The following is a 72,089-nucleotide window of genomic DNA, read 5'->3' on the forward strand; positions in this document are numbered from 1 at the left end:
CTGTCAGCAAGGGGGCCTGATACTCCAATATACCCGACATACAGGATATTTATGTGTGTTACATTATAAAATTAATAAAACATGGGACTAAATATGTATATACACATGTGTATACGAAAGCTAGTTTCTACACACATGTGTATATAAACCTACATACACACTTGTGCCAAACTTGCAAAAGAAAATGTTTACTTGATTTATAAATATTTATACCATAAAACATTTTTCCCTTTGCTATAACTTTCAAATAATTAAAATAATTAAAATTTCTCTAAAACTTCATTTAAACCATGTGGGACCAGTGAGCCTAACTTAAAAATCCAGTACATCTCCTTTATCCTTAAGCAGTTAACCGATTTTACAGATATTTTCTCTAACGGAGTCACTTTTAACAATGAGGGGTCGCAGTTATGGGATAAACTGTAATGTCTCGAGACACTATGTTTCGTGAAACCTTTCTTAATATTACTTTTATGTTGAGAAATTCTCGAACTAAGACAATTAGTGGTTCTTCCCACATATCTCTTCCCGCAGGGGCATTCAAGGGGCACTACCGTCTCCCGGCCTGCACCCACACCCTCACCTCCGCTGTCCTTGGCCCCATCCACCAATGTCTCTCAGCGCACCCTACAGCCGTCGCTAGCGCAAGTGTTGGAGCGCAAGCGCAAGTACGCAGCCACGCACCCGCACGCTCAAGCGTTAAACGTGCACATAGCCAAATTGATCAGCCTGGAGATGCTGCCGTATAGGATTGTGGAAACGGAGGCTTTCAAAGGTATGATGGCGGCGTCGGCCCCGCGCTACTCAGTTCCCAGTCGCCGCTACTTTTCCCGATGTGCCGTCCCAGCCCTGCACGACCACGTCTCCCGCAACATTGTACACGCCCTCACCAACGCGGTTACTGCCAAGGTCCACTTAACAACGGACACGTGGACAAGCACAGGCGGGCAGGGCCACTATATCTCCCTGACGGCACATTGGGTGAATTTAGTGGAGGCTGGGACAGAGTCAGAGCCTGGGACCGCTCACATCCTACCCACCCCCAGAATTGCGGGCCCCAGCTCAGTGGTGGTATCTGCGGCGGTGTATGCTTCTTCAACTAAACCACCCTCCTCCTCCTCCTACGCAACCTCTGTCTCGCAATCAAGATGTGTCAGCAGCAGCACGTCGCCAGCAGTCGGTGTCGCGCGTGCTGAAACTACTCAGCTTAGGAGAGAAGAGGCACACGGCCCACGAACTGCTGCAGGGTCTGACAGAGCAGACCGACCGCTGGCTTGCGCCGCTGAGCCTCCAACCGGGCATGGTCGTGTGTGACAACGGCCGTAACCTGGTGGCGGCTCGGCAGCCTCACGCACGTGCCATGCCTGGCCCACGTCTTTAATTTGGTGGTTCAGCGCTTTCTGAAAAGCTACCCACGCTTGTCAGACCTGCTCGGAAAGGTGCGCCGGCTCTGCGCACATTTCCGCAAGTCCCACATGGACGCTGCCACCCTGCGCACCCTGCAACATTGGTTTCATCTGCCAGTGCACCGACTGCTGTGCGACGTGCCCACACGGTGGAACTCTACGCTCCACATGTTGGCCAGGCTCTATGAGCAGCATAGAGCTATAGTGGAATACCAACTCCAACATAGGCGGTGCAGTGGGAGTCAGCCTCCTCAATTCTTTACAGAAGAGTGGGCCTGGTTGGCAGACATCTGCCAGGTCCTTGGAAACTTTGAGGAGTCTACCCAGATGGTGAGCGGCAATGCTGCAATCATTAGCGTCACCATTCCTCTGCTATGTCTTGAGAAGTTCCCTGCAAAGCATAAAGGCAGACGCTTTGCGCTCGGAAACAGAGGTGGGGGAAGACAGTATGTCGCTGGATAGTCAGAGCACCCTCCTGTCTATATCTCAGCGCGTTGAGGAGGAGGAGGAGGAGCATGAGGAGGATGAGGAGGAGGGGGAAGAGACAGCTTGGCCCACTGCTGAGGGTACCCATGCTGCTTGCCTGTCATCCTTTCAGCGTGTATGGCCGGAGGAGGAGGAGGAGGAGGATCCTGAAAGTGATCTTCCTAGTGAGGACAGCCATGTGTTGCATACAGGTACCCTGGCACACATGGCTGACTTCATGTTAGGATGCCTTTCTCGTGACCCTCGCGTTACACGCATTCTGGCCACTACGGATTACTGGGTGTACACACTGCTCGACCCACGGTATAAGGAGAACCTTTCCACTCTCATACCCGAAGAGGAAAGGGGTTTGAGAGTGATGCTATACCACAGGACCCTGGCGGACAAACTGATGGTAAAATTCCCATCCGACAGCGCTAGTGGCCGAAGGCGCAGTTCCAAGGGCCAGGTAGCAGGGGAGGCGCGGAGATCAGGCAGCATGTACAGCACAGGCAGGGGAACACTCTCTAAGGCCTTTGACAGCTTTCTGGCTCCCCAGCAAGACTGTGTCACCGCTCCCCAGTCAAGGCTGAGTCGGCGGGAGCACTGTAAAAGGATGGTGAGGGAGTACGTAGCCGATCGCACGACCATCCTCCGTGACGCCTCTGCCCCCTACAACTACTGGGTGTCGAAGCTGTACAATCACATATAATATATATTACCTAATGCTACTAACAGTAGTTATATGTCAGTTCTATGTTTTTAAAATTATGTGAAAATTATGGATATGATGGAAAATGTATTTTAGAAAGTATTTTATACACATATATATATTAATTCTTTTTTGTGAGTGGCAGCATCCCTACCCAAATTAACAAACCCACCATATTATCATTATTAATAATATTATTATTTATATATATTAATATATTTTATGCAGTGAGGTTTAATACTATACTAAATATAATTTGCCTGCTGAACAAACAAAATCAAATCACATAAAATCCCCCTTTCAGAAATTCAAATACAAGTCAGGATCGTAGCATTACTCTGAAGACAACCGGCTAGTGCAACTTCTCCCGGTTGCCTAGGATACAGCCTATACACGGCAAGCGATAGGACTAATTACTTACAGACATGCTGCACTTACACACTATATTAGCGCAGCTAACGCAGATAACGTAGAGAACACTTACATGTTGATTGACATATTTCAGGACCAATTAGCTAGGAGATAGAACGTGCAGGGCATTCAGCTCCATCTGGAACCGGCATACGTCACCCTACCCGGAAGTGACGATGCCGATACTCACTCCCGACATGGCGCCTCGCATCTGACAGACGCTCAGGACGCCTACACCTGAAAACCAGCGCAACGAATGGGATGCTGCCACCAAACTGTGAGTTATCTATATATTAAGTGTAAATGTAAAGCTGTTAACATTGTGCTTGAGAAAGTTGTCGTGTAGGACAACGAAACGCGTTGCACAGAGGATATTGGGAAGAAAAGTTGGATGCAAGTGGTGCCTGTAGCCCGACTCTGGTGTTTAGGTCCTTAAGAGCGCGGGCATTTCCATTTTTTAAAAGTCTATATACGAATATACTTCGAGTGGGTCCTGCTAGCCAGCAGGACACAGAAGCCCAGCAGCCGAACGGACATACCAGAGGATTTAAAAGCCGACGAGGAAGTGGAGGTGCTGGTGAGACCTTCTTAAAGGGGTACTCACCAGACACCGGGTGAGTCGAATTTATTGATTTATCTTTTAAGCAATCAAACTCGCATAGAGTTTGATTACACAGAGGCTTTACAGCTCCAAGCCGACACAGGTGGCGCCTCCCTGACGTATTGTTTTTATTGAAGCTGGACACGTGGCCTGAACTCGCGCTGTATGCCCTGGAGGTGCTTGCTTGTCCTGCGGCTAGCGTCTTATCAGAGAGGGTGTTTAGTGCGGCTGGGGGAATCATCACAGATAAGCGTACCCGCCTGTCAAACGACAGTGACGACAGGCTTACACTCATCAAGATGAACAAAGCCTGGATTTCCCCAGACTTCTCTTCTCCACCAGCGGACAGCAGCGATTTTTATACGTTTCAATGCTCATTAAAGCGTTGAAACTTGCACCTGAACCAATTTTTATTTTAACTGGGCTGCCTCCAGGCCTAGTTACAAATTAAGCCACATTAACCAAAGCGATTAATGGGTTTCACCTGCCCTCTTGGTTGGGCATGGGCAATTTTTCTGACGTACATTAGTACTGTTGGTACACCAATTTTTTGGGGCCCTCGCCTACAGTGTAATCCAATTAATTTTTTGCCCACCTGCATTAAAGCTGACGTTACATCAGCTGTGCTGGGCACTGCAATGGGATATATTTATGTACCGCCGGTGGCTTCCTGGCAACCACCCATGCTGTCGGTCCACACGGAGTTGTAACTGCATGTGTCTACTTCTAAAGAACCCCAGTCTGACTGGGGCATGCAGTGTAGGCCAAAGCCCACCTGCATTAAACATGACATTATCTCAGCTGTGCTGGGCACTGCAATGGGATATATTTATGTACCGTCGGTGGGTTCCAGGGAGCCACCCATGCTGTCGGTCCACACGGAGTTGTAACTGCATGTGTCCACTTCTAAAGAACCCCAGTCTGACTGGGGCATGCAGTGTGGGCCGAAGCCCACCTGCATTAAACATTGCATTACCTCAGCTGTGATGGGCAATGCAATGGGATATATTTATGTACCGCCGGTGGGTTCCAGGGAGCCACCCATGCTGTCGGTCCACACGGAGTTGTAACTGCATGTGTCCACTTCTAAAGAACCCCAGTCTGACTGGGGCATGCAGTGTGGGCCGAAGCCCACCTGCATTAAACATGACATTACCTCAGCTGTGCTGGGCAATGCAATGGGATTTATTTATGTACCGCCTGTGGCTTCCTGGGACCCTCCCATGCTGTCGGTCCACACGGACTTCACAATAGGGAGTTGTACCTGCCTGTGTCTACTTATAAAGAACCCCAGTCTGACTGGGGCATGCAGTGTGGGCCGAAGCCCACCTGCATTAAACATGACATTACCTCAGCTGTGCTGGGCAATGCAAAGGGATTTTTTTATGTACTGCCGGTGGCTTCATGGGACCCTCCCATGCTCTCGGTCCACACAGACTTTACAATAGGGAGTTGTACCTGCCTGTGTCTACTTATAAAGAACCCCAGTCTGACTGGGGCATGCAGTGTGGGCCGAAGCCCACCTGCATTTAATCTGACGTTAGCTCTGCTGTCCAGGGCACTGCAATGGGATACATTTATGTACAGCCGGTGGGTTCCAGGGAGCCACCCATGCTGTCGGTCCACACGGAGTTGTAACTGCATGTGTCCACTTCTAAAGAACCCCAGTCTGACTGGGGCATGCAGTGTGGGCCAAAGCCCACCTGCATTAAACATGACATTACCTCAGCTGTGATGGGCTATTAGCATGCCCTCAGTGAAGGCTTCATTAACATACATAATTGGCATTTAAGCAGCTGTGTAGCTACTTGAATACCAATTATTTTTTAAGCAAAATAATGTCCTTTGAGCGATTATCTGCTCGTGTAAATGGGCCTTTAGTGTTTCAGAATGTTTAGTTAGCCAAATAGCGAGATCTGGCTGATTAGAATATACATTCACTGTCCATTGAACAACTGATTAGTGCAGTACTTTTGGGGAGGCTGTACAATGATGAGTCCAACATGATCCAATGTATTAGAGATGTAGCACTCATGTTTGCGCATACTTCCAAAACTTGGCTGTTCAGATAGTTGCTGCTGATCTCTGTAAAACCGCTGTCATCCTTTATCTCGTTGAAATCACTAAGGCCGCTGTTAGGGAATAAAATCGGGCAGTTGAAATCTCTTCTTGCACCAGCTGAATCTGTCTCTGAGCCCGGACTGTATATGTCTACAAATGCTGGTTCAACCATCCGAGTCTCCTGCTCTCTCTTAGAGAATCTTGCATTAGTATTGGTACCTTGCGAGACTCAGAAAACTTGTGGGAATAGAAATCTCCATTTTTTTGAATGGAGTCATATACATGGCATGTCCTATTTTTTTGCGTTACTCGGCACACATCGCCCATTGTTTCCAATGGGACAGTAAAAGACATTGCCGATTCGCCGGAGGATCGCTACTTCACAGAAGCGTTGGGAGGTGTTTTTGCCAGAAAAATGCCTTGCATCGGCATGAAAATGCACAGTGTCAGGTGCGATATTGGACCGAGTTCCTCAGCCTGATATCACGCTCACCCATGTGTAGGTAGCCTTAGGTACATGAGTCCAGGTTCCAGTCTCTCTGCTGCAGCTCTCACCGACTGAGTCTCTCTCTTTGCTACACTCTCTAAAACTTCTCACCAGCATCCGGAAACAGGCTTCTCTTTTATACCAGCCCTACAGCCAATCAGTCCACAGCAACCAACATCAGAGTGAACAAAGTCACGTGACCTGGATTAACGTAGAACTATGTCTAGCCCTAATGTCTTGCTTTCTCCACTTGGACAACCACCCTTGGCCCAGACTGCAGACTGCTCTTGTACTTCACTGTATCAAACTCTACACCGGACTGTCTCAGCAAGCTCCTCAGTGGGTAACACACTGTACCCCCAACACTGAAATTGGAAAGAGGACCCCAATATATCAACTATTTCCCCCACTGATACATGGTAAACATGATGATCTTATGTTGCTTGCATCTCCGCACTGCACCGTCATGTTGGTGTCGCTCTCCTTTACCCAAATGTCAACTGTGTTGTTCCTCCCCCCTTTTTACGGGAAACTATCTATTGTTGTTACCACACCTTACACAATTTAAACATGCATATGACTGTCATGGATGCATTATAATAAATGCTTTAATATACTGTACATATTAAACATATTTCTCCAGGAGGTGCTCATCTTTCACCCTGCAAAACAGTACTAAACATGCAGTGCCGACTACACTGTAAATAATGCATGTATAACTTGCACATACAATTTATATCTGCATGGAATCTTATGCTCTTTAGCACACGTGTCATACAGAAGGCCCGCGGGCTGAATCCGGCCAGCTGCCTCATATTATGCGGCCCGCGGCGTGCCGCCGCCACTCACCGCTGCAGCGATTACCAGCTGGGGTGCTGCAGCTCCCCGCTGGTAATTGCGCTGTTACCACTGATCCCGGCACACACTGACGTCAGTGTGCAGCCGGGATCCTCCTCCCCTGAGTCCCCTGCTCTTTAGTTCTGCAGCAGAGGACTCAGGGAGGAAGCGTGCCGAGTGCACACACTGATGTCACTGTGCATCCGGGCTCAGCGCGAGCAGATGGGGAGCGGTGCTGACAGCAAGAAAAGTGGTAAATATATGGGTTGGGGGGAACTATTATTACTGGGGGGGGCTTATTACTGAGGGGGGGGCTTATTATTACTGAGGATGGGCTTATTACTACTGAGGGGGGCTTATTACTACTAAGGGCAGCTTATTACTGAAGGGGGGCTTATTATTACTGAGATGGGGGGCTTATTACTGAGGGGGGCTTATTAGTGAGAGGGGGCTTATTATTACTGAGGGGGGGCTTATTACTATTACTGAGGGGGGCTTATTATTATTACTGAGGGGGGATTATTATTACTGAGGTGGGTTTATTATTATTACTGAGGGGGGTTAATGTTGCTATGGGGGTATTACTACTGAGGGGGTTAATATTACTAATTGGGCCACTGTGGGGGTCGTTATTTTTACTGGGGCCACTATCAGGGTCACTATTAGGGCTCATTCACACGGGTGTAATTGTATTTCGGTCACACAAATACGCTGCGTATTTGCACAATCGAAAATCGCTTATGCCTGTATATTTGTGTACGCAAAAAAGAGCTCAGATGGGCCCATTGAAATGGTGCACAAATATGCAGTGAATACATAGGTTTCCTGCGCATTCACCACGTATTTGCGCGCCCCATTCACTTCAATGGCCTATTGGGGTGCGTAGTACTCAACAAAATAGGTCATGCTGTGTGAAAATATACATCATGTGAATGAACTGATTGAAATCAATGGCTTCTATTCACTGCTTATTATGTTCGCAAATACGCTTGTGTGAACAGGCCCTCACTATACCGTCTTAGGGCCCCTGTCCACGGGTGGAAATTCCGCAGTGGGATTTCCCGCAGAATTTCTGCCCATGGAAGCTGCCATAGGATTGCGTTAGAAAACACAATCCTAGGCAGACGGCCGTGGTTTGTCCACGCGAAATCTCATGGAAAACAAAGCGCGTCACACCCTATTACTGTGCGGGGCTCCGCCAGCATGGATTTGAAAGGCCACAGCATTTATTTTAAACAGGGTTACCTTATAAATATTAATAACACAAAAACCCAACATATATAAGTCTACACCAATAACCAATCTTTAATCCATCTTTATACCCACCCGCAGGAGTCGGGCGGCATCCCCCATTTAAACATGCCGCAACAAGTTGGAAGCTAAAGAAGAGGGCGGGCGGGAGGGACAATCTTGCAGTGCTCACAATCACCTCCACCAATCAGCTCTTGTTGCTAGGGCCCGAGCTTCACAGAAGGATCCCTCAGGCTTCTTCCCGCCATTTTCTTCAGACCAATCACCATCCATCCTAGGGCCATCCAACATTTCCCTTTAATGCAGCAGTCAAAGCAAGGGAGGAAAAGTTGGAAGTTAATGTTATTCCCCTGAGAGGTGCAAGTTTTAAAAGTCTAGTAGTGTGAGCTAAATTCATCAATGTCTGCAAGTGTAATTTTATCATCTACCTCAAGTAAATATAATGTAAGTGTTGTAACAGCTGAATCACTAAGTACCCTCTCTCCCTGCAATAAAGTGTGCAAATGGTTTTCATCTAACGTCTGCCTCCTAGAGTGCTTCCCACCACCTACAACAACTGCACTGAGACACCACACGAGACTATGTAGTGACCCAGTACATCATCCTGGTCCCCTCCATATATGTCATACATGTTTGTCTTATGTGGATGCACTGTGCAAAGCGGTCTTGTAATTTCCAGTATGTGTGTTGTACAGCTGCAGCGCTTGAGAGGTTAATGTCTATAAAAATACAAAGCCTGCATGTAAATGTATCAGTTATGTCATGTCATGTGGTATGAGAGAAGGTTATAAAAGTGAGTGATTGAGAGCGGGAAGGAGTCCATGTCTTCAGGAGGGTTGCTGTTCAGGAGGTCCAGGTACATGGGGACACCTTCAGTTACTGTGTACTGAAGCATGGAAGCGGAGGAGAGATTTCCTGTATTTCTAGTGATTGTATGTTAATGGAGTGAGCCCCAAGAGAGAGTGTGAGAGAGCATTTGCAAGTAACAACTTTCTTTCAAAGCCAGTGCAGAGGTACTATCTAATCTTCTGATTTTGCTAAGCGGCCATTCAAAATTTGGATCACCGCGTAGAGGTACATCCTTTATTTGTCACACCCACATGTCTCCAAGTCTGGGTGGAGGTACTACAAGATAATAATCTCTGTTCACTCATGTGCGTCTTTGAGCTTATAAGAAACATGTGGAGGTACTACGTTCTGAAGTCTAGTCATTTGTGTCAGGACTCGGGGTCCGGGAAACTGGAAGTCCCTGAAAATAACCGCAACCCCTGTCCCTACTTACTTGCCCCCCTGGGCTAAGCCCCAGGGTGACAACTGGGCGACGGTCCCTATACTCACTAAGGAAGGGGAACACTAGGACTAACAAACGGACAGACACTGGAACAAACAACAGCAAGGAGAGTCAGACTATCCGGGTCGGCAACGAGAGGGTACACGGTACAAGAGGGTCAGGCAGGGCAACGTCAGGTTCAAAAACAGGGAGTCAAAAGTCAGGAGTCACAACAAGAAGTACGCTGGTGTAGCAGGAAGACCAAACTAACACTGGCACTGGTCTGCAGACACAAGCAGGTTTAAATGCTGTCAGAGCTCCCGCCCCAGCAGCTGATTGGGGCGGGGAGTCTGACAGCAGCTGAGTGCACCCAGCAGCACTGCGGAACCTGCCCCCAGGCCTGCAGGAGGCAGGGAAGGAGACACATGCCTGGCTGCCATAATACCGAGGGCGCGACGCGGGGCAACACCCACCGTGTCCCTAGCAACCCGGCAGCCAGGAGGAGCTCCGCGGCCAGGGAAGGTGACGAGGACCGGGGCTCCCCTGCGCCGCACAGCGGCAGCCCGTGTGACAGTACCGGCGATGAGGGCACGAAGGGCCCGTGAACCACCGGTCCTTACAGTACCCCTCCTTCTACAGGGGGACACTGAACCCCCACGGCCCGGAGCAGGCTTGAGGAGAAAGGCCCTGTGGAACCGTCGAACCAACAGTGGTGCATGTACGTCCCGGACTGGAATCCATGTACGGTCCTCAGGGCCAAAACCCTTCCAATGTACCAGATATTGTAGAATACCTCTCACACGCTGAGCATCAATCAAACGCTCTACCTCGTACTCCAGTTCCCCCTGTACAAGAGTAGGAGAGGGCGGACTCTGGGCGGGCAGAACTGGGGTTACATATTTCTTCAACAGCCCCTTGTGGAAGACGTCATGAATCTTCCACGACTGCGGAAGAGATAGTCTGTACGCAATAGGATTCACCACCTGGGAGATGGTGAACGGACCAACAAAGCAGGGAGCCAGCTTTAGGGATGGGACCTTAAGTCTCAAATTTTTTGAGGCCAGTAACACCTGCCCAACCATGAACTGTGCAGAGATAGTGCGTCTTTTATTAGCTTGACCAAGAAGTTTATCCTGGGAACCCTGAAGGTTCTTACGAACCTGGGCCCAAACTGTGCACAGTTCATTAATGGCAGAGTCCGCAGACAGCGTGTCAGAAACTGAGGGCGCAGAAAAAGAAAATCAAGGATGGAAACCACAATTACAAAAGAACGGGGACACATGAGAAGACAAATTTACTTGGTTGCTAATGGCAAACTCGGCGAGAGGTAGGAAGTTAACCCACAGATATTGATTGTCAGAAACGAACAGTCGCAGGTATTGGAATAATTCTTGATTTATCCTTTCAGTTTGCCCATTCGACTCGGGATGAAAAGCCGACGAAAAGGACAAACCAATATTCAATTTCCTGCAGAAAGCTTGCCAGGAGCGAGCAACAAACTGTACACCTCTATCTGAGACCACGTCCTCAGGAACCCCATGCAACCGCACCACCTCCTTAATAAACATGTCAGATAACAGTTTGGCATTTGGTAACTTGCTCAGAGGAACGAAATGTGCCATTTTGGAGAACCGATCTACAATGACCCAAATGACCGTATTCCCCTGTGACGGCGGCAAGTCTGTGATAAAGTCCATGGACAGATGTGCCCAGGGCCTGGATGGAATGGGCAAGGGAAGAAGAGGCCCCTCAGGACGTCTCCTGACACTCTTCCCCCTGGCGCACACCGGACAAGTAGTGACAAATGCTCGAACATCCCTACTCATATGAGGCCACCAATAAGTTCTGGATAGTAATTCCTGAGTTCCCCGGATACCAGGGTGACCAGCAAGGACCGAGGCATGCACCTCTTCTAACACCTTCAACCTTAATGGTAAAGGAACAAACAGTTTGCCTTCTGGAAGTGATTCAGGGGCTGATTGCTGCGCAGCCTGAATTAGCATCGAGAGGTCAGAAGAGACAGGTGCGAGAACCACCCCAGGGGAAAGGATAGTCTCAGGCTCTGACTCAGGAGGTTCCGGAATACCAAAACTCCTAGATAGGGCATCCGCCTTAACATTCTTTGAACCGGGTCGGTAGGTAACCAGAAAGTTAAAACGAGAAAAGAAAAGAGCCCAACGAGCTTGTCGAGCATTCAACCTCTTAGCAGAATCTAAATGTATAAGGTTCTTATGGTCTGTGAGTACCATGATCTGATGGCGTGCTCCCTACAAAAAATGCCTTCACTCCTCGAACGCCCATTTTATTGCAAGTAACTCACGGTTGCCTATATCGTAATTTTGTTCAGTAGAGGAAAATTTTCTAGAAAAGTAAGCGCACGGACTAAGATTCGTGAGTGTAGACGGCCCCTGAGAATGTACCGCCCCTACTCCAAACTCGGAGGCATCCACCTCCACCACAAACGGGCAAGACAGGTCTGGTTGGACAAGAATGGGCGCGAAGGAAAAGGCAGCCTTTAGGGTAGCGAAGGCCGCCAGCGCATCTAGAGACCAGGTACTCACATCCGCCCCTTTTCTGGTGAGATCCGTTAAGGGTTTAGCCACCACAGAGAAGTTCTTAATGAACTTCCGATAATAATTAGCAAAGCCCAAGAAGCGCTAGAGGGCCTTTAGAGTGACTGGTTGGGCCCACTCTGTGATGGCTTTCACCTTCCCCGGATCCATCTGGATATCCCATGGAGTAATGATATACCCTAAAAAGGTTATCTTCTGCACCCCAAAAACACATTTTTCAATCTTAGCAAACAGCTGGTTAACCCTGAATCGAGTTAGGACCGTTTGAACATGTACCTGGTGTGTCTCCCAGTCGGAGGAAAAAAAAATCAGAATATCATCTAGATACACTACGATGAACACACCCATGATATCCTGAAAAACGGAGTTCATGAAACCTTGAAAAATAGTAGGGGCGTTACACAACCCAAAAGGCATGACCAGGTACTCAAAGTGACCGAGGGGCATATTGAATGCCGTCTCCAAGGTTCTAGGCTCCGGATGTGCCACCAAGAGGTCCTTGAGGCCCTCCGACAGACCGACCAAAAACAGATCCTTTAAGGCAGCGTCATTCCACCCGGACTCCGTGCAGTGTTGGCGAAATTGTAAACAATAGTCCTCAGCCACCCTCCGCCCCTGTCGCAAGGCCAGGAATATAGAGACTGTGAAGGCAGCACGGTCGGGTTGGTCATACAGCTGGCCCAAAGCAGCAAAAAAGGCGTCTAGTGACTGTCGGGTGGGGGAGTCAGCTGGTAAGGAGAAGACTTAATTTTGGGGTTCTCCTTCTGGTATTCTGTGCCAGAGATGTGGGGTCGGGGGTTAAAATAGAGCTTGCAGCCTTCTCTGAACGCAAAAAACTGACTACTCTCCCAGGAAAAGAAGTCAGGAGGTGTTGCTTGGGGTTCAGACACCGTACCAGGAATGGGAGGGAGCTGCACAATATTAGAAGCTCCTTGCTGCTCCTGATGCTGCAGGCGAGAAGTCAGGTCCTGGACCAGGTCCGGCAGAACCTGGACCTGGACCTGGTTGGCTAAGGCCGCCACAGCCTCCATAGCGGGGTTCAAGGTTGCTGGTCGGATGTAGGGATCCAACTTCCTTTCAGCCAGTGTTACTCTCAGGACTCGGGGTCCGGGAAACTGGAAGTCCCTGAAAATACCCGGAACCCCTGTCCTTACCTACTTGCCCCCCTACACTCACTAAGGAAGGGGAACACTAGGACTAACAAACGGACAGACACTGGAACAAACAACAGCAAGGAGAGTCAGACTATCCGGGTCGGCAACGAGAGGGTACACGGTACAAGAGGGTCAGGCAGGGCAACGTCAGGTTCAAAAACAGGGAGTCAAAAGTCAGGAGTCACAACAAGAAGTACGCTGGTGTAGCAAAAAGACCAAACTAACACTGGCACTGGCTTGCAGACACAAGCAGGTTTAAATGCTGTCAGAGCTCCCGCCCCAGCAGCTGATTGGGGCGGGGAGTCTGACAGCAGCTGAGTGCACCCAGCAGCACTGGGGAACCCGCCCCCAGCCCAGCAGGAGGCAGGGAAGGAGACACATGCCTGGCTGTCATAATACCGAGGACGTGACGTGGGGCAACACCCACCGCGTCCCTAGCAACCCGGCGGCGAGGAGGAGCTCTGCGGCCAGGAAAGGTGACGAGGGCTGGGGCTCCCCTGTGCTGCACCGCGGCAGCCCGTGTGACAGGACCGGCGGTGAGGGCATGAGGGACCCGCGAACCGCCGGTCCTTACAATTTGCCTGTGAAGTTTACAATTGAACTGCCTTGTATTATTTGTTTCAAGTTTCAAGGAAAGTTTATGCCGGGCTCTAACTGTTCCTAGGGACCCATGGTACTCAAGAATTGTCTGTGACTGAATTTCTTATCTGCTGCTGAGGGTCATACCGGTGTGTGTAGGAACAGTGGCGTCACCCGTGACCATTAACTCCTGGTTATCCTGTTTAGTGGGCATTCCCTATACTAGGGGTGTCCCAGGTGGACTGCGGTGCTACTCTGGCCTTGGCTTCAAAAGGAGCCTGGTAAGTGCTACCATGACACGTCAGCACTATACCCTCCCAGCTCCCTACATATGTCAGGTGTCCGGGTCTCCCTATGGGATGCTGCAACTACAAGAGTGTAAGGACTACTACCCCCATTTTGTTGTTTAGTTTTCCACTTTCTGTATTTTTAGTTTTTGCCTGACACAGGTTCCTGGCCGTATACAGGCTGGCGTCACGAATAACTAACATCTTACCCTATCCGACTCTGCAGAGAGCAGGTTGTAACAACAACCTATTTATGGTTTGTTTTTATTAGCTTATTAATTATTTTTACCACTGGCTGTAGTTTGACCCTAGACAGGCCTTTTTCCCACTCTGGCAGGAGGAGCAGCAGAGCCACCATGACTACCATCTCATTTTTTCCTTGCTGCTCAATACCTCCTAAGTGTTAATGCCCATGGACAGATTATCGCTGCGGAATTCACAGCCAGACGCCTGTCGTGAATTCTGCACCAATAACCGTCCATAGACATGCTGTGGTAATCGATTCTCCCCTGCCCATGAATGGAAATCAACTACGATTTTTCGCTCACGGAAGAGAATTGCAGCATATTCTAATTTGTGCAGTCAATGGAAGCCGTCCGTCCTGGGGTTCTTCTGATGTGTTCACACGTCATGCGCTGCAGGTGAGTATAGGGTCTCTGGGGGGCCCCGGGTCTGATTCCGCTGCAATATTTCGCAGGCGGAATCCAACCTGGCCATGGGCAGGAGCCCTTAGTCTGGGTCGCTGCAGATTATGTTTTTTTTTTTCAGTTAGAAAGTCCAATACTTCAGTTTTATATTTCTTGTTCTTGCATTTTCATGCACTTTTTTCCATAAAGAACTACTCATGACTCTCTTTATTTACTTTGCCTAAATAGTACTTGTTCTGTATAATGCCTAGGGAAAATATATAAACGCACATTTCGTACTTTACCTAAAACCCCCTCTCGCATTCTATACATTACCTCTAACATATTCATACAGATCATTTTCTTTAAAGGGTCACTTCGGTGAAAAATCAGAAATAGCAAAAACGCTTGTTGTTGCCCTGATCCATTCTTATCTTGACTGTGGTAACACACTACTACTACTATTATTATTATTATGGCCCATTTTGACACAACGATTGTCGCTCAAAATTCGCTCAAAAGCCGTCTTTTGAGCGATAATTGTTGTGTGTAACTGCACTGACATAGTGCAGTTTTCATTATCCCGTCACTCATCGTCGTCTTTCAGCGTTATCAGGGATTCACAGTGGTATACAGCTGATACTATTGTTTCAGCTGTATCCCACTCCCTGGTCACAGGCTGAGTATGAAGAACAGAGCGGTCCCGCTTGTCTTCTGCATCCTCTGCTCGGAGCACTTGGCTGTATAACTGCTGGGCGCTCGGAGTGGGGAAAAGCTGGATGCAGAAGACAAGCAGGGACACCCGCCTTGTCTTCTGCATTCTCCGTTTCAAGTGCTCGGCTGTATAGCAGCTGGGCACTAGAAGTGGGGAACAGCTGGATGCAGAAGACAAGGGACACCGCCGCTTGTCTTCTGCATCCTCTGCTGGCAGTGTAAGGTGATTGCTCATCTTGAGCGATCATCTTGCGCTGTAAATGACACAACAATTATCGCTCAAAAGTGGCTTGAGCGACATCTTTTGAGCGATAATCATTGTGTCTAAATGGGCCTTAACTCTGTTATTATTATTAATAATAACAAATCTTTTTCATTCATCATGTAGCCACACCCCCTTATATATATATATATATATATATATATACATACATACAATTCCATTAGTATTCCTTTGTTTAGTTATTCTTTTTTGCCTGAAAATTCCTGTTATCCTTCTCTCCAGATGTTTCATGCAGTTGTTCTTCTCTGCCATTCCTCTGACCCACCAGTTCTGGATCCTGTTTTTGGGCATTCAAGATGCCCAACACAATCCTCAGACTACCTAATCTTCACATTGCATTAAAGTACTTATGCATTATATCTGGTCTCTGATTGGCCAGAGCTTCTCACGTGGTCAGCACTGGCCAATCAGAGAGCAATGTGCAGTGTGCATTAGGTAGTTAGAAAATAGCTTTAGCGATCTTAGATGGATGAAAACATGGCAGAAACCAGCAAATTGGAGGGGCAGCAGAGAAGAACCACTGCAAGTAATATACTGCCCTCCCCTTTTCCAGTCTCAGGACAGGATTTTGGCCCAAAGCTGGAGGGTTAAGGCCCATTTACATGCACTGATTATCGCTCTAAATTTGTTAAAATGATGGCTTTTGAGTAGAGATGAGCGAGCATACTCGTCCGAGCTTGATACTCGTTCGAGTATTAGCGTGTTCGAGATGCTCGTTACTCGTGACGAGTACCACGCGATGTTCGAGTCACTTTCATTTTCTTCCCTGAGAAATTTGCGCGCTTTTCTGGCCAATAGAAAGACAGGGAAGGCATTACAACTTCCCCCTGCGACGTTCAAGCCCTATACCACCCCCCTGTAGTGAGTGGCTGGCGAGATTAGGTGTCACCCGAGTATTAAAATCTGCCCGCCCGCGGCTCGCCACAGATGCATTCTGACATAGTTCAGGGAAAGTGCTGTTGATGCCGGAGCTGCTATAGGGAGAGCGTTAGGAGTGATTTTAGGCTTCAAGAACCCCAACGGTCCTTCTTAGGCCATAGAAATCGCAGATCGCACCTATGTGCGATCTGCGATTCCTGTTCTCTTCTCTATATGTGCTCAATGGGGCCAGCGGCAGCCGCGCCGACCCCATTGAGAACATATAGAAGACAAATCATTCCTGTAACAGCTGTGGCAGAGAAGAACGATGTTTGCCCATTGAATTCAATGGAGCCGGCAATACAGCAGGTCCCACTGAAAGCAATGGGCTGCCGGCGATCGCGGGATGAATTGTCGGGAAGGGCTTAAATATATAAGCCCTTCCCTGCAATTCATCCAGAAATGTGTTACAATAAAAATATATACCGTATATACCGGCGTATAAGGTGACGGGGCGTATAAGACAACCCCCCAACTGTCACCTTATACGCCGGGAATACAGCGGAGCAAAAAATAAAAATCATTACTCACTTCCCCCGGCGTTCTGCGGCATTCTGCGGCGCTGCTGCAGGCTGTCGCTCCCTCCTGGTCCCCGGCAGAGCATTGCTTTCTGGACACAGGGCTTGAAATCCCCGCCTCCAGAAAACACACGTGCCTTCAGCCAATCACAGCCAATGACAATGATGTCATTGAATGGCTGTGATTGGCTGAAGGCACGTGTGTTTTCTGGAGGCGGGGATTTCAAGCCCTGCATCCAGAAAGCAATGCTCTGCCGGGGACCAGGAGGGAGCGACAGCCTGCAGCAGCGCCGCAGAACGCCGGGGGAAGTGAGTAATGATTTTTATTCTTTGCTCCGCTGTATTCCCGGCGTATAAGGTGACAGTTGGGGGGTCGTCTTATACGCCCCGTCGCCTTATACGCCGGTATATACGGTATATATTTTTATTGTAACACATTTCTGGATGAATTGCAGGGAAGGGTTTATATATTTAAGCCCTTCCCGACAATTCATCCCGCGATCGCTGGCAGCCCATTGCTTTCAGTGGAACCTGCTGTATTGCCGGCTCCATTGAATTCAATGGGCTAACATCGTTCTTCTCTGCCACAGCTGTTACAGCTATGGCAGAGGAGAACAATCTTTATGCTGACAGTGTGTGTGGGGGGGGGCCCACTCTTGCCGCTATTGTAGCTTAATAGTGGGACCTGGGAACTTGAGATGCAGCCCAACATGTAGCCCCTCGCCTGCCCTATCAGTTGCTGTGTCGTTCCCATCACTTTCTTGAATTGCCCAGATTTTCACAAATGAAAACCTTAGCGAGCATCGGCGATATACAAAAATGCTCGGGTCACCCATTGACTTCAATGGGGTTCGTTACTCGAAACGAACCCTCGAGCATCGCGAGCCTGCAGCCAAAATAGAATTTTTTCCCTTGTTTTTCAAAGGACAAGCCACACTGCGTGTATTCAATGAATACTACTAAGTTTAATAACTGTGTTGTGGCCCTGCAAATGTGTCACAGAACTGCAGTGATGCAAAGTTATTCGCTACAGCAGATCAGGGATTTCCCATGCAGGAAAAAAATTGGCGCAAGCCTGCAGCCAAAATAGAATTTTTTCCCTTGTTTTTCAAAGGACAAGCCACACAGCGTGTATTCAATGAATACTACTAAGTTTAATAACTGTGTTGTGGCCCTGCAAATGTGTCACAGAACTGCAGTGATGCAAAGTTATTCGCTACAGCAGATCAGGGATTTCCCATGCAGGAAAAAAATTGGCGCAAGCCTGCAGTAAAACGTAGCTGGCTGCGTCTGATTTTTTTTAACGTTCTGCACGCAGCACACACGTACCCAGAGCCCTGAGGACTGTCAGAGGCAGGCGAAATATAATTTTTTCCCTTGTTTTTCAAAGGAAAAGCCACACTGCGTGTATTCAATGAATACTACTAAGTTTAATAACTGTGTTGTGGCCCTGCAAATGTGTCACAGAACTGCAGTGATGCAAAGTTATTCGCTACAGCAGATCAGGGATTTCCCATGCAGGAAAAAAATTGGCGCAAGCCTGCAGCCAAAATAGAATTTTTTCCCTTGTTTTTCAAAGGACAAGCCACACAGCGTGTATTCAATTAATACTACTAAGTTTAATAACTGTGTTGTGGCCCTGCAAATGTGTCACAGAACTGCAGTGATGCAAAGTTATTCGCTACAGCAGATCAGGGATTTCCCATGCAGGAATAAAATTGGCGCAAGCCTGCAGTAAAACGTAGCTGGCTGCGTCTGATTTTTTTTAACGTTCTGCACGCAGCACACACGTACCCAGAGCCCTGAGGACTGTCAGAGGCAGGCGAAATAGAATTTTTTTCCCTTGTTTTTCAAAGGAAAAGCCACACTGCGTCTATTCAATGAATAATGTATGTCTTCTGGCCCTGCCTACACAATTCTATCCCTGTAGTATTAATGCCGGGTGCAATGGTTTGCACAGCCGGTTTTGAGAAAAAAAAAAAAATATGCAACACTGCTAACAGCAGCCTGGACAGTACTGCACACGGATAGATGTGGCCCTAGAAAGGACCGTTGGGGTTCTTGAAGCCTACACTCACTGCTAACACTCTCCCTGCCTAACCACCACTTCTGTCCCTATTGCAGGGCGCAATGCTCTGCAGATCCAATTTTGAAAAAAAAAAAAAAATACAGTGCTAACACAGTACTGCACACTATTAGATGTGGCCCTGAGAAGGACTGTTGGGGTTCTTGAAGCCTACACTAACTCCTAACGCTCTCCCTACAGCAGCTCCAGCACGATACCACTTTCCCTCAGCTAACTCACAAGGCATCTGAGCCGAGCCGCGGGAGGGGCCGATTTTTATACTCGGGACATCAGATCTCCCCAGCCACTCACAGCAGGGGGGTGGTATAGGGCTTGAACGTCACAGGGGGAAGTTGTAATGCCTTCCCTGTCTTTCAATTGGCCAGAAAAGCGCGCTAACGTCTCAGAGAGGAAACTGAAAGTAACCGGAACACCGCGTGGTACTCGTTACGAGTAACGAGCATCCCGAACACCCTAATATTCGCACGAATATCAAGCTCGGACGAGTACGTTCGCTCATCTCTAGTTATTTTTCCTGGTACCATTTATTTTATATGGCCAAAAATCATTCATCTGGATGACTGCATTGGAATCCAATACTTCAGATAATCTCAATTTTTGCCCGTTTTTTTTGCCACTGCTAAATAGCGGCATGTATACGGTCCTTTCCCCGTGGACAAAAATCCACACCTACCAAAGCTGTGTGAAGAAATAGGACCCGACCTATCTTTGGTGCGCGATGCGCAGGCGTTTCTATGGACTCCTTTGGGAGCTGAAAAGAAAAGGGAGGGTTAGGGAGTTTAGCTGCATCCAATGCTCAGAAAAGAAGACAGGTGTCTGTATTTTACAGATTAGAAGTTATTAGGAGGATTTATACCGACAGAGGGAATTCCGAACAGCAGCTCATTTTTTCCTGCAACACACCGCTCCAATTCTTGTGAATGGGTGATTTTTATGCTAATTAGGCTTAGAACTGGATCGAAGAAAATTGTCTATTCACGCGATTTTTACCACAGTTAGACCCGACTTTTTTGCACAGCTATCTTCTGCACAATTTTCATACCCATGTGAATGAGCCCGAAGGGCTCTTTCACATGGGGGAATTTGTGCAGCTAACTTACATGCGCAAAAATAATGCAGCTACTAGAACAAATGGTTTACTATGGAAACATTCAGATGAAAGAATTTTAGCCGTGAAAAAAAACTCGCACCTAAAAAGAAAGGACATCAGTGACTGAAATTCATGCAACTCAAATTCCCTGACCTATCTTTGGTGCGTGATGCACAGGAGTTTCCATAGACTCCTATGGGAGCAGGACAAAAAGGGAGGGCGGAGGGAGTGCTGCCACGTCGCTTATCCCAGAAGCACATTTATATTTCTCGCTGTATGCTCCTGCTACTCCCCACAGGGATGAGAGGACTCTCTGGCGGTTCCTTTCATCTCCGTGGGGCAGGAGGGAAATCCCTGAAGCTGGGGGAGAGAGAGCGAGATGAAGGGAGTCCCCGGGGAACCACCTTCATCGCTGGGGACTCCCTTTATCTCTGCGAGGCTGGAGATATTTCCCCGCAGCGGGCAAATAGGGATTTTCCTGCAGCAGGGATATCCCTCCAGCTCCCCTGCAAGGGAATCCCTCTCTTCCTACTAAGGGGAGATCCTTCCATCTCCGCTGAGATAAAGAGAACCCCCAGCGATGGGGCTTTCCTTCATCTCTCTCTCTCCTCCCAGAAGAGCAGCGCTTTTTTCAGCAACACACAGCTCCCAATAGTGTAAATAGGTAGAGAAGAAAGAGACGCTGATCGAGTGGCGCAACCTTTTTTAGAAAATTGTGCACATACTTGAATATTTAAAAGAAAGTGTTACTTTATTTAGAAAAAAAAGAGCAGATTTAATGCTTCTAGTTATTTTTCCTGGTACCATTTATTTTATATGGCCAAAAATCATTCATCTGGATGACTGCATTGGAATCCAATACTTCAGATAATCTCAATTTTTGCCCGTTTTTTTTGCCACTACTAAATAGCGGCATGTATACGGTCCTTTCCCCGTGGACAAAAATCCACACCTACCAAAGCTGTGTGAAGAAATAGGACCCGACCTATCTTTGGTGCGCGATGCGCAGGCGTTTCTATGGACTCCTTTGGGAGCTGAAAAGAAAAGGGAGGGTTAGGGAGTTTAGCTGCATCCAATGCTCAGAAAAGAAGACAGGTGTCTGTATTTTACAGATTAGAAGTTATTAGGAGGATTTATACCGACAGAGGGAATTCCGAACAGCAGCTCATTTTTTCCTGCAACACACCGCTCCAATTCTTGTGAATGGGTGATTTTTATGTTAATTAGGCTTAGAACTGGATCGAAGAAAATTGTCTATTCACACGATTTTTACCACAGTTAGACCCGACTTTTTTGCACAGCTATCTTCTGCACAATTTTCATACCCATGTGAATGAGCCCGAAGGGCTCTTTCACATGGGGGAATTTGTGCAGCTAACTTACATGCGCAAAAATAATGCAGCTACTAGAACAAATGGTTTACTATGGAAACATTCAGATGAAAGAATTTTAGCCGTGAAAAAAAACTCGCACCTGAGCGGGGACGCCGAGACTGATCCTTCTTACCACACCGGGACGTATAGGATGACCACTACTTAAATGTGAGTTGTTTTAAGCGATAATATGTAATTTTATGCTGTCTGTGCTTGATAAAGTCGTATGTTACGACGAAACGCGTTGCACTAAAACAGCACTGAGTATGCAGAAATTGCATTAATAAAACGTTGAAGCGAGTGATGTTTGCAGCCTGATCCGGGGGTTCGGGTCCCGAGAGCGCGGGCAACTTTTCTTTTCATCTTACGGATTTTACTAGTGGGTCCTGCAATCCAGCAGGACACAGAAGCCCAGCAGCCATACGGACGGACCAGGGGATTTATATGCTAACAAGGAAGTGGAGGTGTTGGTGAGGCCTCTAACCAGGGGCACTCACCAAACACCGGGTGAGTTAATCTCAATATTTTCTTTTTCTTTAATATAGCACTCCCAGGAGAGTGCCACATCTATTTCTGTTTAACTCCTAGCCTACATCTATAGCGCTTCCCTGACGTGCATTTGACGTGTCCAGCTTCGACACCCAGTAGTTGTAGGGGGCAGAGGCGTCACGGAGGACGGTCGTGCGATCGGCTACGTACTCCCTCACCATCCTTTTACAGTGCTCCCGCCGACTCAGCCTTGACTGGGGAGCGGTGACACAGTCTTGCTGGGGAGCCATAAAGCTGGCAAAGGCCTTGGAGAATGTTCCCCTGCCTGCGCTGTACATGCTGCCTGATCTCTGCGCCTCCCCTGCTACCTGGCCCTCGGAACTGCGCCTTCTGCCACTAGCACTGTCGGATGGGAAGTTTACCATCAGTTTGTCCACCAGCGCCCTGTGGTATAGCATCATTCTCGAACCCCTTTCCTCTTCGGGAATGAGAGTGCAAAGGCTCTCCTTATACCGTGGATCGAGCAGTGTGTACACCCAGTAATCCGTAGTGGCCAGAATGCGTGTAACGCGAGGGTCACGAGAAAGGCATCCTAACATGAAGTCAGCCATGTGTGCCAGGGTACCTGTACGCAACACATGGCTGTCTTCACTAGGAAGATCACTTTCAGGATCCTCCTCCTCCTCCTCTTCCTCCTCCTCAGGCCATACACGCTGAAAGGATGACAGCCCAGCAGCATGTGTACCCTCACCAGTGGGCCAAGCTGTCTCTTCCCCCTCCTCCTCATCCTCCTCATGCTCCTCCTCCTCCTCCTCAACGCGCTGAGATATAGACAGGCAGGTGCTCTGACTATCCAGCGACATACTGTCTTCCCCCGGCTCTGTTTCCGAGCGCAAAGCGTCTGCCTTTATGCTTTGCAGGGAACTTCTCAAGATGCATAGCAGAGGAATGGTGACGCTAATGATTGCAGCATCGCCGCTCACCACCTGGGTAGACTCCTCAAATTTTCCAAGGACCTGGCAGATGGCTGCCAACCAGGGCCACTCTTCTGTAAATAATTGAGGAGGCTGACTCCCACTGCGCCGCGCAAGTTGGAGTTGGTATTCCACTATAGCTCTACGCTGCTCATAGAGTCTGGCCAACATGTGGAGCGTAGAGTTCCACTGTGTGGGCACGTCGCACAGCAGTCGGTGCACTGGCAGATTAAACCTATGTTGCAGTGTCCGCAGGGTGGCAGCGTGCGTGTGGGATTTGCGGAAATGTGCGCAGAGCTGGCGCACCTTTCCGAGCAGGTATGACAAGTGGGGGTAGCTTTTCAGAAAGCGCTGAACCACCAAATTAAACACATGGGCCAGGCATGGCACGTGCGTGAGGTTGCCGAGCTGCAGAGCCGCCACCAGCTTACGGCCGTTGTCACACACGACCATGCCCGGTTGGAGGCTCAGCGGCGCAAGCCAGTGGTCGGTCTGCTCTGTCAGACCCTGCAGCAGTTCGTGGGCCGTGTGCCACTTCTCTCCTAAGCTGAGTAGTTTCAGCACGGCCTGCTGACGCTTGCCCACCGCTGTGCTGCCACGCCGCGTGACACCGACTGCTGGCGACGTGCTGCTGACACATCTTGATTGCGAGACAGAGGTTGCGTTGGAGGAGGAGGAGGAGGAAGGTGCTTTAGTGGAGGAAGCATACACCGCCGCAGATACCACCACCGAGCTGTGGCCCGCAATTCTGGGGGTGGGTAGGACGTGAGCGGTCCCAGGCTCTGACTCTGTCCCAGCCTCCACTAAATTCACCCAATGTGCCGTCAGGGAGATATAGTGGCCCTGCCCGCCTGTGCTTGTCCACGTGTCCGTTGTTAAGTGGACCTTGGCAGTAACCGCGTTGGTGAGGGCGCGTACAATGTTGCGGGAGACGTGGTCGTGCAGGGCTGGGACGGCACATCGGGAAAAGTAGTGGCGACTGGGAACCGAGTAGCGCGGGGCCGCCGCCGCCGCCATCATGCTTTTGAAAGCCTCCGTTTCCACAAGCCTATACGGCAGCATCTCTAGGCTGATCAATTTTGCAATGTGCACGTTTAACGCTTGAGCGTGCGGGTGCGTGGCGTCGTACTTGTGCTTGCGCTCAAACTGTGGCACTAGCGACGTCTGGACGCTGCGCTGAGAGACATTGCTGGATGGGGCCGAGGACAGCGGAGGTGAGGGTGTGGGTGCAGGCCAGGAGACGGTAGTGCCTGTGTCCTCAGAGGGGGGTTGGATCTCAGTGGCAGGTTGGGGCACAGGGGGAGAGGCAGTGGTGCAAACCGGAGGCGGTGAACGGGCATCGTCCCACCTTGTGGGGTGCTTGGCCATCATATGCCTGCGCATGCTGTTGGTGGTGCCTCCCCAGCTGATCTTGGCGCGACAAAGGTTGCACACCACTGTTCGTCGGTCGTCAGGCGTCTCTGTGAAAAACTGCCACACCGTAGAGCACCTTGACCTGTGCAGGGTGGCATGGCGCGAGGGGGCGCTTTGGGAAACAGTTGGTGGATTATTCGGTCTGGCCCTGCCTCTACCCCTGGCCACCGCACTGGCTCGGCCTGTGCCCACACCCTCACTTGGCCCTCCGCGTCCTCGGCCGCGTCCACGTCCTCTAGGTCTACCCCTACCCCTCAGCATGCTGTATTACCAGTGATTTGATTTCCCAGGCAGGAAAGAAATTGGCGCAAGGCTGCACTCAACCGTAGCTGGTTGCGTCTGATTTTTTTACGTTCTCCACGCAGCACAGATGTACCCAGAGCCCTTAGGACTGACACAGGCAGGGCAAATATACTTTCTTCGCTTTTGTTTAAAAGGATAGGCCCACTGCGTCTATTCACTGAATAATAAGTTTAATAACTGTGTTGCGGCCCTGCAAAACTGTCACAGAACTTTACTGTTGCAGTTACTAACTGTGGCAGAGCAGGTATTTCCCAGGCAGGAAAGAAATTGGCGCAAGGCTGCACTCAACCGTAGCTGGTTGCGTCTGATTTTTGTACGTTGTCCACGCAGCACAGACGTACACGGAGACCTTAGGACTGACACAGGCAGGCCAAATATAATTTCTTTCCCTTTTTTGCAAAGGGAAGGACCCACTGCGTATATTCAATGAACAATAACTGTGTTGTGGCCCTGCCTACACAATTCTGTCCCTGTAGTATCAATGGAGGGTGCAATGCTCTGCACAGACGATTTTTAGAAAAAAAAAAATATGCAACACTGCTAACAGCAGCCAGCACAGTACTGCACACGCTTAAATTTGGCCCTAGAAAGGACCGTTGAGGTTCTTGAAGGCTACACTCACTCCTAACACTCTCCCTGCCTATGCACCACTTCTGTCCCTAATGCCGGGTGCAATGATCTGCACTGCCGATTTTGAGAAAAAAAAAAAAAAAAACACTGCTAGCAGCAGCCTGCACACAGGTAGATGTGGCCCTAAGAAGGACCTTTGGGGTTCTTGAAGCCTACACTGACTCCTAACGCTCTCCCTACAGCAGCACCAGCACGATAGTACTTTCCCTCAGCTAACTCACAAGGCATGTGTGGCGAGCCGCGGGAGGGGCCGACTTTTATACTCGGGTGACATCTGATCTTCCCAGCCACTCACTGCAGGGGGGTGGTATAGGGCTTGAACGTCACAGGGGGAAGTTGTAATGCCTTCCCTGTCTTTCAATTGGCCAGAAAAGCGCGCTAACGTCTCAGAGAGGAAACTGAAAGTAACCAGAACACCGCGTGGTGCTCGTTACGAGTAACGAGCATCCCGAACACCCTAATATTCGCACGAATATCAAGCTCGGACGAGTACGTTCGCTCATCTCTAGTTGCATCCAAAGATAGGTCTTGCCCTAACTTTTGCTGAGAAACGCAGAAAGCTCCCATAGACTCAAACGGGAGCTGAAAAAAAGGAGGGAGGGAGTTACTTGTGTCCAACGCTAGGAAAAGAATCTGGCTCTATTTAACCATTAGTAGTCATTCTGAGAATTACTGACGATCGCAGCTTATTTTTTTGCTGATACGCAACACCTCCCTGTGTGCGCGGCATGGCTAAAGATCGGGACTCGATCGCAGCAATTTTGCATTTATGCGATTTTGCCGCGTGTTCTGGCGACCGTAAAAATGCATATGATCATGTGAAAGAGGTGCCAGACTGCTGTAATCTTTTTTTTCTTCTGTTCTAGCTGGAAGGAAGCAGAATATTAACCCATCATGTGCTACCTTTGGAATCAAGAAAAACAAAAATTTCTGTGTGTACATTTTAACTAAATTTATAGACAATCCTTTGTGAATTTCCTTTGTGAATTAAACACATCAGGCTGTTTTCACATCTGTGTCGCAGATCTGGCACAAAATACTAGAAGAAATAGTGCCGTATGCAGTACTTTTTCATCTGATAGTATGCCAGACATCTGAGAGGAAACCAAACAATACCCATTATAGTCAATGGGGTCCGTTTGCTGCTGTTCGTTTCCATCAGGGCTCCTGCACACTTGCGTTTTTTTAACGCAAATGTCAATGGAACTTTCTAATGTTAAAAACGCATCGCAAGTGTGTGCTTTACGATGCGTTTTTAACATTGGAAAGTCCCATTAACATTTGCGTTAAAAAAAACGCAAGTGTGTGGGAGCCCTCATAAGACGGATCCCTTTTCCTGCTTCCTGAACGGAGAAGGAAATTAAAACCCTGTGAGTGCAGATGTAAGAGCAGCCTTAAGGGCTCATTTACACGGGCATATAACAGCCGGCGTTTAAACGGCTGGCCGATATACGCTACCATCTGATGCATTGGGTTCCAATGCCTTAGATCACACAGACATATTCCCCCAGTGCTTTTACGCTGGGCAGGAAGGATAGTCCTTGAACTCTCCTTGGCCTGACTATGGCTGCTGCCATAGACTCCTATGGGAGCCAATGACAGCAGCCGGAGAAGGAAGGTGGGAGGGAGTTTAGCAACGTGACTGCTAAACTCCCTCCCTTCTCTTCTCCTCTCCGCCCCTTGCTGCTGTTTGCAATGGGAGGGGGCAAGGTTAAGCTCCTACACGTCCAGCCCCCTCTCATTGAAGGCTGTGGACAAGGGGCGTGGAGGGAGCTTAGCTCTGCCCTCATCCCATCCCCTCCCATTGCAAACAGCCAGAGGGGGAGGAGAGACAGCTTAGCAGAGCAGAGCTAAGCTGTCTTTCCCCGCCTGACAGCATAAACGCTGAGCCTGTGCACCACTTCGTAGCGTATATTGGCCGGCTGTGAAAACATCAATATACGCTCATGTGAATAAGCCCTTAGACTCCATTTACACTAGCCAGTTTATTGCAATAAAAAACGCACCAAAAAGTGCATTTGCAAAACTGCGTGCGTATTTTGCCACATTTGACTACAAATGTAAAAACACACATTGTTTCACCAATGCACTTTTTGGTAGCACAAATCTGTGTCTAGCCCTGCGAGTTTGTTAGAATATATCAGTGCAAGTAAAATGTATCAACCTGAAGTACAGCTTATTGAATTGATTCAAAAGTACAGTATATTGAAAAGTGTAGAACTTTTCATCAAGCAGTGAATAAGATTTTTTCGCTATAATACCCCTTAAATTTTTATAAAAGGAGGACCCTTCCTCTTATTTGTTAAGTTCCTAGGACCACTTAATAGTTCTATATAAAAGTGGCTTTTATATACAACCATAAAGTGGCCCTAGGGGTTTTAAAATGCCTCTATGTGATCCCTCCTCTCATACAGCTAGGGGTGTGTTAAAAAAACACTGAATATTTTGTCGAGATCTCTACTTGGTAAACACAATACCCAAGAATCAGTCTGCAGTCAATCAGAGGAACAGGCTCTACACATCTTACTATTCCCAAGGTAACATAGCGAGATTTGCAGGAAAAAGTGATTGATTTACAGCAATAATGATAGCAGGAAACTTGACTGTGTGTCAGAGTGCAGAAGAGCTGTGAGCATTTCATAGCCATTTGCTAACCTGTATAAATATACGGTAGTAGCTTCAGTTGTCAGATAACCTTGGGCTGGGGGTCTGCCTTGGTGCTAGGATAATGCAGAAGGTGGTTTACATGGAGTAAAACCATATAGTATCATTATGCACTATAGCATCAATATGTGGTCTTTGTATTTGGGGTGGGTGAAGAAATCTTGTACTTGGCTTGAAAGGCAAGAAAAGAAAACATCTTAAATGGTGTTTACTGGTTTTCTGATCCTATTTATTACTCCCATTATCCCACCACGTCCATCGTCAGAGTGATCTGCTACATTTATTCTCTGTCAAGTCTTTAAAAAGTTCTGTGCAAATTACCGTACATTGATTAAATTACCTGTGGTTTAGTTGATAGCTTTCTCACATTGCAAAAAAAGAGTTACCAAATAACAAATCCCATTCAACTGTAGCATAATTTTTTCCATACTTTTCAACAATCAGAAATGATAGATTATTTACTATATTGAACCTCTACAAACACTAAATCACTGTCACTATCCCAGCAGAGGCAGTCAGCAGTTCTATTTCTGTTCCCAGAACAGCCATTTCATTGCTTTGATTGCATACAGGGATTAGTAGTACAATTTTATGTTGCTGAAATATAATTATCATACAGTGAAACGTTCTGCAACTTTCTATATAATTAGTTATATTAATTTAGCTTGTGCTTCAGTTCTTCAGCATTTTGAAGATCACTGCTTGTTGTCAGCAAATGAACAATCTTGTTTACATGCAGAGGCTGGAAGCATATACAGACCTGATTCTTGTCACAGCTAAGATTGTTACAATTGTATCTACTGAGCTAAACCGTCTGCACTCTAGACTGATACATTTTTACCTGCACAGATACATTGTAGCAATACATGAGTACAGGAGATACATTTGTGCCATTAATATATTTACCTTATGGAGAATTATGCAGACTGGATACAATTGTAGCAAATCATCGACTATGAGAAGTCATGGATCCATATAGGGTATTGAATTTCTTGCTTTATAAAGTAACTTACTTTGTTTTTTCTTGGGCGTCATATGGTTGCCTTGGAAACTGGAATGCCCAATCTCCTTGCTATATCTGACTTATCCTGTTATGATGCTTCATTGCATCCTGTATAAGGTTATGTTCAAACAGTGGATTCCATCGCAGAATTTTCCACGAGGGCTTATTCAGACGACCGTATATCGGCCGGGTATTCACGCTGGCTGATATACGGTGTCCCTCTCTGCAGGGGGAGGAAGCTGGAAAAGCCGGTAGCAGTGCACTGAGCTCCCGCCTCCTCTCTGCCTCCTCTCCACCCCTCTGCACTATTTGCAATGAGAGGAGGTGGGATGGGGCGGGGCTAAGTTCCGAGAATTAGTGCCGCCCTCATCCCGCCTCCCCTCATTGCAAATAGTGCAGAGGGGTGGAGAGGGGGCGTGAGCTCAGTGCACTGCTCCACGCTCTTCCAGCCTCGTCCCCCTGCAGAGAGGGAAGCCGTATATCGGCCGACGTGAATACGCGGCCAATATATGGTCGTCTGAATAAGTCCTGAATCTGTTTTTTGCATACATTGCATATCCCCATTGACCTCAATGGGGAATTTTGGTGTGCAAATGCAAAGAACGATAGAGCATGCTGCATTTTTTTTGGGGGGGGGGCAACCAAAATGCATTGAAAAAATATGCGCATGCCAACGTACCCATTGAAAGCCTATTCTCTGCATATTGCGCACACAAATTTCAAGTGGGCAAACATCAGCCTTATTTACATATTACGAATATGAATGTCTCTGCTTTTGGCTAATTTCACATGTTATCTCCCTACGGATGCAAAGCATTTTTGTATTAAAAACACCTAGAATCACTTCAGGAAAGTAGCGATCCACTGCCTTGGCTTTGGAGAAGTAGGATTGCGGAGTGTTCCCAATTGTTTGCAATAGGAAAACTTGCATTGCTTTGCACCTCGCATGCCATGCAACACTTTGCCAGCCCACTCAAACAATGAACGAGGAGTTCATCGAGCCAATGACTGCAGCGCTCGATGAACCAATCATAGCCATTGCATTGAATGGCTGTGATTGGTTCATCGAGTGCTACAGTGATTGGCTGAGCTGCAGTGCTCGAGAACCAATCAGAGCTAGTGCTTCCTGGAGGCGGGATTTTTGAACCCCCTGACTAGAAAGCGCTGGCTGAAGACAACAAACAAGTGCTGCAAAACTTCTGGAGGAGAAGTGCAGCATAGCGGACAGTGCCTGCCAGGTAATATATTGTTTTGTTATGTTTTTTTTTTTAAATATATGTCTTATTTTCAGGGTGGGGCTTATATTTCAAGTGCTACAAAGTCACGCGTCTTTACAGTGCCACAAAATTGTGATATCGCCGTAAGAAATCGCAGCGATATCTGCAGATTTTCTTGCGGTGATATTGCTGTCGCCCTCTGTAAAAGAGGCCTTATTGCTGACAATAAAAAACTTTTTCCTCAGTTTGCAGTAAGAGCTCATACAGCGTGTCACATACAGATATAGCAGCAGCACTCAGTTTGTCACTTGGTTCTTGCTAGGTCATTAGTTACCTGAGGGTTCTTTCACATGGGCAGAAATTACCCACATGATGCACCCAAAGCTGCAGCTGCAGAATTCCGCATTAAAATCCATAGGTCTAACTGCGGATTTGGATGCAGACTTGCAGGCAGCTTTTAAGTCATTTTCAATTCCTCATTAAAATCTGCTGGTAGCCTGCAAATTTTGGTGTGGAATTTACCACAGCTTGCGGTGTGTCATACAGGCTAATTCCAGCCGGTGTGAAAAGTCCTTAAAATGAGTTTTTCCTGGGAACTCCTAAATGGTTGGATAACTACACTTCTTATGACCAATGTGCCGTCCATAGCGAAGTCACTGTGCTAACCAGCGATTAGTCGCTGCCCTCTAGATCTGTGCACAACAGGGAAACAGCAGGGATGGTGTTATTTCAGTTTTTTTAGGCAACTTTCCAGCTATTTACATACTACCCTAAAAACATTAATGCATCAAGTTATCACACTGCACAAAGACAAAATCTAATCTGCTATATCTATTTAATAATGTAGAATTGTGATGACTCCTTTCCCCATTAGAAAGCATTAGAGCCCCTTCAAACAAACACAAGCTCCTTTGTTCGTGTTTTTACAGATTGAAGGTTGTGTATTTGTGTACAAACTGCATTTTTACTGTACTTTTTACGCGTGTAAAAAAATACACACTGATTCACTTAGCCATTGAAATGGCCAAATTCTTTAATGAGTGCCAGATGTGTTCTTCTCCTGAACAAATATCCAGGAAAATAGAGCATGCTGCTTCTTTTGCACAACACAATTGCACATGCAAGATACATGCATTAAAATCAATAGGTCCTATTTTCTGCGTATTGCGCATGCAAATACTCCCATGCAGAGGTGTAACTTGAAGCTTCTGGGCCCCAATGCAAAACCTGTAATAGGGCCCCCAACTATAATGCTTTATTCATAGTACTGGGCTCCCTATATGAAGAAGAGAGGCCTCATTGGCCCCCTACGGCTCGTAAGCCCAGATGCAATGTGAAATGTGAAGGAGCTCATTTCTATAGTTCCTTAAGAGTATGTACATTCTTGAAACCGTTTTTTATTGCTCCACTGCATCTTAAATAGCTTAAAAATTTTTGCAAATAGTTTTGTTTAAAAAAACTCTTCCACCAATGTTTGTATACAGCTCCTATGCGGATGCATTTGTCTCTTTGGCTACTAAGTAACACAAGCTCTGTGTAGTCTGATTCTACAACCACATGTTACTCAACTGCCTCCTCTTCTGTAATACATCACTGCAAGGTCTGTGGGCACAAGGTTTGTGAACATGGAGATGCATAGGTCTGCACAGAAGCTGTGTACAAAAAATAGAGGTAATAGGGGTTATTCAAAAAATGTATCCTGAACCCTGCATTTCTACACTTCTAATGCCGAATTTTCACCATTTGGTGGGTTGTTAATGGTATGAAGCCAGCAGTCCAGTAATATCACGGATGGTGGTTGTACATGAAGAAAATGAGATCAACTGTTTCAAAATTGTAAAATTCCAAGTAAAAGTCTAAAACATAAATATTGTGGTGGCTGCTTACATAGTTGATCACTTGCATCACTTCTGTAGCCACAGATCTTGCACCAGTGGTGTTCGTTCTCTGCACTGCAGGGCTCTGTATGTGATAGCAGCAGAAGCCTGAGTCCTGCAGAGAAGTGATTACTTAATGTGTGTTCCATAAGTGTAGAAAAAGGGCCACGGAGATGCATGCATAAAACATACACTTACCAGTCACACATGCATATGCACAAACAAACATCATGCACACATATTCATACCTAAATACATTCATTAAACTATGAGGAAAGAATAGCTACATTGAAACTCATTAAGGAAGGAGAGTATTTCCTTGACAAAGCAGAAGTAAGTCTTCAAAATGTTGAAGGACAATACATTTCCAGTGTACACACAGAAAGAGAAGAATGGAAGCATGTTACCTTAAGAAGCTGGAGGATCAAGAGAGAATCAGCACCCATACTGCTCAGGAATCGGTACCATGCTCTCACGCAGGAGAACAATGAAGAGGTACATCAAGGTTTGAGTTTGCCCATAAAGAACAGTCTAGTAAGCACTAAGAATCCTCTTGGATGGAGAAAAAGAAGTGTTGTTATGAAGGTGAAAAGGAGACTGGTGGTTGTGGGGGATTCTCTATTGAGAGGAACTGTCTGCAGACCTGACACCTCACGAGAGGTGTGCTGTCTTCCAGGTGCACAAATCAAAGATGTGTCTGATAGGCCATCAAGACGCTTTAGTTCTACAGACCACTAACCACTCCATACATGTAGGGACAAATGACATTGCAAAAAAGGACCTTGCAACTATCTGCACAGACTTTGAAGACCTTGGCAGGAAAGTGAAGAAACTAGGAGCACAGGTAGTCTTTTGATCCATCCTCCCAGTAGATAGCCATGGAATAAGGAGATGGAATTCTAGAAGTGAACAACTGGCTACATCGATGGTGCCGTCAGCAAGGATTTGGATTTCTAGACAATGGAATGAATTATCTATATGGTGCACACCTTACTAGAGACAGCTTGCACCTTAAAAAGATTGGGAAGCATATATTTGGCAGGCTCCTTACTACATTCAGCAGGAGAGCTTTAAACTAGAACAATATGGGAAGAGAAGTGAGAGACTAGATAAAAATATACAGCTAATTAATATATTTTGAACCTTGCTATTAGAAGTGGAAAAAAAGAACAAAGAAAAATTCAGAAGGAAAGTAGAGGATTAAGAGACACCGATCACAAACTAAAATGTTCCTACACAAATGCACAGAGCATGGGAAACAAACAAGGGGAATTGGAGAAATATGATGTCATAGGCATCAGGGAAACTTGGTGGGATGATACACATGATTGGAATACAAGGCTTGAAGGATACAACCTTTTTATAATAAAAGAGGAGGAGGTGTTGCATGTTAGGAAAGCATATATTCACAGAGATTCAAGCTTCAGAGCATGGGAGTTCTGTAGAAACTGTTTGGGTAAGAATACAAGGAGAGAACAACAGAAAGCACACCATTGTAGGCATTTACTATAGGCTGCCTGGACAAGCAGAAGATATGGATGAACTCTTTCTACATTATGGCCAAGTTCTCAAAAAAGCACAACATAGTGATCATGGGAGATTTTAACTAGCCAGAAATTTGTTGGGAATCTCTCAGACAAAAGTAATGGATCCAACATTTTTTTATCCACTCTTACTAACAACTTTATCTTCCAAAAGGTAGAACATAAAACAAAAGGATCTGCTATCTTGGCCTTAATTATTACCAACAGGGAGGAAATGGTTGAAAAGTAAGGGTGGCTGGGACCTTAGGAGGCAGTAATCATGCTATCCTTGAATTTTGGATAACAAGGAGAGGAAGACCTGAGAAGACTCAGACCTCAAGGTTGGGTCTTGAGGTCTGAGTCCAGCCATTTGATTTTTCCTACTCTCTCTCTGAATTCATTAAAATCTGCCTTTGTGAACCTCTCTAGAAATATTTGAAGCCCTTCACAGACTAGACTCTTTAAAATGATTATTCTTTATTGAAAGGTATCTAAAAACTTACAAACAAGGGCTAGACCAAATGGGATGCGGGTAAATATGCCCCAAAACCCCCCAAATAATCATTTTAAAGAGTCTAGTCTGTGAAGGGCTTCAGATATTTCTAGACTTTCTGCACGCTGTGAATTCTTCATTAAGTGATACTGCACAAAGTATCTACCAAATTAGGGTCAGACCCAACAATGCATTTGATTAAGATAAATATAAAAATAGTAAAGCCCCTCATACCCCAGTGGGGTTTTGGGGCGTATTTACCCCTATCCCATTTGGTCTAGCCCTTGTGTGTATGTTTTTAGACACTTTTCTATAAAGAATAATCATTTTAAAGAGTCTAGTCTGTGAAGGGTATCATGTAATGACTAGAGATGAGCGAGCATACTCGTCCGAGCTTGATGCTCGTTCGAGTATTAGGGTGCTCGAGATGCTCGTTACTCGAGACGAGCACCACGCGGTACTCGTCTCGATTAAACGAGCACTGACCATTGAATTCAATGGAGCCGGCAATACAGCCGGCTCCATTGAAAGCAATGGGCTGCCGGCGATCTCAGGATGAATTTTCGGGAAGGGCTTAAAAATATAAGCCTTTACCTGAAAATAATCCTAAAATGTGTAAAAATAAAAAAATGACAGCATAAAGATCATTCTCCTCTGCCATAGCTGTAACAGCTGTGGCAGAGAAGAACGATGTTAGCCCATTGAATTCAATGGAGCCGGCAATACAGCCGGCTCCATTGAAAGCAATGGGCTGCCGGCGAGCGCGGGATGAATTTTCGGGAAGGGCTTAAAAATATAAGCCCTTACCTGAAAATCATCCTAAAACGTGTAAAAATAAAAAAAAAATGTATACTCACCTTTCCTTGCAGCCGGAGTTCAGCCGCGTCTGGCCGGCAGTTCTCCTGAACTGCTTTCTGTAGTATTCAGCAGGTGGGGATTTAAAATCCCCACCTGCTGAATGAGCTGCCTCTGATTGGTCACAGCCTCACCAATCAGAGGCAGCTCTCACTCTGATTGGCTCAGCGCAGGGACCTATCAGGGGCAGCTCTCACTCACACCCATTCATGAATTCATGAATGGGTGTGAGTGAGAGCTGCCTCTGATTGGTGAGGCTGTGACCAATCAGAGGCAGCTCATTCAGCAGGCGGGGACTTTAAATCCCCGGCTGCTGAATACTACAGAGAGCAGTTCAGGAGAACTGCCGGCCAGACGCGGCTGAACTCTGGCTTCAGCGGAAAGGTGAGTATACATTTTTTTTTTTTTTTACACATTTTAGGATGATTTTCAGGTAAGGGCTTATATTTTTAAGCCCTTCCCGAAAATTCATCCCACGCTCGCCGGCAGCCCATTGCTTTCAATGGAGCCGGCTGTATTGCCGGCTCCATTGAATTCAATGGGCTAACATCGTTCTTCTTTTCCACAGCTGTTACAGCTATGGCAGAGGAGAACGATCTTTATGCTGACATTTTTTTTTTTTTTTACACATTTTAGGATGATTTTCAGGTAAGGGCTTATATTTTTAAGCCCTTCCCGAAAATTCATCCTGAGATCGCCGGCAGCCCATTGCTTTCAATAGAGCCGGCTATATTGCCGGCTCCATTGAATTCAATGGGCTAACATAGTTCTTCTCTGCCACACCTGTTACAGCTGTGGCAGAGGAGAACGATCTTTATGCTGACAGTGCGGGGGGGGGGGCACTCTTGCCGCTATTGTGGCTTAATAGTGGGACCTGGGAACTTGAGATGCAGCCCAACATGTAGCCCCTCGCCTGCCCTATCCGTTTCTGTGTCGTTCCCATCACTTTCGTGAATTTCCCAGATTTTCACAAATGAAAACCTTAGCGAGCATCGGCGATATACAAAAATGCTCGAGTCGCCCATTGACTTTAATGGGGTTCGTTACTCGAAACGAGCTCTCGAGCATCGTGGGAAGTTCGACTCGAGTAACGAGCACTCGAGCATTTTGGTGCTCGCTCATCTGTAGTAATGACATCTAATTTATCCCATTTAGCAATAACATTAAAAATACTGACAGATTCTGTCAGAGATCTGGCACAAAATGCCAGAAGAGAAGGCGCTGTATGCAACGTTTTTTCTTCTTGTAAAATGCTGGGCAGCTGAGAGGAAACCAAACAGACTCCATCATAGTCAGTGGGGTCCGTTTGGGGTTATTCGGTAATGTCATAAGGCGGGCCCGTTCGACCAGGGGATTCACGTTTCCTGTTCATTAAATGGAACAAGAAAATGGACCCCCTGCCGCAGATGTGAAACCACCCTAACACTGATTTCCTTGTCACAATAGCACCTGTCAAGGGTGGGATATATTGGGCATCAAGTGAACAGTCCTTTATCAAAGTTGATGTGTTGAAAGCAGGAAACAGTGTAAGGATTTGAGTGTCTCTGAGAAAGGCAAATAGCACAGACTGGATCACCTCATCTGCAATACGGCAAGTATTGTGGAGTGTTCCCAGCACCTACTGAAAGTGCTCCGAGGAAGGACAAATAATAAACTGGTAACAGAGTTATGGCATCCAAGGCTCATTGATGTGTGTGGTGAGTGAAGGCTCGCCGGTCTGGTGCAATCCCATGGAACAGAAACTGTAAAAATGTTACTGCTAGTTATGATAGAAAGATGTCAGAAGACACTGGGTATCACAACTTGGTGTATATGAGCCATGGAGTCACAGACTAGTCTGAGTGCCCATGCTACCCTGGGCCATCACCAAAGGAGTTTACAATACACACATGAGCAATCAGAACTGGAACATGTAGCAATGGCAGGTGACCTTATCTGATGAATCACATTTTCTTTGACACCAAGGTGCATTATGGGAAGAAGACAAGCAGGCACTGTATAATGGTCTAGGCAATGTTCTACTGGGAAATCTCAGGTCCTGGCGTTCACATGGACGTTACTTTGACACCTACCACATACTTAAACGTTGTTTTAGATCAAATAAACCCCTTCATTAGAACAGTATTCCCTAATGGCAGTGACCTCTTTTAGCAGGATAATGTGTTCTGCCACATTGTAAAAACTGTTTAGGAATAGTTTGAGGAACACAACAAAAAGTTAAAGTTGTTAACTTGGCCTCCAAGTTCCCCACATCTCAGTTTGATTGAGCATTTGTGGGATGTGTGGAAGAACAAATCCAAACATAAAGCATGGAGTCCTCACCTCACAACTTACAGGGCTCAAAGGTTTATTGCTATTCCAGATATTTGTAGCATATCCAAAGTACATGTCATAAATGTCTGTTAAAGGGGTTGTCTCGCGGCAAACCTCAAAATTTTACCTTACCCCATTCCCCCTGTCACCCCCCTGGCATAAAATAGCAAATCAAAACCGGTTTTTAAACCGCTTGCTACTTACCGATCCGACAAAATAAGGACTTTAAAAAATCTTCTCCCTAAGATGGCCACCGGTCCTTTCCCAGGGATGCACTGCGGTTTTCTCCCATGGTGCACCACAGGTCTTCTCCCATGGTGCACCATGGACTCTGTGCGTTCCATTGCCGATTCCAGCCTCCTGATTGGCTGGAATCAGCACACGTGACGGGGCAGAGCTACGCGATGACGCGTAGAAGGGGGCGGAGCCAGAACGCCGCTCGTGCCTGGACCGAGCAGAAGGGGAGAAGACCGCACAGCGCAAGCGCGTCTAAAAAAGCAAGTAGACAGCGAAATTAGACGGAGCCATGGAGACGTGGACGCTAGCAACGGAGCAGGTAAGTGAATAACTTCTGTATGGCCAATATTTAATGCACGATGTACATTACAAAGTGCATTAATATGGCCATACAGAAGTGTATAACCCCACTTGCTTTCGCGAGACAACCCCTTTAAGTGCAAATCCCACCTTTGGGACCCATACCTATCTGTAGAACACTTTCACCCACAGACTCCTATCCCCTATTTGCCACAGTCAGAGGTGGTCAGAAATACATAAGCAGCCAAGTGGGCTGGTAGTCACTGTTTCCGTAACTCCCATTGAAGTGGACAGGAGTTACAGAATCAGCATAGAACATCCAATTTGGCTGTTTTTGTACTCCCAACCACCAATAGCTGCAGCATACTGGTTGTATTGCTATGTGAGCCCTATTTGGCTGAGATAGAAATACATCTTTAAAGGATCTCCTGCTAACATCTTGGTGCCAAATACCACAGGACACCATCAGAGGTCTTGATGTGTCCATACTTCGAAGGGTAAAACAAAGGGAAACCTACACAATATTATTAGTCAGGTGGTTTTAATGCTATCACTTATTGGTGTATCTTTCTATAATCTAATAGCATTTATTAAATGTGATCAAACTGTAGATACAGCTCTCTCTCTCGTTATCTCTCTCTCTCTCTCTCTCATATTTATAGAAGACTTTTGGGCACCATTTCTCCTCTCTACTTAGGTCAGTGGCTTCAGTGATTGATGTCTTGTCACTTTCCATTGAACACAGGAAAACTATTTCACGTAACATAATAAAACTGTATCATATTAGAAGGAAAAAAAGTCTTCTTCAACCCCTGACCTTACAGTCATGTAGGTAATCACATCCCTTTGCCGTCATTTCAGGCCAGCGGTGCAGGGTGAGGTACATTCAGGCATATTTGTCTCTCCTGGTTGTGAAGCTGCCCCGATCTTCTCTGGGGAAGGAGCAGTATTTATCTTTCCTTGTTTAAATGGAAACATGTATCAACACGGAAATGCTTGGGAAAATTCAGAATTGTTCCACAAAGCATCTGGCACTGAGCTTGTGAAAAAGCCTAATATAAATGAATCCTGAGTGGGGTCTTCCAGCATCTGACACCCACTTGATATCATTATCTATTTCCCCTGACCTTTCAAGTCAAGCATTTTGAAGATCAAACAATGTTGTTAAAATACATCAATATGAGTTATTTGCAATGAGACTGTGTCTTATACATGATTTGTACGCTGTCTTCACACATTCTATGTTGTGTGCTTGAGGATAAGATCGAAACAGATCTGGGCAGCATGGAGATGCAGTCTATTGTATAGAACTTAGTCCCAATTTGCCTAACTGTAACATAAACCCTTATTATCACCCAACAATAAGATATCATTTTTATTATTAACTATTCTAAAAGTTAGATATGAACCAAATAGGACCTGCATGTATCCAAATCCCAGACATTTTCTAGAAACAGTGATGCCCATCATAGGCATTAACCAGTGTTATAGATGATAAAGCACTATTGCCAGTTCATTTTTACTTATCATGGGTATAGAGATGATTGTGCAATTGTCTATAGCACATTTGATATTTAATATTTTTCAGGAGAGATTTAGTCTGCTGTTGTAAGGGGGCAGTGCTGCTCTACTCTCCCCCTTACAGTTTGGAACAACTGGTAGCCTCACTAAACTTTGCCCCCTCTGATCCGAGTTGCGACTGGAAACGGGACAGGAGAGTTGGGGATCAGAGTGCTTACAGCTCTGTTGTTGGGCACTGTGAAGTGAACATTTGGAGCTTTCTATGCACCTCAAGGGTGCTATAAAAAGGAATTTCTCATGGGAGAGAGAAGCACAGCCGCAGCCGGTGAACATGGCAGTTAGAGTCAGCAGTAGAGACCTACAAGTGAAGTGGCGGAGGTCATTGTGCAAGGATAGTGGCAGGAGCAGCTCTATTCCCATGTTGAGGAGCAGCCAAAGGGCCCTGATGACTGGAGGCTGAAGATGGAGGACCAAAAGAGCCCTGATGACTGGAGGCCAACGATAGACAGCTGACCGTATGGAATCCAAGGGAAATCAAAGATAATGTGGCCCCAAACTGGAGGAGCAGCTGGACCGAGACTGGGACATGGAATAGCAAAGCAGTCAATAGTGATGCTTCCTGGTGCCGGCAGCCAGAATCAATTGAGATAACCTGTAAATGGCTTAATGTAAGTTTAGGTATTTACATCACTAAGAACTTATTAGGTATTCAGCAGGTCTGCTGTCAGAATAGAAAGGAATCAAGCACTGTTATTGAGATTTTGAGGCCAAGTTTTATCACCCAGGATAGAAGGGTCTGATGTTTGTTGCCTTCTATCCACTTTCCCTGATCCCTGGGCCAAAAATCCACCCTTGCTTGCTAACAATACAGTTTTTCTAGAGAGAGGAGTCTTACAAGGAGAATTAGGCCAAGGGCCACATGAGCTTCCAATATGTAACAACAATAATAATAGCGTCACTCTTGTCCAGTGGTTTTGTTTGATATTGCAGATCATGCCCATTCAAGTCAATATGGCTGAGCTGCACTACTAGACACAGGATATGGAGAAGAGTGGCCATGTTTCTGCAAAAACTAAAAAGCAACCCCTTTTTCTCATCGCAGAGAACCAAATGTATTGCAGCGTCTCTGTAGGTTTTGTTTGCAGGGTTAGATCACCTCTACGTATAGCCAATACTTAGAGGTCATTTTTAATTCCTCTGCTTAGCTTCAAGACAGTGACATTGTTCAATATATTTGAATGCCACCCGACTTTCTCCTCTGAAAATCTTCAGAAACTCACATCATATTTACTTTAGATTTTGCTCTGATGAGCAGCCATAATCTCAGTAATATGTAGATTACAAACAATGAGAAGAACTCGGAAAATGACTTTTTTTTACCATATTAGGAAGTGGACAGCTGGATCTCAAAACCTCAAGGGCACGGTGGTGTTGGCTCCCTTCTCAACTTTCATGTCATTAATGGTTGGTTTGAAGCACAGATGGGGATATATGATGCCGGAGGGGAGGGTGGAATAGTAAAATAAAGGAAAGTTAAACTGACTATACAGCGTTAGGGTGTATTCACACAGGCGATTCTTCACTCGCGAGTTGCATCCAATCACTATATGGGCAGCACTCGCATGTGAAAACAGTAATTTCAATGTGTTTACTCACAAGTAATTTTTCTCTCAGACCAATAGTCTCAGATAGAAAGATCACAGCATGTTCTATTTTTCAGGCAATTCTTGTTTAAGAATTGCTCAACATTTCCTATTCCTATTCCTTTTTGAAAAAAAAAAAAACACAAAATGTGATTTTCACGCGAGTCTGATGTGATTTTTCTATTTTTACTATTTAAAAGACGTGATATTTCACAAACGTGAAAACCGCATGAGCAGCAATGCAATGCGTTTTTCTCACAGAACACATTGCAGGCAAGATGGAAGGTTTACAAGTGCGATATCAGCCTGGGTTTCTTGAACCAATATTGCACTTGCCTGTATGAATACAGTTTTAGAAAAACAGGACTGCTTCTTTCAGAAACAGCGCCACTGCTGCCCACAGGTTGCTTGTGATAGTGCAGCTCAGCTCCAATAAAATGAGTTATTTTTCTGTGAACCCACCCTCACTCACCAGCAAATAACTGATATCACCAGGGGATATTTTGATCAAGTGAACATGGCAAATATAGAAATATAGGTTTACATACCAGCCATTTGAAGAGTAACTGCTCTTTACATTTGTATTCCTAAAATGTACAGAATAGGCAATTCTAAGCATTTTTTGCAATATATTTTCCATATAAAATGCCTATTCAGCAATGTAGCTATGGGAATACAGTGCTGAGAAATCCGTCTTTAGCTAGGAAGGCCCAATATCCACGTGCAAATTTTAATTATAAAATCCGTGCGTGTCTCCTGTGCGATAGATCCGTACCTCTTGCCGCCCATAGGGATGCATTAGCATCTGCACAGCAAGTAAAAGCATGCGGATGTGATTTTTTTCCCAGCCTGCGGATCACATGCACAGGAAGAAATCACAGCATGCTTCAGTTTCCTGCGGGTCCTGCAGCAACGGCTTCCATTTAAGCCGTGGTACACTCGCAGCTGTCACTATGGAGGTGCCACGGATCCGCGGGAAAGCAGGAGATTCAAAATAGAAAAAATGGCACTGTGCATGCTCCCGGACACATCCGCTGTGCTAAAGAAAGAAGATGGTGGGGACCCACGCTGGATCCGGAGAGGTAAGAAGCTGCCTTTCTCTTGTCATGTCTGCGGGCACGCACCAATTTCACTGTGGGATTCAGCAATGGAATCCGTGCGTGCAAGTGGATATGAGGCCTATCTGAAAAGCTGAACACAGTCATATCACAAAGGAACATTATACAGCATTCCTGAGCAGTGTAGATGTGATTTCAGTAGCTGTAATACAGTAAATACCTCCCATTAGCTCTAACATCATGCCAGTGTGAGTTTCTGCTCCCCTCCCCTATCCTCTTCATAGACATCTATGGGTAGCATGACTCATCACCCTTCTCCACTTCCTGTGTTCCATCTTATCTCTGTTACTAAAGACAGACTTTACAGGACAACAGAGGACAGGTATTTAAAGTGAATCGCACTTTTACTAGTTATTGCATGGCTATCATGTTAACATAAATCAAGTGCATTGACCAGCTACAACGTGGCAAAATCCAAGCACAGTCTTCACATATGAGGCAACTAGTGTATTTATAGCATGCAGTAAATGGATATTCTTCGAAGAAAGGAGTGGAATTCAGCACTTTCATGAAAAATGTCTTTATTTATAATAGCATGGCGTATGCCATAAAAATATCACAGTTTGATCCAACACAGCACATAAATCTCCACGTACACAGTTTGAAGTTTACACTTCTTCATCCCATCATAGTAGACTTTATAACAAATGCTATTTTAAAACAAAATGCACCAATACAAAGTTTGCACATTTAAAGGTATACTGACCCGATATTAATATTTACACACTCAGAGATAAATGAATATTGTGGACAGAAATAAAGCAATATATAGTACTTTTAAGGCTGATATATATTTTTATGAGCATATATTATTAGGATATGTGTTTATATTACATATACAGTATAACATATCTGCTTTATAAGTCATGCCTTTAGGATATCTAGTGCACAAGCATAGAATCCAAAAGACTTTATGATTAGAGATAAGCGCCCACTTGGCAGAGAAGGTTCAGCTGCCGGCGGCGGGCGGGGAGCGGCAGGGGAGAGCGGGGAGGAACAGTGGGGAGATCTCTCTCTCCCTCTCTCCCCCCCGCTCCCCCCTGCTCATGGCCGCAACTCACCTGTCACCCGCGCCGGCAGCCGAACCTTCTCTGCCGAGCGGGGAGATACTCGCTAAGGACAATGCTCGATATAGCAATTGTCCCTAGCGAGTATGCTTGCTCATCTCTATTTATGATTTAATAAATGTCCTCTCCAATCGCCCCCTCATAGGTTATGTGACCCTCTCAGTACCCGTGCATCAGAATGAGTCAAGGCAACAACTATGTACATTAATGTTACATTAACGTCATCAGCCACAGTGCTTCCATCTACCAATATTAATCAGTTGCATAAACCCCGTGGCTGGGAATGTGTGTGTTGGGGAGTCAGATAGCTCATAGAACTGGGTCTTCCATCTACACATCTGATTGTTGATGTGGGTGTTTTATAAGGATAGGTATCCAAATAAGACTATTCCTTAAGTACAGGTTAGGCAACGGAAAAGTAGCCTGGCGCCGCACTCTTATGAAAACTGGCTGAAAGAAAATCTGCCTGTATTGCCCATAGCAACCAATCACAGCGCAGCTTTCATTTCTTACACTGCTAATGTAAAATAAAATCTGCGTTGTGATTGGTTGTTATGGGCAATAAATACAGATTTACTTTAAGGGCACGTTTACGCATAGCAGAAATGCTGCGATTTCCCACAGTGGAAAATCCGCATCAAAATCCGCACCATTGGTGCTGATCCACAGCATACTTGACCCCTTTTATCAAAAGGGTGAAATCAACTGCAGATGGTGCAGAATTTGATGAAGCTTTTAATAAGGAAATGATGCAGATTCTGCAATGGATTTTCTGCAGCACAAAATCCACAGCATTTCTATTACATGTAATCATACCCTTAGAGTATGCTCATAAGAGCTCATGAGAGTTTGGCGTGGCCCACCTTGTATATCCACAGGGATCAATGCAAAATGTTGCACCATTGTATTACCAGGATTGATCACTCCATTAATCTATATCTCCCCTAGACTAAAGTGATGATAGTTCAGGACTACACAAATATGGGTGCTTTCTTTTAGAAACAGTGCCACACCAGTCCACGGGTTCACAGTTTATGTCCAGTATTGCACCTCGTTGAAGTGAACGGGGTCGAGTTGCAGTACCACATACAACCTGTGGAGGAGCGTGGCACTGTATTTGGAAGAAAGAAGTCATATTTTCCTGGACAACCCCTTTAAATTCTCCTTTAAACAGTAACCATGATTACATTTCTATGAAACCTGTTATCTATCTAATATAGTTAATGAGGAATTAAAATGTCATCAGAGTAGAGAGAGGACAGGCTGTGCCCGATCTGTAGACTGTTTCACAATGGTCAGACTTCCCATGCATGACAGAATCAATATCATTTCTCATCCTTAGGTCAATACACTCTCAGCATTTCCCACCATGCCAGGGCAGGTCCCAGGCTGTACAATATCTCTTGAGCCATCCTGACCTTCTTGGGTCAAAATAGAATTTCTACGTTATTAGACACCAATTAATGAGGCTTTTCAGTGGTGCATTATGGGAATGTTTACTTTTCTCCCACAAGACTTGGCATTCATAATACCTATTTATTGGAAGTACCTGGAGATGTTGGTAGGCATTTAACCCTTTTAGGACGTGGCCTAGTTTGGTACTTGAGGGTGCAACAATTTTTTGGCGACTTTCATCTCCACTTTTCAAAAGCCATAACTTGTTATTTATCCCTCGACATGGCCGTATCAGCGCTTGTTCATTCCATGGTGAGCTGTGGTTGTTATTGGTAACCTATTGGGATACATAGAATGTCTAAATATGACTTTTAATTTTTGGAGGTGACGGGGAAAGAACAAACCAATTCTGTCCTTTTTATGGCGTTCACTATGCAATATAATTGACATGTTAAGTTTTACTGCAGGTTGGTACGATACCAAAATTATATATATTCTTTTTTAGTTTTTTGCAGTCTTGTACAACAAAGCACTTGGTCAGAAACATGCAGGCTAGTAGCCCTCTGGAGGTCATTTTGTAGGGCTTTGCTAGTGCTCCTCCTGCTCCTTCTCGCACAAAGGAGCAGATGCTGGTCCCGATCAGGGGCATAGCTAAAGGCTCAGGCGCCCAGGTAAAAATGTTCAGCTTGGGCCCCCACCTGTACCTATACCCGTACCCATACCTAAACTGTGCTGTATACAGCTGCAAAATCAACCTACATACATGATCTAGGCCCTTGGCATAAGCTTTCCAAACATGACTCATTTCCTGGACTACATGAAAATTTGTTTGTAGCGCTTTAGGTATCATTCATGTTTTTTGTTGTATTTTTTAACCACAATGAAAAAAACACATCAAAAAAACCACATGCGGTATTCAAAAACTATGTGTGTTTTTAAGACTCTGCAAAGTGTGATTGTTCTCAGTAAGAAAAAACAAGTAATCTTGTAGATATGATACCTTTTAAAGGCTAACAAAAATACATGATGTTATAGCAAGCTTTTGAGCCTGCGGAAGGGTCCATAGAAGATCCAAAAGCTCAATATTACATCATGTATTTTTGCTAGCCATTAAAAGGTATCATATATACAAGGTTTCTTTTACTGAGAACAATCATACTTTGCTCTACTGGCTAACCCGGTACTAAAACTTTTTTTTTCTCGTTTTACCTAATGTAAGAAAATGCATACACTATGAAAAACCGCATGTGGGATTAAACAATACATTTCTCTAAAAAAAAAACAGATACATAGGTTTTTGATCCGTTTTTTAATTGTGTGTAAAGTGTGCAATCATATACAGGTGATGCCAGCATGGTTCATATCACTATGTAAATTATTTATATGGTGATATAGACTAAACTGGTATAACCTGGGTATTTCCTGTATATAATTATATATGTGCAGCTAGTATAACTTATACGAGCTATGCATACATGATTACATGCGGTACATACCTCGTTACACCGCATGGTCCACTGACTCCACTCCCTTCCTCTGCTATTATCAGCCACCGTCAGTGTAGTGAAGAACAAGATCATGCTCAGTTGCGCAAAAGAGACACTTAGAAAATCTGTAGGTCTCACCAGATTGATATCTTTATAAACCAGGTGGTAATCTTGATCTAGCACTTTTGCATACATGTAATAAAGATTTATTATTTTATTTTCATTTTGGGATGGTATGACAAATAGGTCATTTCTTTGCCTTCTTTGGCAATTGGAAGTTTAATGTATTAAGACCTTGTATACCTTAGGGCATTTTGTTTTAAATCCCAACTGCAGTCTCTCAGTGGAAGGGATGACTCGCGCCGGGGAAGTCTGCAGTGTGGGATTGGTTCCCAGCTGCCCTGGTAATGGCTCTCCCCTCTCTGAGCATCACATGGAGTTGGCCCGCAGCAGTTATACAATATATGGCTGGGCCTTTGGGCTCCTGTTTGCAGAGGGGCTGGGTCACAATTCGAGCCCCTACAACCTCTAGCGGTACGCCGGTGGTCGTAATACTGGGTTGATGCCCTTCTACGCACATGTCCAGTTTTCCTCATGTAACGACTCCTGTCCTAGTATCTCCTCCATGCTCTCGAGACTGTGCTGAGAGACACAGAAACCTATGCAACCTGATTGCACTGCAAGTCGCACTTCATACTACCAGTAGGGACAAGGACAAAGCAAATTGCAAAACTAGAGAGTAATCAGAAAGGATAAGGAGTTAGTAATTCTCTGTGGCCACCACCTTAAAAACCATTCCGATTTTCGGGGAGTTGTCTTGCTGTTACCTATCCACTGCACTAGTTATCACTTTCATTTGCACCAAAGCAGGTAAAATGGATTTACAATTGCTTATGCTTCCTAACTAGACAGATTGGTATCCCCGAAGTGGTAGTGTTGTATCTTGTCTCCACCAGAGATATGGGTAGAGACATGGGCTATGCTGCGGGAGCTACAGGGAACGCCCCCAGCTCCAGATTGGCTGCCGGAGACACAGACCTCTCTGGCCCCCTGCTCCAGCTGTGGTCGACTGTCTCCCGCTGCTAGGCGCTACCAGACTGGGAGATGTGCAAGTGCCACTGCTGAGGACCTCTGTGCCATCATTTGGCCGGCCAACACGTGTAACCCACCCCCCCCCCCACCCCCGGTGCTTAGCCTCCTTCTGTCGCCGCTCCTGCGCACACAGCAGCGCTCACAGCCTCCGCTCCCTTCCCCAGCTGTCACGGGCGCTGCGGCCGAGAGCCCGACAAACACACACACAGAGAGCGGAGTAGCCCTCAGCAGCAGGATCCCCCAGCGTTGTGACACGAGAGCACGAGAGCACATAGCAAGATAGAATGTGCTGTGATTTGTTTCCTGCACAGCATCGCGGTGCAATGCAGAAAAACATCGCACATGTGTATGATCCCATTCAAAACAATGGGGTTCATATTTGTGCGAGATCTGTGCATCTTGCAACGCACAAATCTCATGCGATTTTCTCAGAAGTTCTGAATGGCATCCCCACAATGAGATCACAAGTTGCAGTCCAAGTATCATGGCAGTTGGGGGCCTTCTGAAGTTGAAGGACCCCAGGGCTGCCATGTATTTCTGGAAGCGGCAGACGTACCATATACGGCAACACTAAGGTGTTAGGGGACTAAAAAAAAGTAAAAATATGTGAAAACGTTTTTTTATTGTTGTAAAAAATAAAGGATAACAACATTTTTAAGAAACCCGTTTCCTGAATTTGTAATTGAAATATCAAAAGAAAAAAAAAAACATTGGTATTAAAGCATCTGTACAAATCCAATTTATCAAAATAATGCATCATATATTCCACATGCTGAACGTCATAAAAAATACACAAATCTAGAATTGCGCTTTTTTTGGTCACCCCGTTTTCAAGAAAAGATTTGGCCTCCCCCCACAACTGTACCTGTACCCATACCTAAACCGCGCTGCCTACATCTGCAAAGCCAATTTACATACATGATCTATCCTCTTGGCATAAGCTTTCCAAACATGACTATTTTCCTGGACCACATGAGAATGTGTTTGTAGCCCCTTAGGCCACTCTCACACATGGCCCTGGCTTTACTTTGCCGCGATTTTACTTTCATTTTCAGGGGCAGCGTTCCTGCCTCCAGGAATACATTATAAAATTGCCCAAGGAATACTCCGGGTATATAGAGACAATTCTAATTGTCAAAGACAAAAAATACCCATGAGTAATATCCCCTAAAATCTAATAAAAATACTTTATTATTAAAAAGGGACAAAGACAACATTGAATAATATTTAAAATAAAGGCGCAACTGGTGGCAGCAATGAGATGTGACCAGCAGTCATCGGTTAGTATCAAGTGTGTAATTGTGCATATACACACTAAAACATAGGCCTGGGTGGCCAATTTCCAAAAGCCTATGGAGGGACTAGTAAATCAGCACCACCAAAACCCTATTAAAATCTAATCTATAGCCACCTGACATGTTTCTCCTTGCAGCGTCCTCAGGGGGAACCAAGACCAGTGGCCCAGAGTTGCGGTGTCTTTGATGTGTGCGTATGTCTGTCTCTTGTGAATTGTCTTTTGTGTCTCTGTGTGTACTCATGTTGGTTTATGTTCTATGTTGGTGCTAACAAGCTTTGTAGTGGCAAGTCTGTCTTCTCTAACTTTCTGTGTGTGGCATTGTATGAGTTTTTAAAAAGTTGGGAGGCAGAGTCTAGAGTAGGAGAGTGAGTTCAGAGATGTAGTTGGTGGAGGAGGACGTGTCAACGGGAGGCTGAAGCTCATTTGCTTCTGCTTGTGCAGAGCCGCAGGTCTATCTCATTTTGCCATGGGATGTATCCCCTCTGGGGACTGAAGCTCAGAGTTGAGGATTCTTGCTATGACAGTCGGATGAAATAACTAGCAAGTAAGGAAGGGCAGAGTTCTGTTTTCCCATGGTATCAGGAGCATCCTTCCCGGAAAACGTCTATTAGATAACTGAGACCGAGGACACCTAGATATTGGGAAGGAAAGTGACTCCTAGGAACGTGTGTGTGTAACAGAGTTCAATTGGAAGGAAATTATCAGAAGTGTTATACCTAAGACACTCTTTTATATAAATTGAGTAACTGATCACTTGAGAAGAGTCACTGGCGTCACGTGACTAGAGATGAGCGAGCATACTCGCTAAGAGCAATTACTCGAGCGAGCATTGCCCTTAGTGAGTACCTGCCCGCTCGGAAGAAAAGATTCGAGTGCCGGCGCGGGTGAGCGGTGAGTTGCGGGAGTGAGCAGGGGGCATCAGAGGGGAGAGAGGGAGAGAGATCTCCCCTCCGTTCCTCCCCCGCCGCTCCCCGCCTCCAGCCGGCACCCGAATCTTTTCTTTCGAGCGGGCAGGTACTTGCTAAGGGCAATGCTTGCTCGAGTAATTGCCCTTAGCGAGTATGCTGGCTCATCTCTACACGTGACATATTGCTTGGAAATTATTATCAGCGCGGACTTTTGCTTGTTTTAGCATTGTTGCTGAACGAGCTGAGCCATGTTCCGCTATTGTCGGAAAAGATCGCAAAGCCATGACAACCATCTTAGTCCCCGTGGTCTCCCCTGTGATGGCAAGCCTCCGATCAGATCTCACACATACCCCATCATTGATGAGGTGCGTTAAACGCAAAAATATAAAACAGATATCGCTTGCAAATAGCGGCACTGGAAAACGCTGCGTTTGAGCACATGTCTGCGAAACTCCATTATACCGCATTATACTGCAATTACCGCAGGGTTCACAACACCACAGTGCAGTGATCATGGAAAAAGACGTCTGTGCAAAATGGTCTTAGGCTAATTTCACAAGGGGGGTTGATATCGAGCCATGAATCACGGCCTGATATCATGCTCACCAATATGCAAATTTGTCTCACATCACTTCGGGAAAGTAGTTTCAATAGGGAAACGTTCCATTGCACCTCATGCATGTGGTACGATGATGCCGCCGGCCCGATTTAAATCAGTGGGAGATGCAATGCGAGAGCACGCACAAAGATAGGGCTGCTGAGACCTCATATCACCTGTATATAATTAGATATGTACAGCTGGTATAAGTTTCACAGGAATGTCCCCACAACATTACCACACTTCTGTGGCTGCCCGGTCACCAGATTAATATATAGGACCATTTTGGATGCCAACGAGTTTGCACGATCTAGAGGCTCAGTTACAGCAAATGTGAAGCTATATGCTGCAGGACACCATACAGAACCTGTATGTCTCCATGCCCGCCCGTATCACATTTTGAATCCAAGCTAGAGGTGGTACAACAGGATACTAGAGCCTCCATGCCCATCTGTATCACATCTTGTATCCAAGCTAGAGGCGATACAACAGGGTACTAGAGCCTCCATGCCCGACCATATGACATCTTGTATCCAAGCTAGAGGCAGTACAACAGGGTACTAGAGCCTCCATGCCAGCCCGTATCACATCTTGTATACAAGCTAGATGTGATACAACAGGATACTAGAGCCTCCATGCTACCTGTACACATCTTGTATCCAAGCTAGAGGCGGTACAACAGGGTACTAGAGCCTCCATGCCCACCCGTATCACATCTTGTATACAAACTAGATGTGATACAACAGGATACTAGAGCCTCAATGCCGACTGTACACATCTTGCAGAGTCGAGTGTGCGCAGCAGCAGAGTGAAGCAGAGCCGAGTGTGTGTAGCAGCTTGTAGTAAAGCTGAGTGTGTGCAGCAGCGTGTAATAGAGCCAAGTGTGCGCAGCAGCATGTAGCAGAGCCAAGCATGCACAGCACTGTGTAGCAGAGCCATGTGTGTCGCAGCAGCGTGCTGCAACCATGTTTAGCAGAGCTAAGTGTGCCTGTACAAGATAACCTGTAGTAAAACTACACCTCTCTGGATATGGGAAAGGGGTGACTTTTTTTTCTCACAACATAAATATAGGACAGTCACATGGGACCAGCTCACCTGAACTAGCAGCTGTAACTCTGGAACTGGACCAGCAGACAGTCGCAGTGTGAGGAGAGCAGGGTGCGCAGATGATGACGTCATCACTTGGGTCTTCTCCATACACTGCCCCCCTCTCTCCTGCTTCTGTCTTCTCCTCCCCTCCTCCCACAACATCCAGCCGTCAGTGTGACCAGCTGATAATGCACTCAATGTACATTCTGCAAATGGCGGGGAGACTCTGGGCCCTCTCAGTGCAGGGGCCCGGTCGCAATTGCGACCCCTGACGGTACGCCTATGCCGATGTCCCTCTGTAGAATGTGTAACCCCTCCCACTCTCCTCACTTTATACCCTTAAAGCAGTGGCATAACTATAGGGGGTGCAGGAGATGCGGTTGCTCGCGGGCCCAGGAGCCTTAGGGGGCCCATAAGGCCTCTCTTCTCCATACAGTGAGCCTAATAGTATGAATAAAGCTTTATAGTTGGGGGCCCTGTTACAGATTTTGCATTGAGAAGCTTCAAGTTTCGTCTCTGCCTTAAAGGTAATACACTTTTCATTCCAATTTATACCCAGACTGGAGGTTGCAGTCTCTTCTTAGCCTTAAAAGCATGCTCCATCCCTGCAGTCCATGGCCGCTTTCTTATGTACTTAACAGCCTTTCAGTATATTCTCCTCAGTATACACAAATAGAGGTGAGGTAGATTCTGCTCAGTATATACACACAGAGGTCAGTTATATTCTCCTCAGTATATACACACACACAGGTAGATTCTCTTTAGTATATACACAGAGAGGTGAGGTAGATTCTTCTAAGTATATACACAGAGAGGAGAGGTAGATTCTCTTTAGTATAAGCACAAAGAGGTCAGGTAGATTCTTCTCAGTATATACACAGAGAGGTCAGGTAGATTCTCTTTAGTATATACACAGAAAGGTGAGGTAGATTCTTCTCAGTATATACACATAGAGGTCAGGTAGATTCTCTTTAGTATATGCACAGAGAGGTGAGGTAGATTCTCCTCAGTATATACACATAGAGGTGAGGTAGATTGTCTTTAGTATATGCACAAAGAGGTGAGGTAGATTCTTCTCAGTATATACACAGAGAGGTGAGGTAGATTCTCCTTAGTATATACACATAGAGGTGAGGTAGATTCTTCTCAGTATATACACATAGAGGTGAGGTAGATTCTCCTTAGTATATACACATAAAGGTGAGGTAGATTCTCCTCAGTATATACACATAGAGGTCAGTTATCTTCTCTCCAGTATGTACACACACTGAAAAGCTCAGAATCTTATATGGCAGTGGTCTCCAACGTGTGGTTTTCAGTATTTCTCAAGAGCTTGCAAATTGTAGTGTAGTGCTAGTGCATTGACTGAGATTTAGTGAGTGGCAATGCCTACAACCTCTATATGAACAGCTATAACCTCTGAAAGTTGTTAATATTGTGAACATCCCATGATTGGCATAGCATTTTCCCATAGTTGCTTCAAAGCATAAGGAAAACATAAATGGACTTACTTTGGGACATGATCGTTATTTTACTGCAATCACACTATCTTCCACAATTCTTTTCACTTCATATCTAATGTTCATAGTAATTTTTGATCACAATAGCCATATGGATTTCGGACTGTCTGTCTCGCTATTAGACTTTACTTACTTTATACTGATAAAAATATTGGCGGAGATGAAGTTCAATTTATTTCTGTGCTTCCAACAGGGATCCAAGCATACCAAACACAAGATGATGAGCAAAGAACTCAACTCAACGATGATCATTTTAGCCAGTACCACAGCACCTCCAAAAAATGAATGCATAGACATGGAACAATTCGAGTGGGTCATTACCTACAGCCCCCCATTCATGTGGATCATATTCATCTTGGGCTTCATAGAAAACTTATTTGTCATCTCGGTCTTTATCCTTCATAAAAGCCGTTGCACAGTCGCTGAAATCTACCTGGGTAATATGGCGGCTGCTGACTTGATTTTAGTCAGTGGCCTACCATTCTGGGCCATATATATTTCCAAACGGTTCTGTTGGCCATTTGGAGGGTTTATGTGCGTGGCTGTCAGCGGCCTTTTTCAACTCAACTTTTATAGTACCATCTACTTTCTTCTGATGGTCAGTATTGACCGATATCTGGCTTTGGTGAAGACAATGTCCGTTGGTCGCCTAAGAAGACCTTGGTGGGCAAAGGTGAACTGTGCGATCATCTGGATGTGTGCTGTTGTGTTAAGCGTGCCCTGCATGGTGTTCCGAGAGCTAGCCTTTATCCCAGAGTTTAATACAACTGCCTGTATAGAAGGAGCACCTCCAGAATGGTCTATTGCGATAGATACCACCCTGAGTGTTATCGGCTTTCTGGTGCCAGTGGTTGTCATCACCTTCTGTACATCTAAAATTATTTGTGTCTTGAGGAACAACGTAATGCAACAGTTCAAGGAAGTCAAGAATGAGAAAAAGGCTACCTGGTTGGTCTTGTCCGTACTCTTGGTCTTCATAGTGTGCTGGCTGCCCTTCCATATTTCCACTTTTATGAACATATTGGATCATTTCAACGTCTTTCCTTTATGTGGAGTAAAATCTGTTAATTATACTTTTACCCAAATCTCTACTTACATTGCCTTCAGTAACAGCTGTATCAATCCAGTCATGTACGTCATGATTGGGAATCACTTTAGGAAAAAAGCCAAAGAGGTGTACACTGGTCTTCTATGCAGAGGATCTGCAAGAAGAAAGTTTTCCTTCCCAACAGATGCATTAGTCGATTCAACACGGATTTCTTTCTCTGTGGGACCAAAGAAGAGGAAATCGATTGTTTGAATCTATGATTGTAACTTTTTGGCTTGAATGTCTTTAGTCTGAACATAATAAATTTAGATTTTTTAATGCTGTGAAGGGATATGGTATAATCTTATAGGGAACATTTGACCAGGGTATCACTTTGTTCAAAGATCTGAAAATTCTGAACATCAGATCAAGAACTAACAGGACCTTAAAATGCAGTAGCAAGTGTTCACAGTAATAATTTTTCGTCAAATCCATCAAATGAAGGGGCCTTATGGTCATATGCACTGTCACAATGTCTTTGGAACTGCTTGGTGATTTCTGTCCCTGGAAGTCTTTGACTAAGTTCTCAAAAGCAAAGGATTTTTATAAAATAGTTACCGAAATCATCAAGTCGCACCACAGAGTCCTCTATACAGTGCCCTAGCTCCTTCATTTGAGGAACCAGAAACAAGGCAAACATAACGTATAGGAGGATGTGACAGAGAAAAAAAATGGGTGGGGAGAAGAGGAGAAGGGCACCTCTAAGGTAGTATTGCTTTAGTAAACCGGAGTCTCATTCAGACTCACAGACAGGTATGATACTAGCCTATTGAAGAGGGGTACTGCCACTTGTTTTGTTTTCCATAGACCCTCTACCTGCCTAAGGCTGGCTGCACACGACCGGGTCAGATTCCGTATTTGAGAGCCTTCAGTGGAATTCGACCCTGTGCCCAGCGGGCATCCGCGTGTACCTGCCATTTCTTCTTCTTTTCTGTACTGTGAATGAGCCGTGGGACATGTGCAGTACAGATTTTTTTTAAACCCCTGCTTTTCCCCAGCAAATACCTCCCATAACATGCTATTGAAAAATGCTTTTTCCTGCACACAAGGAAAATCAATTGTGAATTTCCGCTCACGGAGGAAAAATCACAGCATATTCTATTTTTAAGCGGATTCCACGCGGACGGCTTCCACTGAAGTTAACAGAAGCCTTCCAACCCATGGCCCTTCCGCAATTGACATTGCAGAATCTGCTACCTTTCCGCAATGATCTCCGCTTGTGTGGAGGAAAAAGCATTCTTCAATAGCATGTTATGGGCAGTATTTGATGTGAAATTCGGAGGCGGACATCTGCTCTAGATTCCGCAATGCAAATATGCCCGTGTGAATATTAATATTAAATTTTGCTTAACTTATTAAAGTCAAATCGCTTTTTCCCAGCTGACACAGGCCTGCTTACTTAGATGGCTTTTTGTAGAGTGGACAATTGTAAAAAAAGAAAAAGCATATACAATTTTTATTTAGATCTTTATTAAAAAGACAGAAAATGCAAGTATTTGGATTTGGGACGAAACAAATCAGGGGCTCAGCCAATCAGAGCCGGCGCTCATGAACCAATCACAGTCATCCCTTCCTGGAGGCGGGGATTTTGATCCTTCAATCCAAGAAAGGCTGGCAAAAGAAGAGTGCCGAACATGAAGAAGAGACCCGCGCCGGAGCCGTACAGTGCTTCTTAGGTCATGTATTATTATTTTTTACTGCAGCTAGGGCTTTTACAGTAGGATTTCGTGCAATGTGATGCAACAAAAAGGAAGGCTGCATATGGAAACATGAGCTAGAAAAAAATTGCAAATCATGGCTATACAGAGCATGCCGCGATTTTGTAGTATCACAATATCACAGGCTACAAAACATCGATCATGTGAAAGAACCCATAGGAAAGCATGGGCTCTACATACATGCGATTTGTAGCACTGTCGCATTGTGACAAAATCGCCCGTGTGAATGCGGCCTAATGCAGGAGAAGCAATAGGCACGCACACAATGCGTTGCTGCCAATATGGAAACTTGTAAAAAACACATGAACATAGCACACCACAAAGCAGAGAGGTATAGTTCGCGCAAAACTTCTTGGGCTCTTATGGATCACGTGAAAACGATGCACAGTATAAGCTTTATAAGTAAATTAGCTACTGCAGGTCTGTTTTGTCTATCGCCAGAGCCCAAGAAGTTTTGCGCGAACTCTACATAAACAAGAAATATCAAAGAGGCAAGTACTTTCTATGTCTGTTATAAGTATTATGTACACAATCTGTGTGAGGTTTATTATGTCATTTACAGAATGCCTAAATGTTGACGATGATCTGCCTTACATCTCGTGCACCCCTAAATTTTTTTCTTGCTGACATGGACCCCCAGCAAGTCAAAATCGACCCCAGGTGGTCCATATAGACCATTGTGGGAGCCTCTGATCTAAACAATGGTAAGCACATTGCCTTGTCTCTGCAGAATTTGAGGCCCAGACATCTCAGACATCTACAGTCTGCCTCTGAAATCAATTATAATACACTGTGCCCCCTATCTTTTCTTCTCTATCTGGGCCCTGACCACCAGGAAGACTTCTTCCAGCCACGACTCATCTCTACACACACTTCCCATCCTACTTCTACCCTCAATTAACTTCTTAGTACCTCCCATAGTAACTGTGCTCCCAAACTGTAGCTAGTCTCCTTTGTGGCTCCTATACAGTAATTAGCACACTTTGTGACACCCACACAGTAATTAGCCTCTGTTGTGACCCGCACATACACTAATTAGCTCCCATTGTTACCCCACATAGTAAATGGTCCCTGCTTTTGCCCTCTCACAAAGTAATTAGCCCCATTGTGGCCTCCTCACACAATAATTAGCCCCTTCTATGCCCACCACACAGTAATTTGTCCGCTCTGTGGCCCCTCCGCCCATACTTTCTGACTGCACTGTATACAATTATAATGGGCTCTTTGTGGAGTTTGCTATTAGATCTGTTACCATTTGCTGTCCTAGCTGCTCTCCACATCATGGTTCATGGACCAATAGCCATAAGTGATCAGTTTGAGGCAAGACCTGAAGTATTTGGTCCAGTATGACTCACGCTTGTTGAGTTTAACTATAAGGTTGGGCATAGATGGAAGTACATGTTTAATAGTGGTAATTTTGATTCTATTAAATGAAGAGTTATGAAATTGCAGGAGGTGGTGGGATAGGCTTTATTTCAAAATCCTGACTTGCCTTTGAATCTATGATTGTTGAACCTGCAGATATTAATGATTCTCACCTGCCTGCCAGGTATTTACTAAATGGGTTTTCCAAGCCTTTATAAAATTTGGCACTGTGTCGATAACTAGATAAAAGAAAAAAAACAGTATTCACCTTTGAAATGTTGTGGCGCTCCAGGACAGCCTCTTCAATCCTGAAGCTCCTGTAGTGGTCATGTGCAATTGAACAGCACAAACAAACTCTGATCTCAGTGGTCATGTGTGCATGAACTGCCAAGGCCACTGATTGGCTATAGTGGTCACATGAACAATGAATGGCACATGACCACTGCAACAGCTTCTTTGATAAGAAAGCAGTAGGGACCAGAGCTGGAGCACCAGGATTGTAGAAAGCAAGTATTGTTTTTTTTTCCCTTTTATCTAGTTATTTTAAATGTTTAAATCTTTAAGAAAACCCCTTAAAACTATTCAGCATTTTTGCCACTTTTTTAGTCTGTGCTTTTCCTCTGTAACAAACAAGTGGCAGTGCCAATTTGAGAAGCATGTTATAGTTTTTAATACTTACCACAGAGGTAGGCTATATGACAGCTATTGGGAATTTTTGATAGGGGGGGCAAGCTCTAATTGACCCCACTCCTTTGCTACTACATGGTGAGAAATGGAAGGATGCCCCTCTCCAGAACAACTGCATTGTTGGTAATAATCTCATAGATGCTCCCTGCCAAGATAAAATCCATGAGTGCATTTGTATCCACCATACAGGGCTCAATTCCCCAATCAGGGTGCTGTTTGATCTCTAATATTCAGATAAAGCCTTCTAAGTCCTCTTGGCCAATCACGAGAACTGAAATAGTCCCCAGAGAATTACTGACTTATTTGGGCCATTTGGTGGATACAGATGTGCCCCATGGCCCCATAAATACCCTAGCAAAGCCTCTTTCTGGTGAACAATGCCCTTTATTTAAATAAAAACTAAAAATACAGTGCTTTTGAAATACTCACTATTTACATGTGCAGTGTCCGAGGAGCAGGCCCTCAGCCGAGGAGACAGCGGGGTAGAGATGTTAACCTTGTCACAGGACTCTACTATCTCCTCCCTAAGGGTAGCTCGGGACCCAACCTTGTTACTGCTGGGGGAGATCACGTGGATAGTAACTATGGTTACCTGTAGTCCAATTAGTCCTCTGCGGTGGAACTTTGGAGAAGTAAATTCCGGGAAATAAAGGAGTCCACGCACAAAGTACACTTTTCTGAACAGGAACCGGGAACGTTTGGTTCTGTTGTTTACTTAAGTCTGTTTAGGCAATTAGCATTACAACAGTTTTAACTCATAAACACTTGGTGGGAACAGTGCTGGATCAGGAAGGACTATCGGGATATTACTCAACTGCTGTCTCAGTTATCTGAAAGTTCTGTCTCTCCCGGCAACTTCCTCTCCTGCCAGTCACTCACATTTCTCTCGTTTGTTAGTGGTTCCTCTCTCCCTCTCCGGACTCATGCAATCTCTACGCATTTCTCCCAGTCCCGGTACATTCACTTACTTTTGGAGATGGAGGGTCAGGGGAATTTGTCTCCAAGGCTAGGCACAGACAGGAACTTTGGACCACCTCTTGGACTCTTCCATGCTCCTTACACACAGACCAACTTGACAACCTCTCTGTAGTGTCTGTAACTCTTTAGTCCCAAGACTGACAGACTGCTCGACTGACTTACATTGCATTCTTGCAAACAGATATATCAAGCATCATCACATGACCACAAATGATACACACAAAACGATACATTTTCCAGACAGGACATACCAGACATTGGTATTATTGTATCTTGTTACCACCAGAAAGCTAGGGGGTTTGACAGGGCTTGGATGCAGAAACGCCCCTGTGACACTCTAGTTTCCAACTGGTGACTTCTCAAAGGTCCTAGCAGCACAGTGTGTGGTGATTTTTGCCTTGGCTGGACGTTTAGGGATTACTTTACGTGTTATAGCTTAAATTATGAGCTGAAAAGGCTTCCATGTAACAGAGTAAATAATCTAAGGCTAACACCAGAACATCCCTAACCCTAACATTTCTGGCAAGGCAAAAATCAAATCACTGTTTGGCCGGGGAACAGGTTGCTTCTTTATGTGGCCAGACTTACAGTGCTTGCAGGAAACTACTTTGCTGATCAGAGTCGGCCCCACCGGCGCTCTTCAATGCTTACATGTGACGACCGCCAGTTCTCCGCTTCCTCCTTGCCGGCCAAAGTGATGGGAAGGGAGGTGGGAGGACACAGCCAGCACGGAGAGTCACAGCGAGGCTGTTACAAGGGAGCGGAGGCGATCGTCTTCCTCCACGGCAAGCGCAGTTGTGACACTACAGTCGCCGGGGAGAGTGACAGAGGCCCTGGTAAGGGGAGCCCACAATGAGTGCAGCATTGCTGGGGGGAAGTCGCCAGGGAGAGTAACAGCGGCCCCGGTAAGGGGAGCCCACAGTAAGTGCAGTGGTGCAGGGAAAGGCCATCACCGCCGCCGCCTACAGTCACAGCGGGGCCGGCAGCACACATGAGGAGACCGCAGTGCAGTACTGAGTGCCAGGACCTGCTGTGAGACCAAGAAAGAACAGCCTATCAGGAACAGGGGGCGTCACCGCCCTGTCAAGCCCCAAGTATCTTGTCACCACCCACACTTCCGGTGGTCACAGGACCCGATAATAACCCAGACATTAACCCTTTCAGTCCTGCAACCATCCAACACACATAAATCTAATGCATTCTACAAACAAGACACTGACAAGACAGTGACATGAGACAGACATAGAACATTCTGGAGGGGACCCCATTAACTCTGGGTGACTACACATGCAGTTACATATATCCAATGTCTCTTCTAACTGACTGGAGAAAACAAAAACTACTTCAACTGTATATTGACACTGCATAGAGAAGACCTGCTCAACCCATGTCACCATGACAGGACTTCCTGCTTCTGTTACTGTAGCATTTCTCAAAGGGTTTCTGGATCTTAAATCTGATTTCCACTACAATGCCTATTGTCCCCATGGGCTGCTAGAAAATACAAGCAATAAATGCTGTCTTTGGGGCATAGGCAACCTAGAAATCAACTGCTGATAACTTGGCATAGGAATAAGATGTATAAGAGATGGGTTACATTTTTTTAAAAGCAGGCTTGAAGAGCTTTAACCCCTTCCCAACATCCACTGCAGAGGCGTAACTTGAAGCTCCTGGGCCCCAATGTAAAACCTGGAATGGGGCCACCAACTATAATGCTTTATTCATAGTACTGGACTCCATATATGGAGAAGAGAGGCCTTATGGGACTCCAAGGCTCCTGGGCCCGGGTGCAACCACATCCCCTGCATCCTCTATAGTTACGCCCCTGATCCACTGTATATGTATGGTAGAAGTCAGAGTTAAGTGTATGAAGTGGAATCAGGAGTTGAACCTGCTCCACATCGAGTGAGTGCCAGCTCTGTTACACTATACAGCCAGGGGTCTCTCTAGCATTTTTGGTGCATCAGTTAAATAGCAAAATGGTGCCCTCTCCACCTTAAAAAAAAGCATTACTTCACTGATGACAAAGGGGAAAAAAAGAATTATATGTATGTACACAGACAAGTAAGCAAGAACAGAGATTTGCACTCTGCACCCAGAACAGTGCCCAGGGAACACTTGGTAGCCTATCTTCTAACTTTGCAGTGTGGCGTGGCATCTGGGGCACTACTTACTGCGGGAAGCTGAGCACAATTCTTGATACTCAGCTGTCTATTTAGCATAGGCCAAGGCCAGACTGGGATTGAAAAGCAGCCCTGGCACATAAACCTCACCAGCCCACATAATATATTGCCCCCGGTCCTACAAAAAATAGTGGTATGCAATGCATGCTGTGATGAATTTTGCTTTACTTTTTGAGCTGAAAGCATAATTGGCTGCTAACTTTTGGGTAACTACAATAAATGAGGCCTTTTTAGAGTTTTTCTACTCAGATCTCACCAGCCTGCACAGAATGATAGTGTCCAGTGTCAGAACCAGCAGAAGGATGTGCTTTCAGGGGTGGGACTCAAATTTTTAACAACACGTTCCCTACCTGGGTGATTAAATTATGTGTGTGACATGCCTGTGATGCAGCACACCACAGAAATGTATCCCTAAACTAATAATCCAATAAAACAAATACAATACTCCAAATATATTATTGAAATCAATACTAGAACAGTTCATTACATAAATATGGCTCCAGAACTAATATCACAACATAAGTACAACAACAGAGCCAAGCTCATATCATAAATACAGAACCAGAAACAAGATGAATAAAGGAATAAACTGTAACATTTAGTCAGCCCCTGCTATTTAAATTTGCACATCCTAATACAACCTGAACAATGGTTGGACAGTTCACAAGAATGCTATATTACCCATCATCACTCTACAGAACATACAGGGACTACATGACTGATGAGAAGCAGCCAGTGGCAGAACAAACAATGATACCTCTAACGTTGTTTTCTTAGCCATAACATCCCCTAAAATAGTCATAATGCCCCCTGTAATTATCCCCTGTAGTAGTAGCCATAATGCCCCCTGTAGTATTAGCATAATGTCTCCCATAATATAATAATAAAGTTATGCACCTCCCCATCGGTCCCACAATGCTTTCCACTCACTAGCCTCTTAAGTCCCCATCCTGTGGAATGACACAGGTAACATGATGACATCATTGCGCCATCAGAGTCTCATAGAATGAACTGGGAGGTGGGAGCCCAGCATGGTTTCAGGTGCTGGCGCTACTGCACTGTTAATTGTATCCACCTTTTAAAGATGCGGATGCAATTAACTTCAAAATGAGCTTGAATGCAGGTATCTGATTACTATAACTAGACTCCTAGGAAACCTGGAGCCAAACTGTATTCATCCATTAGACCCACTGGCCCTCCTAAATGCCTTGCTACTAAAATATAATCTTATTTATTCTGCTATAATAATTATTGGCAAACTCAATGAATTCATTGTAATGCTGTGTTTAGATTGAGCGATTACTATTCAGAAAATAGTTCAAATGAGCAAAACTGAGCATTCCTAATCATTCAGTTTAAACACAGGTAACAACTCAAGAACCTACGAGAATCGCACTCTTCTCATTTGTCGGCTTTCAGTTTCAGCCAGCATAAAAATCAGCGCCGGCTCGGGCAATTATCTTGCAGTTTAACCCTTTCCAATCCACTGTCTGACGTCTGAAGACATTATGATTTAAGGCTGTACAGCTCCGATGTTGGAAGATGGCCGTCGGGGTTCTGTTACTAGCCTCTCTGCTGTCTGAGCCTATCCAACGTGTCACCTCATGCAGTACTGGCTTTAGCCAGCATATAGCGCCGTTGTATAATGGCAGAAAAAGAGTAAGCCCCCCTAGGAAAACCAGGATACAAATTGGATTGGAAAGGGTTAAACATTGATAGTTCACCCTAAAGAGCTATGGAGACATAACAGGCTGTTTAACGCTGGCAAACACGGCCATTTGCGGGTGAATGGCCATGTTTTTCAGCGTAATATGCCTATAAAATAGGTCAGTGTCTATTGTTTTGTGTGCTGGAAATTCCGCCAACAAATATGCTATACTAGTGAGAATGAACCCATGGGTAACAATGGGTTCTATTCTCTGTGCATTCGGTTGACAAAATTGCCAGCAAGAAGCTGCGTATAAAATAGTTAACTAATCATATTGTTAAATTAATTGCTGAACCAAATTTATTTTTTTCACATTTGTAAACAATTCAGATATCATAAATCAATTTGCTTAAATGAAAGCTTACAAAAGGTCATGTAAATGATTGTACTACTTTTGGAATACTCACTTTGTAGTTTGCATTCTATGAACACTTATGTAATAAAATAACTTTGTTATCTATTGTTTCATTTTTTTCCACCTCGACTAAAATACACAGGGTACCGTAACTAAATTGTTAGGTGGGTAGAGGGTGGATGGGCTAGAGAGGCAGGGTGTGACTGAGAAAGGGAAAGGGCCTGGTTGGTATTCTATGTGGCGGCCATGGTTGGTATATATTGGCATGAGGTGTGTCCATTGCGGTCTCTTGTAAGTAAAAGGTGTTCTGCAAAGGAAAGTAAAAATGATGTATGACATTTTAATATTGTCAATAGAGGAATAATAATGGGCCTGAGATGCTACAGGATATCACAGGTGAAATTTGAGAGGCAATCTAGACAAAATTCTGGTACAAGCCCAAGGTGAAGTGGATTGTTCATCTCGACTGTTTGAATCCAAAGGGATTAAACAAAGGTTTTCCCTATTCTGCCTTTCTATAGAAAGGAACAGATTTATACTTACTTACCTGATGTTTGTTGACAACGAATGAAATTAGCATCCACAAATAGCATGTAACAACAAAAAAAAATAGGTAAAGTTATAACAAAATTATTTAGTAATACCACCTCATTCCTCCACTCCCTTTTTTAAGCATGAACTTGTCACATCTGTCTCCTGAGATCTGTTGTACTACCGGTTCTCTGGAGCTTTTCTGCTCAGGTGTGGGGATAGGTCTGGCTGGGCGTATGTCTCTAGTCAGCCAATCGCTCCAGGTCAGTACACATAAAAGCTGTCTTCCCAGTTGTGGCGGTGGTCAGCTTTCTCTGTTCTCATTTCTCTCTGTGTTGTGTGAGCAGGCTCTATGTGTGCTGGCTGCAAGAAAGGTTTCTGTCGTGTGGTTTTGTTTGGTTATGTCGCAGGACTAGCAGTATTGCTAGGAGCCGTGACGTGGCCCATTAGCTTCCATATTTTGGCCAAAATGTCAACAAATACCTGGCCTTTATAGCATTAACATCTGCTGCTAGTGTTTGCGTATTGGCTGCTGTATGGTGTGATTATGGCTCTGTGTGTATTCTTTTCCTGTCCAGTTGTCCCTGTCAGTGGTGGCATGTGTATGCCTCCTAGCCTTGGTGCTTTGGTTCCTAGGGACAGCAAGGGCCTAGATCCAAAGACCACTGGGCCGCCATTTATTGGGGCAATGTCCCCGCTCAGGTAGGTCCTTGGTCATCGTCATTTGTCGAAGATAGGGAGAGGTGTTTATCGGTGGTTGTTTCACCTGGTGTTCCATATCCTTAGTAACGTTTGTGTGGGTCCAATGCTCACTAGCCCACACGTACGTAACAGAACCTTCCTCCAGGCACTATATAAAAAATCCTCATACAAAGCTTGAAGGACATATGGCAATATAAAAATTTATTGAAAAAGTTCAGAATTAAACTGAAAGAAATAAAAACTAATATGAGAAGATAAAATGAATTTATTATAGATAAAGTGACCAGATGTTTAGGTGAGACAGTCCTGCTTTGGGACCCTATGTCATGCTTTCCGCAGGGACAGCTATTTGTCCCACTTTCAAGACGTCTGTCATACTTTTGGGATGCTGGACCACGATGAAGGTGATTACCAGCTGGGATGCTGGTAATCACTCTGCGGCACTGCTGCAGGATGCACACACTGATGCACACACTGATGGCTGTGTGCATCCTGGATCTTCCTCTCCTCCTTCGTTTCACAGTAGGAGAAGAGAGGAGGCGTTACTGTGGGCACACAAACCTCCGCCTGCAGCAGCAATGAGAAAAGGAGCAGTAGCGCTTTGAAGATCAGGAGGAGGGTGAGTATATTGGTTTTGATGGGGACTCTATTACTACTGGGGCTACTGCGGAGGCCACTTTTATTACTAGGGCTAATATAGGGGTCACCTTTACTACTTGGGCCGATATAGGGGACACTATTACTACTGGGGCTAATATAGGGGACACTATTACTACTGAGGCTGATATAGAGGAAACTGTTACTACTGGGGCCACTGTGGGGGGTCACTATTACTACTGGAGCTAATATAGGAGTCACTATTACTACTGGGGCCACTGTGGGGGTCACTATTACTACCTGGGCTACTGTGCGGGACACTATTACTACTGGGGCTAATATAGGGGCTCCCAATTGCTACTGGCCCCACTGTGGAGGACACTATTACTGCTGGGGCAACTGTGGGGGGGGTCACTATTACTACTGTGGCCACTGTGGGGGACACTATTACTACTGGGGCTAATATAGGGTTCACGATTACTACTGGGGCCACTGCAGGGGTTACTATTACTACTGGGGCCACTGTGGGGGTCACTTACTACTAGGGTCACTGTGGGGACACTATTATTACTAGGGGTCACTGTGGAGACACTAATACTACTGAGGCCACTGTGTGCGACACTATTACTACCGGGGCTACTGTGGGGACACTATTACTAATGAGGCCACTGTGGGGGACACTATTACTACTGGGGTCACTGTGGGGACACTATTACTACTAAGGCCACTGTGGGGAACACTATTAATTCCGGGGCTACTGTGGAGACACTAGTACTACTGGGGTCACTGTGGGGACACTATTACTACTGAGGCCACTGTAGGGAACACTATTACTACTGGGGCTAATATAGGGTTCACTATTACTACTGGGGCCACTGCAGGGGTTACTATTACTACTGGGGCCACTGTGGGGGTCACTTACTACTGGGGTCACTGTGGGGACACTATTATTACTGGGGGTCACTGTGGAGGACACTATTACTACTAAGGCTAATATAGGGGTCACTATCACTGCTGGGGCAACTGTGGGGAGGGGGGTCACTATTACTACTGTGGCCACTGTGGGGGACACTATTACTACTGGGGCTAATATAGGGTTCACTATTACTACTGGGGTCACTGCAGGGGTTACTATTACTACTGGGGCCACTGTGGGGGTCACTTACTACTGGGGTCACTGTGGGGACACTATTATTACTGTGGGTCACTGTGGAGACACTATTACTACTGAGGACACTGTGTGGGACACTATTACTACCGGGGCTACTGTGGGGACACTATTACTAATGAGGCCACTGTGGGGGACACTATTACTACTGGGGTCACTGTGGAGACACTATTACTACTAAGGCCACTGTGGGGAGCACTATTACTACCGGGGCTACTGTGGAGACACTAATACTACTGGGGACACTATTACTACTGAGGCCACTGTAGGGAACACTATTACTACTGGGGCTACTGTGGAGACACTAATACTACTGAGGCCACTGTCGGGGACACTATTACTACTGGGGTCACTGTGGGAACACATACTACTGAGGCCCCTGTGGGGGACACTATTACTACTGAGACCACTATGGGGGACACTATTTCTACTGGGGTCACTGTGGGGACACTATTAATACTGAGGCCACTGTGGGGGACACTATTACTACTGGGGCTAATATAGTGGTCATTATTACTTCTGGGGCTAATATAGGGGTTACTATTACTACTGGGCATACTGTGGAGGACACTATTACTACTGGGGCTGATATAGGGGATATTATCACTACCGAAGCTACTCTGCACATTACAGCCATAGTATGTAAGCTAGCAACCCACGTCAAGGGTCCTCCTTTTTTGCTAAATTTCTAAAAAAATAATTTGGAAGCTGGTACAAAGAAGGTTTAGAAAGTCTTGATCCTCAGGCTTCATGGATAGAGGCCAGCTGCCAAGGAACTTCTCTCTGAGGAGTCAGAAAGCAGTTCGTGAAGCAGTCTCTAACCTGAAGCCCAGAATTTGGTTCTGATCCCGCCTTCAACTGTTGCGGTTGTTGGAAGTGGATCATCCACAACCGTCTGCAAAAATTATACAGAACCATGGCAGCTGTAACTACAGAGCACACATTTTTGAGTTTCATATGAATAGTGTCCAGGAAAACTCGCCATTTACTGGTGAGAATTCCAAAGGCACATGCAACAAAATGCAGAGTGCGTGTGACTCGTCATCTGGTGTCCTACCCTCTGTGGAGATATGGTCACCAAACATGACTTGACAAGCCAAAGCCCTCATCCACGACAATTAGGAATGGGGCTGTTGGACCTGAAGAAGCAGGAAGCAGCCGTGGAACAGTACTGCTTGTAGTTGAAAAATTGGGACCCTGAGTGTGGTGGCTTCTTCACACGGATGTGCTTACTACCAAAGGCCCCGATGCAGTTAGAGAACTGCGCTGCTACTTCAAATCTTGCAGCGATCTCCAACCATTGTTGCTGAGGGGGCGGCGACGTCATGGGCAACTTCAGAAACTCCCAAATGACGTTGCAGGTCCTCCTGATGATCCCACTGTTGGTACTATGCCGCAACGGGAATTCAAAATGCAGGAATGCAAATGAGTTACCGGTGGCGAGGAATCTGTAACACCAACACAGGTGCAAATATTTAAGACATTCCTAAGAGAACAAAGGAAAGAAACTTCCAGGGAATAATAATCATGGACAACACAGATACAAATATCTAAGACATTTATAAAGAACAAAGGAAAGAACATGGTTTACAGCTTGATCTTACCTCACGGTGAGTATACGCTCCTCAGACGAGATACACTGCCTCATGTTCGTGTTGGCAAAGCTGAATCCGGGACGCAACTTCTCCAGCAACTTATTGAAACACTTGACCAACAGGCGGCAGAAGACTGTTCAGGATGGGTGTGCAAGTCAACATAAAGACTGGCAAAATTACCCTTTTTGGGTCGCACACAAGAGGGTAAACCCAGAACTTGCTCTTTCTTCTGGGCTCTTCCTCTTGTGCTGTTGGCGACTTAGCAAAAAATGTTGTATAGACTAGCCAAGACAACAGAGTTGCATCCTGTCCAGATTGATGTCTAGAAGAAGGCATGTTTTTCTGTGCAAATGCTGCAGTTCTCACTACAACACAAAAGGGAATTGCGTCTGGGCATTTGTCTTCACATATAAAGGGTTTGTCTAATGGGATGGGCAACTTTCCAGGGATTGAGCTACTTTTTGGATTGTGCTCGCATTTTTTTTTCCATGCAGACAATCTGCTGTGCATCTGCATACATCTGCGTGGAAAAAATGTAGACTCCACGATCATCCGCAACCATTTTTAATTGAAAAATGCAGGTCTTCTGCAGCAGAAATCCGCGTGCGGAAGCCGCGTCTGCCATATGCAGGGGGCTTAAATCTTGTTCCACCCTACTACTGAGTAGTGTAAGTGTGTGGTTACAACAGCAGGCAAGGATCACAGACTGTTGGAGTGAGGGGGAGGCAGTATTTAAATTAACATGTTGTAGATTTAACTTTTAGACTACAGGTCAATTACCATGCGGATTTTAAGTGGATGTTTTATGCAGCATTTGGATGAGGTTTGTTGAAATCTCCTCCACTTTCCTGCTGCTGTAATTGCTTCAAATTTTATGGCTAGAAAATGAAGAGTGAATCTGCCCTGTGTGAACATACCTTAACTTTTAAACTGTTTGAACTGATTTTAACCAACTTAACAGTAGAGGACAACTCAAGGACATAAGTACTCATATGAAATGCTCTTGCAGTTGGCATTCATTCAGAGCAGTAATGAAGGGAGGAATAGACCCAATCACAACTTACCACATATAAAGTGTATAGAAGCAGAATGAGTACAAAGGGTGTTTTACATGTTATGAAGTTTTTTTCTCGATTCACATCCAAAGGAAAAGTTTGAATTCTGCTAATTTACAATTAACACAGAGCCATGCACAGTGGAAGCTTTGCAGACAGTTAGGCCACTCTCACACAGGTGTTTTTTACAGCGTAACACCCGCTAAAAACGCTGTACTGAGCCTCCTTTCATTTTATTAGGGCTTCTCAGACAAGCGTTTTAGTGAAACGTTTCTAATGCGTGCTAAAACTCATGTTCTATTTTCCTGCATTCAGAGCGTTGTTGATGCACTACATCACTCATTGCAATGATGGGATGCGTTAAGAACGCTGTGCAACGCTGTCAAAAACACTGTTCTAAAACGTTTAAAAACGCCTGTGTGAGAGTGGCCTTAGGGTGGTTTCACACACATGTTTTTGTGGCAGTTTTTCATGCAGCATTTTTTAGCTAAAGCTAGAAGTATATCCAACAGGAAGTTGAAGTCCTTTCTTTATATATCCCATAGTTTTTGAATCCACTTCTGGTTTTGGCTCAAAAAAATGACATGAAAAAATGCCACCAAAACCTATGTGCAAAACCACCCTCAGAGCTGAACTGTCATATGTCTGGACAACAAGGTGGAGCAAAAATACTCTCTGTTTCCAAAACTTTTAGAAGCAACATGGAATATGAATGGAGAATATGACTCAAAATCTAGAAAAGTTTCTAAAGTGAATTCTGCATTTTTGTAAGGGGTTAAGGGATAGATCTCCTATTGTAGTGAAAAACTTTGATTGATGGGGTCACCCACCGATTCGAAGGATAGGGCTCCCGAAGATCTCTGCATGAGTGACAATCGAGCATATATACCAATGCTCCATTTATTTCAATTGAACTGCCACAGATATCCGAGTATTTGAACTCTCATTCTATACTGCCAAGATAGTATATTGTATATCCTGCTAAAAATTCCACAAGGAAATCCATTCATACAAAATTAGAACTGAGGTCAGACAGCAATGTCTGAAGGAGGAAGCCACTAAGTGATCACCGGTAAATAAAGTACTTACTGGCTCTTGAACCTTTGTTTTCAACATCCTGGAACATGAGACCATAGTTACAAGATTTTATTTTAGCGCAGCTGTACAACATGTGGATTCTAAGCTGCTGAGAAACGGCAACTCAGACGCCTGGTTGAGACTTGAGAAAATGCCTTGAGAAAAAGAATTATATATATATATATACCCATATACACTCACATCTATACACTCATATGTATACTTATTGTCCAAAAAATCCCTCCCCTAGAAGAAGTTGTCGGAATCAAAGTAATCTTTCTATGTGTGATTTTAACATTGATATAAATAAGTGATTACAATATCAGAGCAAAAGGGTAATTTATTGCAAAAAACAAACTGAACACTTGAAGGGAGGCTCTAATATCCTGTTGTACCGCCTCTAGCTTGGATGCAAGATGAGATACAGGCGGGCATGGAGGCTCTATTACCCTGTTGTACTACCTCTAGCTTGGATGCAAGATGAGATACAGGCGGGCATTGAGGCTCTAGTACCCTGTTGTGCCGCCTCTAGCTTGGATACAAGATGTGATATGGGGGCATGGAGGCTCTAGTACTCTGTTGTACCACTTCTAGCTTGGATAAAAGATGTGATATGGGTGGCATGGAGGCTCTGGTACCCTGTTGTACCACCTTTAGCTTGGATACAAGATGTGATACGGGCGGGCATGGAGGCTCTAGTACCCTGTTGTACCGCCTCTAGCTTGGATACAAGATGTGATACAGGCAGGCATGAAGGCATGAGCTTCTAGATAATGAAAACTTGTAGGCTGTCGAAGTTGGCACGGTCCCATACATGTTCTATTGGTGATAAATCTGGTGACCAGGCAGCCATGGAAGTGTGACCATGTGGAGGCATTCCTTTGATAACCTAAGGCCTGAGGCCTCCCTCACACATGCGTTACTCTCGTTTTCGGCCACTGTGATGCGACTGTGATCGGATCACTGATAAGGAGCACTAAACACCAAAAAATAGAACAAACACCGCTCAAAAATCACAATATAAAAGGTGTATAGAGAGCGCCTCAGGAAATAAATTCTTTGGACAGACGAAAAAATATATATAAAACAACCGTCAGTGTGGGCAGTTGTAGAAAAATCCTTTGTTAGTACTCAATTCTTCATCGATCCTTCTTGATGCAAGGAGAGCTGCAGAAAAAAGCTGGGGGGTTCTGAATGATCAGTTCTCCCCCAGATAAAACATAGAATAATGTCAAGAAAAAAAAATTTCTGCGCTCGTATGAAGAGAGTAAAAAAGAAAAAGGAGTAAACAACTCCTATATGAGGGATGGCAAAAGGACACTTACTTGAAAAGGAGGGGGATGTGATCAGCAGAAGCCCCCTCCTCTGAGTGTCATCCACAAGTATCCAAGTACACAGACTTCCACGTGTACACTAAAGGAACAGACTTTATTCGGTGGCAACGCGTTTCGGTGCATAAACACGCACCTTTCTTTGGCTTGAGAACATGTATTTACAAGGAATGGGGGGAAAAATAGCCTTTCTTCCCTGTTAAATGGCTTACTTGTCCAACGCAACCACCCCACACCATGCCACTAAGCTGCTGTAGCTGTCATGTGCCATTCATCATATGCGTGACTGCTCCGCTAATCACTGGCTTCAGAGGTAATACAGCCATGAAGGTCACATGACTGCTGCAGTAGCTTCCAGGACTGGAGTGTGAAGACATGGGCTCTTACCCTGGGTGTAGGGAGGGGGGAAAGGGGTGTTTTAAAGCAGTTTTCTGACTTTTTTAAAATATACTTTCTGGTCCCCCATGCTCAAAACTATGTAAAAATAATACATTAGACACTTAGGCATTTTTACAGATGACGTTCTGTAAACCTGTCATGTTGGCTTCCAATATAGAGCCCCAGGCGGGTTTACAGGACATCACTGCTGATGTCCCTGTCGGGCTTTCTATTGGCTGCAAAGTACTGGAAACCATGCTGGAGGTTGGTGGTCACAACTTTTATTAACTATTTAACCAACTTTTATTTTTTAACCCCTTAACCCTTTCCAATCCAATGTCTGACCTGTGAAGACATTATGATTTAAGGCTGTACAGCTCTGATGTTGGCACACGTCCGTCGGGGTTCTCTTACTGTATATTGCCAGCCTCTCTGCTGTAAGAGCCTATCCAACGTGTCACCTCATGCACTACTGGCTTTAGCCAGCATATAGCGCTGTTGTATAACGGCAGAAAAAGAGTTAGCCCCCTAGGAAAACCAGAATACAAATTGGACTGGAAAGGGTTAAGGACCAAGCTGTTTTGTACCTTAAGGACCAGACACTTTTTAGGGATTTTACCCATGTGGTGGTTTTACTACCCTATTTTTTTCCTTTAGCTATCAAAATTATTTTTGCTGTGTTTTTTTTCCGTGACATATGGGGCTATTTTTTTTTATATCTTTTTCACTGACTTTTTTTTTCTGTTTTTTCGTTTTATTTGGGGCAAAATGCTAAAAAAATGATTTTTTTAACATTTATAGTTATTTTTTCTTATTTAATGTATTTATGCTAAAATAAAGTATGGG

The 72,089-nt window shown here is 45.3% G+C and overlaps 1 protein-coding gene across 1 annotated transcript; it reads left to right on the forward strand.

The window, feature by feature from the left end:
* Nucleotides 1-27,965: 27,965 nt before the first annotated feature.
* On the forward strand, nucleotides 27,966-54,099 carry LOC136632823 (B2 bradykinin receptor-like). Its single transcript, XM_066608041.1, has 2 exons — nucleotides 27,966-28,048; nucleotides 52,922-54,099. Exon 2 carries the CDS (start codon nucleotides 52,946-52,948, stop codon nucleotides 54,026-54,028), a length of 1,083 nt encoding a protein of 360 aa, XP_066464138.1. The 5' UTR covers nucleotides 27,966-28,048; nucleotides 52,922-52,945; the 3' UTR covers nucleotides 54,029-54,099.
* The last annotated feature ends 17,990 nt before the right edge of the window (nucleotides 54,100-72,089 follow it).

The sequence above is a fragment of the Eleutherodactylus coqui genome, chromosome 6, assembly GCF_035609145.1.
Source record: "Eleutherodactylus coqui strain aEleCoq1 chromosome 6, aEleCoq1.hap1, whole genome shotgun sequence".
NCBI classification, from domain to species: Eukaryota; Metazoa; Chordata; class Amphibia; order Anura; family Eleutherodactylidae; genus Eleutherodactylus; species Eleutherodactylus coqui.

Coding starts and splice junctions, on each gene's coding strand:
- LOC136632823 (XM_066608041.1), top strand. CDS start 52,946: ATGATGAGCAAAGAACTCAACTCAACGATGATCATTTTAGCCAGTACC.